We start from the raw sequence: 72089 nt of genomic DNA, 5'->3' as shown, positions 1-72089 counted from the left end.
CAGAGATTTATTAGAGATTGAAGCATTATCGAATGACCACATTTCACAAATCTACTTGCTGTGACTCATGTATTGGGAACATTTATTCCATATGCATGCTTTTTGAATGTGCTGTCTCCAGACTTCCTCCCCTGATCTTTAACCCTTCCTGGGTACGGTATAAATGTGGGACCTTTGTTTTAGACAGTTTTTTTAAAGATAGTTTTGCTGTCTGCCTATTTGATCTAAGGTAGCACATAGAACAGAGGCCAACCAGTGAGTGCTGGCAATGACTGAACTCAAGTGGGAAGGAACAGCAGCCTCTGCCACAGTGAGCGCTGGCAACGACTGAGCCCAGGTATGGAGGAATGGCAGACTCCTATGGAAAGCAGAGGTTATATATTGTACTGCCAACAGAGCATCAGGGGCACAACCGGGCGAGATCGTGAGACAAATTGTTCTCCACAAACTGCGCTAAACGGGTGTCCAGAATTAAATAATCACAGAAACCGGAAAACCCATGCCAGTCACAATTAACTTGACAAGATTAAACACAGAGCACAATAGCTTAACGACTCTCGTTAAGACAACAATTAGTAAATACAGCAGCTTGAGAAACCTCGAAGCCCAATGCTCTGCGACAAGATGCAGAGGCTCGCAGGGAATGAATTGACTTTATTTCTTACATCCTTCACATACATGAGGAATAAAAATCTTTATGTTATGTCTCCATCCGAATGTGCAATGTGCAATTTATAGTAATTTTTAATAAATAGTATGTACCACAGGACAGTCAGTACAGCATAGAAATACAATTGTATCAGTGTGATTTAATCAGTCTGATGGCCTGGTGAAAGAAGCTGTCCCGGAGCCTGTTGGTCCTGGCTTTAACGCTGTGGTACCATTTCCCGGATGGTCGCAACTGGAACAGTTTGTGGTTGGGGTGACTCGGGTCCCCAATGATCCTTCGGGCCCTTTTTACACACCTGTCTCTGTAGGTGTCCTGAATAGTGGGTAGTTCACTTCTACAGATGCGCTGGGCTGTCCGCACCACTCTCTGCAGAGTCCTGCGACTGAGGGAGGTACAGTTCCCATACCAGGCAGTGATGCAGCCAGTCAGGATGCTCTCAATTGTGCCCCTGTAGAAAGTCCTTAGGATTTGGGGACTCATGCCAAACTCTTTCAACCATCTGAGGTGAAAGAGGCACTGTTGTGCCTTTTTCATCACACAACTGGTATGTACAGACCACATGAGATCCTTGATGATGTGGATGCCGAGGAATTTAAAGCTGTTCACCCTCTTAACCCCAGATCCATTGATGTCAATAGGGGTTAGCCCGTCTCCATTCCTCCTGTAGTCCACAACCAGCTCCTTTGTTTTTGCGACATTGAGGGAGAGGTTGTTTTCTTGACACCACTGTGTCAGGGTGATGACTTCTTCTCTGTAGGCTGCCTCGTTATTATTTGAGATTAGGCCAATCAGTGTCATATCATCAGCAACTTAATTAGCAGATTGGAGATGTGGGTGGCGACACAGTCATGGGTATACAGAGAGTAAAGGAGGGGGCTTAGGACACAGCCCTGAGGGGCACCTGTGTTGAAGGTCAGAGGGGCAGAGGTGAGGGAGCCCACTCTTACCGCCTGCCAGGTCATGACACACTGTACTAACTGCATAAATCAATGGGAGTATTTAAAGTGGAAGTTGATAGGTTCTTAATTAGTATAGGAGTCAAACGTTATGGGGAGAAGGCAGGAGAATGGCACTGAGGGGGGTAATAAATCAGCCATGATTGAATGGCAGAGCAAACTTGATAGGTCAACTGGCCTAATTCTGCTCCTATGTCTTATGGTCATATGCTCTAAGGATAGCCCTGTTGTGGGAACTTTAGTTTTTCTTTTTTTTCCATTACTACCACTTCAATGTGCTTTATGTTTATATTTAAATACTCTCAATGTGGAACGTCAAAGCCTCTTAAACAATGGATGTGCAATCCTGGTGAGCGTGTGGTCCTGAGGCTGGATAAAGATTATTTTCTTCGCTCTTCCTCCATCCTCTGTGACCAGGGTGGAAGTTTTCCTTCACTCCACACCTACAAGTCTCCTATTTGGCAAGGACCACAATCAGGGTTATTATCACTGACATATATCGTGAAATTTGTTGTCTTGTGGCAGCAATACATTAAAAATTACGAATAGTTACAACAAGAAATATATAAAAGCATAAATAGACAATAGGTGCAGAAGTAGACCATTCGGCCCTTCGAGCCTGCACCACCATTCTGAGATCATGGCTGATCATCTACTATCAATACCCGGTTCCTGCCTTGTCCCCATATCCCTTGATTCCCCTATCCATAAGATACCTATCTAGCTCCTTCTTGAAAGCATCCAGAGAATTGGCCTCCACTACCTTCCGAGGCAGTGCATTCCAGACCCCCACAACTCTCTGGGAGAAGAAGTTTTTCCTTAACTCTGTCCTAAATGACCTACCCCTTATTCTCAAACCATGTCCTCTGGTACTGGACTCTCCCAGCATCTGGAACATGTTTCCTGCCTCTATCTTGTCCAATCCCTTAATAATCTTATAAATTGCAATCAGATCCCCTCTCAATCTCCTTAATTCCAGCGTGTACAAGCCCAGTCTCTCTAACCTCTCTGCGTAAGACAGTCCGGACATCCCAGGAATTAACCTTGTGAATCTATGCTGCACTTCCTCTACAGCCAGGATGTCCTACCTTAACCCTGGAGACCAAAACTGTACACAATACTCCAGGTGTGGTCTCACCAGGGCCCTGTACAAATGCAAAAGGATTTTCTTGCTCTTGTACTCAAGAAAGAAATTGTATGTAAAGAACACAGTAAAAGATGGCTCATGGTCCTTTCAGAAATCTGATGGCAGAGGAGAAGCTGTTCCTGTGTGTCTCCTGCACCTACTCCCAGAGACCAGGCCCCAGAGCGCATCAAGGTGACTGAACTCGACGATTGACGATAATTTAGGTGCCAGGTCAGATTAAAAAGGTCAGGACGTCGGGGCCCAAGGTAAGGGGCGGGGGCACGAGTTCAGCTCGCTGCTCCGCTCTGCGCTGAACTAACGGTTTGGTGACGGACTCTCTTTGTGCACTTCAGTTCAGAATGCTATTTGCTCGCGTTTATAGCTCGCATGATTTGTTCTTAGTTTTTCTGCGCAACGCCTGTTTGACTGTCTTCTTTCTCTTACGGGTTCTTTAGAGTTCCTTTGCTTTGTGGACGTCTGTAGGAAGACAAATCTCAAGGTAGAAAATGTACACATACTTTGGTAATAATTGTACTTAGAGTTTGAACTTCCGAACCAATGAGAAGACGGCGTGTCCTGGGAAGTGAGGGTACTAAATAAAGAAGGCTGCCTTCTTGAGGCATCGCCTTTCCAAGATGGCCTTGATGGTGAGGATGTGAGTGTCTCCATACCGGTTAGGCTGCAGCCTGCATTTTCTTGTTTTCTGATGGAAATTACTTTGGTAAGGTGACACTGTGCCCGCACCAATTTTGAGCACCAGGCAGGCCGTTTTAAGCGACAAGTGAGATTTCCACCTTATGATGGCAGGAAGGTCATTAATGGGACAGTTTTTAGTAGCTGGGACAAGGTCACTAGCTTCACCAACGGCTACAGGGATAGCCTGAGGCTTCAGAATCAGAAGCAGATTTAATATTAGCAGCATTTGTTTCAAATTTGTTAACTTTGCAGCAGCAATACATGATAATAGAGAAAAAACATAAATTACAGTAAGTATATAGAAACATAGAAAACATACAGCACAATACAGGCCCTTCGGCCCACAAAGCTGTGCTGAACATGTCCCTACCTTAGAACTACCTAGGCTTTACCCATAGCCCTTTATTTTTCTAAGCTCCATGTACCCATCTAGGAGACTCTTAAAAGACCCTATTGTATCTGTCTCCACCACCAATGCCGGCAGCCCATTCCCCGCACTCACCACTCTCTGCGTATAAAACTTACCCTTGACATCTCCTCCGTACCTACTCCCCAGCACCTTAAAACTGTGCCCTCTCGTGCTGGCCATTTCAGCCCTGGGGAAATTCCTCTGACTATCCACATGATCAATGCCTCTCATCATCTTATACGCCTCTATCAGGTCACCTCTCATCCTTCACCGCTCCAACGAGAAAAGGCTGAGTTCACTCAACCTATCCTCATAAGGAATGCTCCCCCAATCCAGGCAACCTCCTTGTAAATCTCCTCTGCACCCTTCCTATGGTTTCCACATATATATCAAATAGTTAAATAAGTAGTGCAAAATAGATATAATATATAAAATTAGTGAAGTGGTATTCATGAGTTCAATGTCCATTCTGAAATTGGAGGGCAGAGGGGGAGAAGCTATTCCTGAATCGTTGACTGTGTGCCTTCAGGCTTCTGTACCTCCTCCCTGATGGTAGGAATGAGGCATGTCCTGGGTGATGGGGATCTTTAATGATGGATGCTGCCTTTTTGAGGCATCGCTCCTGGAAAATGATCTGGGTTCTACAGATTTTACAACTCTCCGAAGCTTACTTCAATCCTGTGCAGTAGCAACCCCACCCCCCCAATGCCATACGGTGAGGCAGCCAGTTAGAATACTCTCCATTGTACAGCTGCAGGAATGTATGAGTGTTTTAGGTGACAAGCCAAATCTTCTCAAACTCCTAATGAAATATAGCCACTGTCATGCCTTCTTTGTTAAACTCCCCCATCACTTTGGGGAACTTTAACCAGGCCAGCTTGAAAAAGCCACTAACAAATCACTTATAGTCTCAAAGGAAACAGCATATGGGACCACAGTTAGACCACCATCAAGAGGGCTTGCAGTGCTATTCCACACCCTCACTTCGGGAATTCTGATCACCTAGCTGTACTTCTGCTCCCTGAGTGTAGGCAGAGACTGAAGACTGCAGAACCAGTAATGTGGATCAAGAAGGTATGGACAAGGGAAGCACAGGTCTGCTTACTGGATTGCCTGGAATTGGAGGACTGGACTGTATTCAGGGATTCATCTTCAAAAGTGGATGAGTATGTTGATGTTGTCACTGACCTCATTAATACCAGTGTGGATGAGTGTGTGTCTACGAAAACTTACCCTACATTCCCAAAACCAAAATCTGTGGATGTACCAACTGGTTCACCATCTGCTGAGGGTTAGATCTGTGGTATTTAAGTCTGGTGACACAGGTGTGTACAAGAAAACTAGGTATGACCGGTGGAGGACTATTTCAAGAGGGAAGAAACAATTCCGAGCAAGGTTGGAGATGACATCAGGTGCATGTCAACTCTGACCGGGTTTGCAAGACATTACTTCCTACTAAGAAAACCCAATAGTAGCGATGCTTCATTACCAGATGAACTCAATGCCTTCTATGCCCACTTTAAAAGGGAGAATATAACTACAGCTGTGAAGATCCCTACTGTACTCAGTGACCCTGTGATCCCTGTCTCGGACGCCGATGTCAGGCTGTCTTTCAGGAGGGTGAATCCTCACAAGTCAGAAGGTCCCAATGGAGTACCTGGTAAGGCTCTGAAAACTTGTGCCAACCAACTGGCAGGAGTATTCAAGGACATTTTCAGCCTCTCACTGCTATGGTCAGAAGTTCCCACCTGCTTCAAAAGGGCAACAATTATACTGGTGTCCAAGAAGAAGATTGTGAGTTGCCTTAATGACTATAACCAAGTAGCATTCACATCTACAGTGATGAAATGCTTTGAGAAGTTGGTCATGGCTAGGATCAACTCTTGCCTATTACCTCAATAGGTCTAAAGCAGATGCAATCTCAATGTCTCTTCACATGGCCTTAGATCACCTGGACAATACAAACACCTCTGGCAGGATGCTGTTCGTTGAGTATAGCTCAGCGTTTAACACCATCATTCCCACGGTCCTGATCGATAAGCTACAGAAACTGGGCCTCCATACCTCACTCTGCAATTGGATCCTCAACTTCTCAACTGGAAGACCACCATCTGTGTGGATTGGTAGTAATATCTCTTCCTCGCTGACGATCAACACTGTTGCGCCTCAGAGGTGTGTACTTAGCCCACTGCTCTACTCTCTCTACACCCAAGACTATGTGGCTAGCATTGCCCAAATGCCATCTATAAATTTGCTGATGATACAGTCATTGTTGGTAGAATCTCAGATGGAGATGAGAGGATGTACAGGAGTGAGATATACCAGCTGGTGGAGTGATGTCGCAGCAACAACCTGGCACGCAACGTCAGTAAGACCAAAGAGCTGATTGTGGATTTCAGGAAGGGTAAGATGAGAGAACATGAACCAATTCTCAGAGAGAGATCAGAAGTGGAGAGAGTGAGCAGCTTCATTTCCTGTGTGGCAAGTTCTTTGAGGATCTAACCTGCTCCCAATGTATCAATGCAGGCAATAGAAGGCAAGACAGCGGCTATATTTCATTAGGAATTTGAGGAGACTTGGTTTTTCAACTCAAACACTTGAAAACTTTTACAGATGTGCTGTGGAGAACATTCTGACAGGTAGCACCACTGCCTGGTATGGGACGGTGTTTGCGACTGCACAAGATTGAAAAAAGTTACAGAAAGTTGTAAAATAAGTTAGCTCCAACTTGGGTACTTGCCTCTGTGGTATTGAAGACATCTTCAAGGAGCGCTGCCTCAGAAAGACAATATCTATTATTAAAGACTCCCATCACCCAAACATGTTCTCTTCTGGTTGCTACCATCAGGGAGGAGGTACAGAAGCCTGAAGGCACACACACAACGATTCAGGAACAGTTTCTTCCCCTCTGCCATCTGATTTCTGAATGGACATTGAACCCATGAACACTCTCTCACTTTTTTAATATGATTTCTGTTTTTGCATTATTTTAAATTTAACTATTTAACGTACATATATACTTACTGTGATTGATTTACTTTGTTTTCTATACTATCATGTATTGCATTGTACTGCTGCCACAAAGTTAACAAATCTCATGACATATGCCAGTGATATTAAACCTAGTTTTGATTCTGATTGTAGCTGCATCGATATTTTGGGTCCAGGTTAGATCCTCAGAGATACTGACACCCAGGAACCTGAAATTGCTCACTCCTTTTTGCGCAGAATACATTTTGTGGAGATTTAGAGGAGGATCGTTAGTTGAGACAAGTTCATCCCTGGGTCTGAGGTAACTGAGACTTCTGGTCTAAAATTCTATGGACAGTATAATCACCCTGCTTTTAGCGTATATGGAATGAAGGGGTGTTCTTTAAAATATTCTGGGTGGCATGGTAGCATAGCAGTTAGGGTAATGTTATTACAGTGGCAGTGATCTGGATCCAGTTCCTTCTGTTGTCTGTAAGGTGGTTGTACATTCTCACTGTGACTGCGTGGGTTTCCTCTAGCTACTCTGGTTTCCTCCCACAGTCCAAAGATGTACAGTTTAATAGGTTAGTTGGTGGAACACTCTGGTTCTGTCGGCTGCATAAGTCTAGGGAAGACAAGCTCTGGCTCCGCCAGACGTGTGAGGTTGATGCGTGAGCCCATCCCAAAACACCCTGTCTGTGAGGATCCTGCGTGATGTGTTACCCTGTTACAAACAGGTACCACAAAATAACAGACAGTACACCGCATACAATTAAACTACTCCAAAGGTTTCAATGGTACAATTTAATGTCACAGGAATGTATACAATGTACATCCTGAAATGCTTTTTCTTTGCAGCCATCCACAAGAACAGAGGAGTTGCCCCAAAGAATGAATGACAGTCTAATGTTAGAACCCCAAAATACCCCCCCCCAGCACCCCCCCATCCGCTCATAAGCGGCAGCAAACAACAATCCCCCCCCCACCGGCAAAAAAAAGCTTCGGTACCCGCCACCGAGCACTCAAGTGTGCGCAAAGCAACAGTAAAGACACAGACTTGCCGTTACCCCAAAGACTACATCGTTCACCCGGCATTCGACATACCACAGGCTCTCTCTCTCTCTCCCTAATAAGGTAGAAGGAGGTGTCTCCGTTTCCACAATGAGTGGGGAGTCATAACAACCAATTTGCTGGTTTACGATGTTAAAAGTCCGCCACGTCACTTTTTTCGAGCTCTGTCCCCAAAGATCATGAGTCTCTGGACACACAGCCGCAGATATTCCGACTCCCCCGACGACATACAGTTCTCCTGTTGTGACACTAACCCTGAATCCGCCCATCTCCAGAGGTCCAAAGTCCTAGGCTTACAAAACTGAGCCAAATACTTAGGCCGAGCCCTCGGCGTGCCGAATAGCGGCCAGTCCTGAAACCCAGAGAGCAGGTCCCATTCCCGCAAAGGACCATAGTCAGCGTGTAACGCCAGGACAGGATCTTCAAAAGAACCCTGAAAGGGGAAAATAAAGATATTAAAGATGGAAAGAGAGCTGCTTCCAAAGATGCAAGCAAAGGAGTCGTTGTTTAGGGCCATCATCAGCCTGCTCTGCCTTCTTCTTGTTCTTATTTAGCTTTATAATTCTTAGTTTGACTAAACTTGTGTGCAGATTTGGTCACCTACCTAAAGGGAAGATGTAAATAAGATTGAAAGACTACAGAGAAAATTTATAAGGATGTTGCCAGGTCTGGAGGACCTGAGTTATAAGGAAAGATTGAATAGTTTAGGACTTTATTCCTTGGAACATGGAAGATTGAGAGGAGATTTAATAGAGGTATACAAAGTTATGAGGGGTATAGATAAGGTAAATTCAAGCAGGCTTTTTCCACTGAGGTTGGGTGCGACTACAAGTGGAGATCATGGGTTAAGGGAGAAAGGTGAAAAGTTTAAGGGGAACATGAGGGGAAACTTCACGCAGAAGGCCGTGGGAGTGTGAAGCGAGCTGCCAGTGCAAGTGGTACATGCGAGCTCGATTTCACCGTTCAAGAGAAGTTTGGATAGGTCCATGGATGGTCAGGATATGAAGGGCTGTGGCCCTGGTGCAGGTCGATGTGAGTGGGCAGGTTAAATGGCTCAGCCTGGACTAAATGGCCAAAAAGCATCTTTCTGTGCCAGCTCTAATTCCATGGACTCTCTGATCAACTTGTTCTGAGCGTTGTACAGGATGGTGGAGTTTTCTTTAACATATTAACCAATCCTTTCATCTGCGTTGGCAGAATACTTTGATAACAATCATGTCCTCCAGGAAAGAAAGATCCTTCAGTGTTTAGCCACCAATACTTATTCAGTAATTAGATTTCATTGAGAGCAATATACATTTATTAAGTGTCTTGGGGGCACACTGAAACAGTGTGATACTTGCTAAATGAACAGTAAATATCTGAGGACAAATACTTTGTTGTTTTGTTGTTCGTTTCTCTATTTCCATTATTATCACAAAGAGGTGGAGAGATTAATGGTATTGTTAAAACAAAATGGGATCTAAAGAATCTTTTCAAACTATCCCCTGACAGTTGCCTTCTGTTCCTGCTGATAATGAAAACTTGGTTTCCTAATTCAGTTTTATGTTGATATGAAACTCAGCAATATTTAATTAAAACTCACACATATGTTACCATAAAATACCTACTGGTACAGGATTAGAACGATTTGCATTTATGAAGATCTGCTCGGTATACAACTATAATTATTTCTTCTAACTACAAAGAAACTAGAATGAGATTTTTTTTAATTAAGAACATTCGAATTTGACCCATGAATGATCTTACTGGATATGAGATTGGAATTTTAATAAACTTTGTGGGAAGTATACTGATATGCAAGATCAGAGAGGTAACAATAATAATTAAATCCGACATGTAACAAGTACCAGAAAAACCAGTGACAGGAAATCACACATTTCATAGACGTAAGTCTATTCTTTAATGTGAAGGGTATAATTATTTCTTTGTGTTATTGGAATTGGTATTGGTTTATTATTGTCACATGCTTATCAGTCTTTGCGCGTTGTTTTTTTTCATTACTTCTATTGTATTTCTTTGTTCTACTGCAAACGTCTGCAAGAAAATGAATTGCTGGATTGCTGCTGCTTATGTGTTGGAGGGGATGGGGGCATTCGGGTTCTAACATTCATTCTTTGGGGATTTTTCTGTTTCGTGGCTGTCTGTGAAGAGTAAGACTTTCATGTTGTGTACTGAGTACATTCTCTGATGCTAAATGGAACCATTGAACCATACACCCCGTGGCCACCTCATTAGGTACACCTGTACATCTGCTCGTTAAAGCAAATTTCTAATCAGCCAATCATGTGGCAGCAACTGCGGCCTGCAGTCAATGAACGACACAGCGCCAAATTGATCTGGACCGAACTGAATATTCCTAGGCTGTCTCGAGGTCTCTGCAGTTTGATGTTTAATATTCTGTGTGTTATTCACCTGCTTTTTGCTGTTTGCGTGATTTGCCCTTTATTTTGCGCGATGGGTGTTTGATGTTTTCTTTGAACAGATTCCATGGCTTTTCTTTGCTTCGTGGCTGTCTACGGGAAGGATCTCAGGGTTGTAATCCGGATGCATAATTTGATAATAAATGTACTTTGACTGAGAAAAGCATGCAGACTTGGCCAAGAGGTTCAGTTTTGTAAGCAAGAATGCCTTGTCAATGAGAGAGGTCAGAGAATGGCGAGACTGGTTCAATCTGACAGGAAGGTGACAGTAACTCAAATAACCATGTCTTACAAAAGTGGTGTGCAGAATAGCATCTCTGAATGCCCCTCACGTCAAACCTTGAAGTGGGTGGGCTGCAGGAGCAGAAGACCACAAACATACACTCAGTGACCAATTTATTAGGTACAGGAGGTACCTAATAAAAATTATTTTGAAGTTTGAACTTTGAAAAGCATACAGCAGTTTTGTAAAGGTTGGTGGGGTGGAGATATGTCTCTACCAAAGGAGGTGTAAGGCGCTCCTTCCTTCTGATAGCCTGCAAGTCACCCTTGGACAAAGGGTACTTAGTCTCCCCCTCACCCGATCAGGGTCACATAAAGGCATGGGAGGAGGTGGTGGATAGTCATATGAGCAGCTGGTGCATATCCCAAATCCTGGTTATGTGACCGCTGACACCAGGCAGACAATCACTTCCCAGAAGAAGGCAATGGCAAACCACTTCTGTAGAAAAATTTGCCAAGAACAGTCAGGGTCATGGAAAGACCATGATTGCCCATGTCATACATCTTGGCGCATAATGATGATGTCATATGACTAGGCACATAATGACGATGATGATGTCATGTTTAAAGTAAGGGATCACTGTCTCAAAATAAAAGGACGCCACCCCTGGGATGGGAAGAAACTCATTCCTAGAAAAGGTGGCGAGACTCTACTTCCTTAGAAGTCTGCAGAGATTTGGCAAGACACCTAAAACTCTGGCAAACTTCTATGGATGTGTAGTGGAGAATATCTTGACTGGCTGCATCATGGCCTGGTATGAAAACACCAATGCCCTTGAACAGAAAATCCAACAAAAGACAGTGGATTCAGCCCAGTACATCATGCGTAAAGCCCTCCCAGCCACTGAGCACATCAACATGAAATGCTGTCATTGGAAAGCAGCAGCCATCTTCAGAGATCCCCACCACCCAGGCCATGCTCTTTTCTCACTGCTGCCATTAGGTAGAAGGTACAGGAACCTCAGGACCCGCACCACCAGGTTCAGGAACAGTTACCACCCCACAACCATCAGGCTCTTGAACAAAAGGGGATAACTACACTGAACTATTGAAATGTACCCGCAATCAATGATCTCACTTTAAAGACTCTTTACCTTGTTATTTCATGTTCTCATTATTTATTGCTATTTATTTATATTTGCATTTGCACAGCTTGAGCACTCTGGTTGATCTTTCACTGATCCTGTTACAGTTACTATTCTATAGATTTGCTGAGTATGCCCGCAGGAAAATGAATCTCAGGGTTGTACGTGGTGATGTATATGCACTTTGATAATAAAATTTACCTTGAACTTTGAATTCACTATCCTATAGAAGTTCAGTCACTGAATATATTAAAGAAAGGGGCCAATAGATTTTTAGACAAAATATTCTGCATTCGTCACATGATATTCAGCATTCTATGATTGTACGTTCTTTACGCATTTCTTAAGTACCTCCTGTAAGGTGGCCACTGTGCACATCTTTATGGTCTTCTGCCCATCCACTTCAAAGTTTGATGTGTTGTGTATTCAGAAATGCTTTTCTACAAACGACTGTTTTAACACATGGTTATTTGAATTAATGTCACCTTTCCATCAGCTTGAAACAGTACGGTCATTTTAGAACGTAGAACGTAGAAATCTACAACACATTACAGGTCCTTTGGCCCACAATGTTGTGCCGACCATGTAATCCACTCTCGAGACGGCCTAGAATTCCCCTAGCGCATAGCCCTCTAGTTTTCCAATCTCCATGTACCTATTTAAGAGTTTTTGATGACGTATCAAATCTCTGCAGACTAGGTACACATGATAATAATAACCCAATTATCAAAAACCCGGAACAGAACTGAAGTTGCAGGAAAATGGCACTGAGGTGAAAAAAAGCAACACACACAAAATGGTGGAGGAACTTAGCAGACCAGGCAGCAGCTAAGGAAAAGAGTGCAGTCTATACGAGAACGTAGACAGAGACTCTATTGTATCCGCTTCCACCGCCACCACCAGTAGGGCATTCCACGCACTCACCACTCTGTGTGAAAAACTTACCCCTCACATCCCCTCGGTACCTATTTCCAAACACCTTAAAACTATGCCCCCTCATGTTAGCCATTTAAGCCCCGGGAAAAAGCCTCTGGCTATCCACACAATAAATACCCCTCATCATCTTATACACCTCTATCAGGTTACCTCTCATCCTCCAAGGAGAAACTGCCAAGAACACTCAACCAATTCTCATAAGGTACGCTCTCCAATCCAGGCAACAGCCTTTTCCTCTGACCTCTCTCATTAACAAGGCATTTTCACCTACAGAACTGCCAGTCACTGGATTTTTTTTTTTTGCTTTTTGCGTCATTCTCTATAAACTCTATCAGGGGTCAACCTTTTTTATGCCATGGACAAATATCATTAAACAAGGGGTCCACAGACCCCAGGTTGGAAACCCCTGTTCTCGAGACTGTTGTGCATGAAAATCCCAGGGGATCAGCAGTTTCTGAGATACTCAAACCACCCCATCTGGCGCCAACAATCATCCCATGGCCAACGTCTTCCCCCATTCCGATGAGCCCGAACAACAGTTCATCCACTTGAGCATGTCTGCATGCTTTTATGCATTGAGCTGCCATCACGTGCTTGGCCATTTAGACACTTTCAAAAATGAGCAGGAGTACAGGTATTTCTAATAAAGTGGCCACTGAATGAATATTCTGCATTCTCAGATATTATTTCCTTTTCTACTACTTCTATGTACTTACATCTGGATGGCGTGCTAACAAAGTTTTTCACTGTAGTTCAAGGTAAAATTTATTATTAGACTACATATATGTCACCACATACAAGCCTGAGATTCTTTTCTCTATGGGCATGCTTAGCAAAACCATAGAACGGTAACTGTAAACAAGATCAATGGACAAATGCAGAAATAAGTAAATTGCAATAAGTCACCAGCATCAAATAACAAGATAAAAGAGTCCTCAAGCAAGTGAGGTTATTGCCTTTTGTTCAAGAGCCTGATAGATGAGGGATTGTAACTGTTCTTGAACCTGATGGTGCAAGTCCTGAGGCTCTTGTACCTCCTACCTGATGGCAGCAATGAGAAAAGAGGAGGGCCTGGGTGGTGAGGTTATTTGATGATGGATGTTGCCTTTCTACGCAATGGTTCATGTAGATGTGCTCAAAGGTCGGGAGGGCTTTACCCGTGATGTACTGGGCCGAATTCACTACCTTTTGTAGGATTTTCCACTCAAAGGCATTGGTGTCCCCATACCAGGTCATACTGTGGCTAGTCAGCACACTTTCCACCACACATCCATCGAAGTCTGCCAAGGTTTTTGATGACGTATCAAATCTCTGCAGACTAGGTACACATGATAATAATAACCCAATTATCAAAAACCCAGAACAGAACTGAAGTTGCAGGAAAATGGCACTGAGGTAAAAAAAAAGCAACACACACAAAATGCTGGAGGAACTCAGCAGACCAGGCAGCAGCTATGGAAAAGAGTACAGTCTACGTTTCAGGCCGAGACTCTTCACCAGAGCTGGAGAAAAAAGGTGCAAAGTCAGAGAAGAAAATGGGGGGTGGGGGTGGAGAAAGAAATATAAGGTAGTAGTTGATAGGTGAAACTGGGAGGGGGTGGGGTGAAGTAAAGAGCTGGGAAGTTGATTGGTGAAAGAGATAAAGAGCTGGAAAAGGGGGAATCTGAAAGGGGAGGACGGAAGACCTTAGAGGAAAGGAAAAGGGGAGGAGCACCTGAGGGAGGTGATGGGCAGGTAAGAGAGGGAAATGGGAATGGGGAATGGTGAAGGAGAGGGGAGGGGCCATTACTGGAAGTTCGAGATATCGATGTTCATGCCATCAAGTTGGAGGCTACCCAGACGGAATATAAGGTGTTGCTCCTCCAGCCTGAGCCTTATCGTGGCTGTAGAGGAGGCCATGGACTGACATGTCGGAATGGGAATGGGAAGTGGTATTAAAATGGGTGGCCACTGGGAGATCCCATTTTATCTGGCGGACTAGGTGCTCAACGAAGCGGTCTCCCAATCTATGTCGGATTTCACCGATATACAGGAGGGCACACCAGGAGCACCGGACACAGTAGATGGCCCCAACATGGCACAGGTGACACAAAAAAAAGAGTCAGTCTTAGGGAATGACAGGGAAGACATGATGGGCAGAATGTAATCCTTTTGATTCTATCTCTTTTGATTTCCAGCAATGCTGACTCAACCCTGGAGCATTTTCAGCTTTATAATTTTCAGTGTTTAGTGAACAGTTTGAAACAAAAACAGGACCCTTTTCAGATGATGGAGAGTTTATGAATATTCCAGTATTTTATATTATTTTTAGAGGCGAGGTTACTTGAATAACAGTGGCTGATTTGTTACATGTGAAGTCAGAATAAATATTTTCTTACCAACAACATCACTGCCGTTTGCATAATACATTACAAGAGTGCTTTACTTTGAAATATTAATAGAACATCACATCAACCAACAAGGAGTCTGATTTAACCAATGCAGAAATATCTGATGACAGATTAATGATTAACCTGGCAGCAAAAAAAGACTTGAGCTGAGTTTATTTTCGATCATTTCAACCAAAATGTAGCTTCAAGGAACTTTGAGGTGAAATTTATCTTTGGTCGATCCAGGTAAATGTGCTGTTGCATCTGAAATATATTCCCTTGTCTTCGATGGACCGAATTTTGGAGCGTGGTACTATACGAGGAAGATCAAAGGTTCATCTATTGTCGAGGTATGTGCAACTCTCTTACTGGGCTCGTATGCAAACTTGGCTCACTAGCTAGCTCCACTAACCGCCACGTTACTGAGTAGGGAGAAGGCCACCTTTCATAACCAATATATGTCTAGGTTTGGTATGATTCAGGGTTCAACCAAACAGGGAAGTTGGGATGTTCCAGGGAAAAGCATTGATTGTAGCGAATGCTGCGTAAACACTGCCCTGTGCGACGTTATCCTTCACCTTTCACCTGCAGAAAGCAGACTCTGACAACGGGACTCTCCTTTGAACAGCACTCTGTGGCAACTTCCCTTGTGCCCCGCTCCTCAGCTCCCACCAAAATGACCCCAAACCAACCTCAGTCCTCCAGAAATTTCCTCCTGCCAGGCTTTTTCTGGGCAGACCAACACTAGTGTATCAATAGTCTCAGTTACTCTAACGTCTTCTTCCAAAAGCTCCAGTTTCAACGACAAGCAACCATTATACGGTAACAGAATATAGAATAGTACAGCACATCCAGGCCCTTCGGCCCACAATGATGTGCCGACACTTAAACCCTGCCTCCCATATAACCCCCCACCTTAAATTCCTCCATATACCTGTCTAGTAGTCTCTTAAATTTCACTAGTGTATCTGCCTCCACCACTGACTCAGGCAGTGCATTCCACGCACCAACCACTCTCTGAGTGAAAAAATCATTCCTCTAATATCCCCCTTGAACTTCCCTCCCCTTACCTTAAAGCCATGTCCTCTTGTATTGAGCAGTGGTGTCCTGAGGAAGAGACACTGGTTGTTCACTCTATCTATTCTTCTTAATATCTTGTATACCTCTATCATGTTTCCTCTCATCCTCCTTCTCTCCAAAGAGTAAAGCCCTAGCTCCCTAGTATCATCATACTAAGCTCCCAAATTTCTAGGGCACTGAGTAGTGTCAATGATAAATGGATCAAATACCTGTTGAAAGAGGATCTGTAGAGTAAAGTAACTTGAGAACATGTGTCAAGTATACCTTCAATTCCTATAGATATATCCAAGCTTGGTACCACTAAACCTTCAGAAATAGGGTTTCGTACTTTAATATTTTCCTTGATAGATCGATTGGAACATGTTCTCTCCAAGACGCCAGGTCGTTCCCTTACTGGGTCCCTGTGATGTTTTGCTTCTTCTCTTCTCGGCTTGATTAACTGACGACTTACTTTTCAGAAGCTTTCCTGTCCCTCACAGTCTCTCTTGAAGCGTCCTTCTTCTCCACAGTTGTAACAGAAAAAATTGGTTGCCCCTCTAGTCAAAAGGCCCTTTACAGACTTCTCCGTGGATTGTCACCTTGTCGTGGTGGAGAAGCTCGTGTGGTCCTGAGATCCCGAGAGCGATGCCGTCTGGAGCTATGCTCCTGGTAGGGTCACCCATGGCGGTAAGGTCGAGGGTGAGGTCCCTGACAAACAACAATCCAACCAAGACCTCAACGGTGGAACAGGCGGATGAAGTTACTTCGAACTCAACAGCTGTGAAGGTGGATGAAGGCTGCAACAAATCCATCAGCTCCAATCGTCGTGGTTTCCATGCCATTGGAATCAGTTGGTTGATTTGTGACGTATTGTGTGCTTTTTTGGAGTGGAGCATCCAGTACACGTTAAACAAATACAAGCACAGATGTCTTCACTCTGTGACAGATCAATGGAACGAAGAGCATCATCCTCGACCTCCAGGGATAGCCACAACGACGATGACCTTTTCAGCAGCATTCCTCTACTGAGTACATTATGTATGTGGATTGGGATTCCCAACAGATGCGTCACATTAAGTTGCAACATTAGCAGACATCCATCGAGTCAGCACAGCTCGAAGGCTTTTCACCTTATTCCTGAAAAGCTCCATCTCTGCCACATAAGGGGTCACTTTAGCAACAGAGGCTACCACCAAAGACATTACCTGGCTTTCGAAAAAGTTCTGCTTCTCAATCACGTTCTCCCCCCTCTCCAACTTCTCTGAGTAATTTGGTAAAAGATGGAGGAAAGCGCTGCTTGCGGGTCATTTGAATGCGTTGAGCAATCACATCACGTGACGGTACACCCTTCATGACTTGCTCCACCCTCAAGCAATTTCTCTCATGCAATTGAATGCCCCCTTTGTGGCAGAAACAGTGCAGCAATTTCTCCAACCTGAAAAGGTAGGCAGAGAGCTCCTCGCCTTCCTCTTGGAAACTTCATCTTAAGATCGGCTGAACTTTCAACAGTGCCAAAAGCATTTTCCAGAACTTGCAGGTAATTAGCTGACATGGCTAATGAGTTTTCTGCCTTTAGGAACCTCATGATATCAGCTTCCAGACCCTTTAAACTCTCTACCATTCTCTGTTTTTTTTCATATTATCTGAGCACTGCCCTTCATCCAATAACTGAGATGTCTGCTCAGCTCAAGCCTCATTTTCTTCTTCTCCATCAGATGTGGGCTTAATTCCAGAGAACGTTCTCAGCCTACAACAACTTTGGCCCTCCGCAGGTAGGCTTTGGCATTTATCAACCAGTCGTGTAATAGCCGAAACCAGCTCAGAACTTAAATCACCACCTGAAGGACTTATAAGACTTCTCACATCAGACAACTCCCTTCCCTCACCTCGCAGAAGTCCCACCTTCCCAGGTGCCCCTATTCTATTGGACAGCTCAACTTCAGTCACGTCACTGGTAGCCTGGACTAACACGACATCCTTACCAGCTGATTGGTCAAAACGCCGTCAATCAGCACAACTTTCCCCAATACCTTTACGAAACACAGCAATCTAAGTAGCAGTTCATCGGGAATTCAAATATCCACCATATTCAGAACATAAGCATTGCTTGTGGATAACCTCTTTGTATCGCACCAAACCTTAAGTCCCTGCAGTATCCATAACAAAGTACCTTAATTACAACACACCTCACTTTCCACAAGCACTAGTTTAAACACAGCTTAAACTCACAAATAAACCACTTAATAAGTCCTTATCCTTACACTGAGTTTGCACACCATCTGACATCTGGGGCAAGCACGTCACAAATGCAACCCTCTCACCGGGCTTGTGTACAAACTTGGCTTGCTAGCTAACTCTGCTAACAGTCACGTGACTCAGCAGCGAGAGGGCCTCCTTTCATAAGCGATATGCGTCTAGGGTCAGTAGGATTTGGGGTTCAACCAGATAGGAAAGTTAGGATATTCTCCTTAAGGAACAATGATTGTAGTGAACTCTGTGTAAATACTGCTCAATGCAACATTATCATTCTCCAGAAAATATACAGATCTTACACCAGCATAAAACTACAAAAGAAATATGTTTATTAAATTCTCAACTTTAACAAACAGTTACAGGAAAAAAAAAGAAAAGAAAATTAGAAGGGCCCATTACAGTTAAACCAGTCTAAGTGTGCACATAAACATTGGAGCTCATTTCTGGAGTAGTTGGGTTTAACGCTTTACTCACATGTTGCGCTCATGGTCTGCGTGAAGGTCCCTGCTACAGTCTGAATTTCTCTCAAAGACCATCTTGAATGAATTGGCTTTCTCGGGAGTAATGGGCCTTCCTCCTCAGAGCCATTCATCTGCACAGAGCACTCGTACAACGGGGTCTCTCCTTCGAGTGAGATTCTGTGAGTGAGCATCTTCCCTTGTGCCCCGCTCCGCAGCTCCTGCCAAAAAGACACCGAACAGACCATTCTTCAGAAGTCTCCTCCTGCCCAGCACTCTCCGAAGTTCCACTGGGCAGAGAATTATGACACGTGCCAAGACAACCCGAATTGTCTGACACTACGTTCATATATTGGAAAGCATAGCTCCTTATCTTTAGCCGAAGCCAAAATCTTCTTACTAGCAGGACACACTGCTTTTACAGAAAACTGCTAAAATAAAAATACCTCACAGTATAGCAGTAGAAATATTACCCAGGGCATTACATATGTATGCAGTATACAACTCTGAGATTCAACTTCTCCGGATAGCCATGAGACAAAGAAAATCAATGAGTTGTTCAAGAAAAACATCAAACCCACCCCTGCACAAAAATAATGGCAACACGATCATTGACCCCAAAATCCCAGTGTACAAAATAATCTAACAGCAATAAAAAGATTAAACCCCAAACCACCACTCCCCCACACAAAAGAACTAACTAACTCACCAAATGCCAACAAAACAGAACGAGCATAAAGACAGAATATGAAAATGAAACGTTACCCAGTCCATAGTCTGATCAATAAATTGCAGAACTTCAGGAGCACTCTCCAACAGCATTGAGAGAGACAGAGAGAGATACCACTCGAATGCACAGGCCTTCCCTCCAGTAACAGTGAGCAATCGACCAACACACAAGCTCCTTTCCCAACAGCAGTGAAAGAACCGTCACAGCAGAGATCAACAGGCATGTAGCGGGCACTGAACTCCCCCTCTCACCTTCCACACTCACCTTGATGTTTCAACCTCTCAAGATGACGCCAGAATAATGAAGTGTGGTTTATACAGAGAGTGCAGATAGCTTTAAAACAATGCATACTAATGAATGATGAATGGAGGAGGCAGATGGTGCCAAAGGGTGACTTCTCCTAGTCCATCAGCGGAACAGTTTAAATTCTTCTTCTAATGTCTCTATTTCCCTTTTCAAGGTGGCTGGGGTTCTGTCAGAGTCCATGATCTACAACTGCATTCAAACTGCAGTTCTGCATGGCAGCATGTTCATGTTCTTGGAGCTCACCAATCAGCCTGGAAGATGGGTGCCTTCGGGGTGCAGCCCTGTGCACCCGATTTCTTGCCAGTGTTGTGAACTGAAGTGCCGCGGGGAACTGGAACGTCAAGACGGCGAGTGCGGCTGTCGGAGGGCTCTGCACGCAGGTGATCGCTCTCTCTCGACGGTGAGTGAGAGTTTTCTGCCCATTCTCAAGTCGGGGAACACCAAATAACAGCAGCACTATAGATTAAAACTTTGAAATGACAAGTGTTGGTCTCAACTCTCGCTGTGGAAGGAGCAATACTGCTCTCTTTTTAGGGAGAGAGAGAGAGAGAGAGAGAGGGAGAGAGAGAGAGAGAGAGAGAGAGAGAGAGAGAGAGAGAGAGAGAGAGAGAGAGAGAGAGAGAGAGAGAGAGAGAGAGAGAGAGAGAGAGAGAGAGAGAGAGAGAGAGAGAGAGCCTGAGGGATGTCGAACTGTGGGATGAACAGAAGTTTTTGCTGAACTGTAGACCCTGGTCTCTCTTTGGGTCTTTGCTGTCACGTGCATAGTGGGTGTTGGGTGTGATGCTTTGTACTTGAGTAAGTGGGGGGAAGTTTGACGTTGCTTGCTGCAGCGATGGTGGAAAGCGGCTTTGCGGGTTCTTACATTTTTCCTGTCATTCATTCTTTGGGGTTTTCTTCTGTTTCATGGATGTCTGTGGAGAGTAAGAATTTCAGGTTTTATATTGTATACATTCTCTTATATTGAATAGAACCCTTGAACTTTATTGTATAACTGGTATCAGTCATGATTGTTACTTGAATATGTCTACTTACAATAATAGCTGTTCATATATATAAATAGTTAAATTTCATAACTAGTACAAAAAACAGGAATAGAAAAGTAGTGAGGTGGTGTTCATGGGTTCATTGTCCATTCAGAAATCGGATTGCAGAGGGGAAAAAGCTTTCATGAATCATTGGATGTGAGGCTTCAGGCTCCTGTAGCTTCTTCCTGATGGTTGCAATGAGAAGAGGACATACAGAAAAGTGTTAAAAAAGGGCCAGCAGTATTGTAAAGGGCCCCACCCACCCTGTTCATGGAGTCGTTGTCCCACTCCCATTGGGCTACGTAGCCTCCATGCCAGCAGCACCAGACTCAAAAACAGTCACTTTTTCCAAGCCGTAAGGCTGATCAATGCTGCTCCCCTCCAACCAGCACTTATGTCCAAACACCCTTGTGCTTAGAGTCACTTTATGGACATACAGTCAATCTATGTGCATAAGCTATCTTATGCATGTATATTTATTGTGATTTTTACACTCTTTATCTTTCTGTGTTGTTTTTATACTGCATTGCATCTGGATTAGCAATTACAGAGTAGACATGGAAGAGCTCGAGGCCTTGTGTCAGACAAATAGCCTCTAATGGTGTAGATGCCTTCACTCATATTGTTAATGTACATACAATCAATCTATGTATGTAAGCTATCTTATGTATTTGTGTTTATTGTGGTATGGGCGGGGGAAGGCTACTGCATAGTACCAAAAGAAGCTGCAGAGGGTTATAAATTTAGTCGGCTCCATCTTGGTTACTAGCCTACAAAGTACCAAGGAGCAGTGTCTCAGAAAGGCAGCGTCCATTATTAAGGACCTCCAGCACCCAGGGCATGGCCTTTTCTCACTGTTACCATCGGGAAGGAGGTACAGAAGCCTAAAAGCACACACTCAGCGATTCAGGAACAGCTTCTTCCCCTCGACCATCTGATTCCTAAATGGACATTGAACCCTTGGGCACTGCCTCACTTTTTTAATATATATTGTGCTTTTTTGCACAATTTTTAATCTATTTAATATATGTATACTGTAATTGATTTACTTATTTATTATTTTATTTTGTTCTTTTTCTTCTACAATGTATTACATTGAACTACTGCTGCTAAGCAGGTGTTGGCGCGTGGTCTAGTGGATAAGGCATCGGTCTAGTGATCTGAAGGTCACTGGTTTGAGCCTTAGCTGAGGCAGCTTGTTGTGTCCTTGAGCAAAGCGCTTAACAACATTCTGCGACGACACCGGTGCCAAGCTGCTTGGGTCCTAGTGCCCTTCCCTTGGACAACATCGGTGGCGTGGAGAGGGGAAGGCTTGCAGCTTGGGCAACTGCCAGTCTCCCATACAACCCCGCTCAGGCCTGGAAAACCTTTCAAGGCGCAAATCCATGGTCTCACAAGACTGATGGATACTATTACTGCTGCTAAGTTAACAAATCTCACAATAATAACAAATAATAAACCTGGTTCTGATGATCTTATTGTGTTTTCTTTGTGCTGCGTTGGATCTGGAGTAACTACTACTTCATTCTCCTTTACACTTGTGTGCTGGAAATTATCTTTAAACAATCTTGAACCTCGAAACCTGATACCGGCACAGTAGTAAAAAGCATTACTCAGAAAAAGGATCTAGTGCTTTCCCGGTGTGTATGATGAAGAAACTCTTCTCAGGCCTCCAGGATCAAGTCATTTCGATGACCAACTCTAACAACAACCCCTGATGAAGATGGCAGAGTTGGTCATCAAAACGTTGGTTATAATCGACACCTGAATCCAGCTAGAAGATCAAGAAGAGTTTATTATTCAGCATTACCCAGAATTAACTCTTGGTCATTCATTCCATCTCCTTAGTATGGGGCATCAACCCTTTTAATTGGCTTTTGGTAAATATATAGTCATAGAATGCAGTACAGAAACAGGCCTATTTCCTTTATTAATTGTATAATTTATGTATTTAGAGAAACAGCACAGTAGCAGGCCCTTCCGGCCTAACGAGCCTGGTACCCAACAACACCCATGTGAGTAATTAACCCACTAACCTGTATGTACATGGAAATAATTTGGAAAATGTGTAGCTCGGCTGGTTGAGATGTTCTCCAGTCTTCGGCCATTCACTTACAAATGTTTCATCACCATATGAGGAGGCATCAATGTTTGCAAATGAATTGCCAAAGATTGGAGAACAACTCAACCCGACCTGTATGTACATCTCTGGAATGTGGGAGGAAACTGGAGCACCCGGAGGAAACAATTAGCGATAATGATCTCTTCCAGAATCTCATCATAATTGACCTATGACCTCATTCTTATTGTTACATATGTGTGAAAGAAGAATGACAACAGAGTAGTAGAATTAGTTGTGTTTACGGAATCACATTAGTAATGGTACACACTGGGCAACTTACAGTGCAGGAGCCATGAAATGGGCACACCGAGGCAGGGAAACTACGCACTTAAAACCCCGCGCAAAAGGAGAGAGTGCCTCCCGCGCATAGGAGTCCCAATTGATTCACGGTGTGATCGATCGGCCGCATGGGCACTTGAAGGAATCTCGCAATGAATCCGATATGGTTCACTGAGCCTGTCTTCTGTTCGAATGTGATTGTGCTGAAGTCTCCATATGAGTTTTCTTTCCTGCAGAAATTAATATTTTTTTGAAATGGATTTCTTCTCACACACTTCCAGGTGAAAATTTGGTCCTGCACACTTAACAGCCCTAATTTGCTCCCCCTTTCATAAAGAGCGGGAGATGGTTAAGGTATTGGAATTTGACAGTACTGGTACCACAGAGCCAAACATGATTCTGGGTTGGGTAGAGAAGACAGAGGGAAGTAGCAAAGTGTTTTTTTTTTCTGAAAAGGTAGAAGATTTAAACGTTTATATGGTTACATGCAGTCAACGAATGACACAGTGCTAGATTGAACTGAATGGAGCAGAAATGAATCTGCCTGTACTCTTTCAATGATTTGTGGTTTGGTGTTTCATATTTTTGTGGTGCTTGTGTGATTTGCTCTTTTTTTGTGCACATTGGGGGCTTGATAGAAGTCTACAAGATTATGAGAGGCATAGATAGGGTGATATGGTCAGTCCCTGTTTCCCAGGGCACCAATAGCAAAACACCAGAGGGCATAAGTACAAAATTAAGGGAGGGAAGTTTAGGGGAGACATCAGGGGTAAGTTTTTTTACACAGAGGGTTGTGAGTACCAGGAATGACTTGTCAGCGATGGTGGTGGAGGCTAAAACATCAGGGTATTTAAGAGCCTCTTGGACAGGCACATGGATGAAAGAAAAATGGAGGGTTATGGGGTAGTGTGGGTTTAGTACTTTTTTTTAAGGATTATATGGGTCGGCACAACACGGAGGGCTGAAGGGCCTGTACTGTGCTGTAGTGTTCTATGGTTCTATGGTGTTTTTCGTTGAATGGGTTCCATGGTTTTTCTTTCGTTGTTTCGTGGCTGTCAGTTGGAGGATGGATCTCAGGGCTGTAGACTGCATACGTACTTTGATAATAAATGTACTTTGAATCTTTGAATCTTGAGTGTACGTCAAAATGTACAGTGAAACGTGTCTTTGCATCAGTGACTAACACAGTCGTGCGGGGGGTAGCTCACAGGGATCGCCACGCCTCTGGCGCCAACGTACTACACGCTAACCCTTATTAACCCGTACGTGTTGGAATGTGGGAGGAAAGCGAGGATACCCATGCAGTCACAGGAAGAAGGTACAAACCCCTTGTAAGCAGCAATTGAACATTGATTGTGTTACGTTTTTGTAACTCCAAAACACAAAAATAATCAAAAGAGAAACAAAGGAGTCTGTTACTTTCACTTTTAGCGAGGTGTGCATATGACATGGTGGCATAGTAGCGTATATTATTCACATAGTTTTACATACAACTCGTAAAATGCTTAATCAATGTTACTCAGATATGACTGATATATTAAATACACAACAGATTGTTGGTCTTATAAGGTTAAGCTAATCGCTATGCTAGTGTGCTGCACAGTGTTTTATCTTCTATATGAGTCCAACCCATGTCGGCACTTACAAGGAGCCACCTGTAAGAGAGAGTTCTGGGGCTCACCAGTATCCCAGAAGCTCTGTTTGATAGCATGTGTTTTCCAGAGTGAAATAATGGACACCAATAGGGCAAATTCAAGACAGGGCCAGAAATCTTGGGTGGCACAGCAGCATGGTGGTTAGCGCAACACTTTACAGTACAGGTGACCCGGGTTCAATTCCCGCTGCTGCCCATAAGGAGCATGTACATTCACCCCGTGACCGCATGTGTTTCTTCTGGGTGCTTTGGTCTCCTCCCACAGTCCTAAGACGTACCAGTTGGCCATTATAAATTGTCTCGAATAAATTGATGTTTTGCTGGGTGGCATAGCTCAAAGGGCTGGAAGGGCCTATTCCGTGCTGTATCTCAATAAAAAGAAACAGCTTCCTGTTCTGTGATATTATTTGCCAGCGGAGTTACTGGGGTGAGCAATGAAATTTAAAGATGTTATATAAATGTATTTTGTTATAACCAAGGACATTATAAACTAATAATATGAAGCCTGACTGATTCTTGAAAAGTATTAAAATCCTGAAATGAAGCAGCCTGCTTTACCCGCTGCAATTTTTGAGATGATATATAAATCATGATTTTATCAGCAAACCTCTGGCATGTTGGCCTTCTCGCTGAATGAACTCGCACTTATTTAAACACCGTTCATGACTTCGGTCTCCAAGCCCTTTGCAAGCAGTCAGTTACTTTATTTTTTTCCTTCAGAGCGAATTTGGAGCTGGAAAGCAGGAAACAGGGCAGACAAAAACTGTGCCGTAAGCTTCCAGAAATAGCAGGGAGATTTGTGTTTCCATGGTAACCTTCATGCCATTCCTAGAGCTCCTTGCAGCCAACAAAGAGTAACGTCTCCTGCAGTGCAGGAAACACAAGTGCCAACTTATGCACAGTAAGCTCCCACAAAAAGCAAGGAACAGAATCCAGCTGGCTGTAGCCACTAGCTCCAAAGCGAGCCATTAGTGTTCAACTGAAGCAGTGTGTATTGAGGAGAGGGCATAGACAGGCCGAAACTGCAGTCAACAGGATGAGTTGCAGCGTAAAAGGTGGACAAAATCCCAACGACGGAATACGGGACCAAAGGTGTTATATTTGAATGCACGCAGTACGTGGAGTAAGGTTGATGAACTCCAAGCGCAGTTGCAGATTGGCATGTATGATATTGTAGGCATCACTGAATCACGGCTGAAAGAAGATTAAAGCTGGGAGCTTAAAGTTCAAGGATACGCATTGTATCGAAAGAACAGGCAGGAAGGCAGAGGGGGTGGCATTGCTCTGCCGGGAAAAAAAGAACTTGAATCATTAGAAAGAGGTGACATAGGCTCAGGAGGTGTTGAATCATTGTGGATAGGGCTAAGGAACAGCAAGGGTGCGGTGAACTATATATACCTGTCTGGACACGCCCCCCCCCCCCCCCCCCCGCTGACTGCTCCTGTGACTCCTCCCACTGACCCCGGTATAAAGGCGATTGGGGCCTGAGCCCTGCCTCTCAGTCTCCAGGATGTAGCATGGTGGTCAATTGCTGCTTGTTCTTTCTTCCAGTCAATAAAAGCCTATATCTCGTCTCCCGTCTCGGAGAGTTATTGATGGTGCATCAAAGGGTAAAAATTCCCAGTTGGAAGTTGTATACAGACCCAAACAGTAGTAAGGATGTGGTCTACAGATTACAATGGGAGAAAGAAAATGGATTCCAAAAGGGCAATGTTGCAATAGTCATGGGTGATTTCAATATGCAGGTAGACTGGGAAAATCAGGTTGGCACTGGATTCCAAGAGAGGGGACCTCTAGATTGCCTGTGAGCTGGCCTTTTAGAGCAGCTCATAGTTGAGCCCTTTAGGGGATCAGCTATTCTGGATTGGGTGTTGTGCAATGAACCAGAATTGATTACAGATCCTAAGGTAAAAAGAAACCTTCGGGGCAAATGATGATAATATGATTGAATTCACCCTGAAATTTCAGAAGGAAAAGCTGAAGACAGATGTATCAGTATTACAATGGAGTAAGTGGAATTACATAGACATGAGAGAGGAGTTGGCCAGAATTGATTGGATAAAAACACTGGCAGGGATTACGAGAGAGCACCAACAGCTGGAATTTCTGGAAGCGATTCATAAGGCACGGAATATAAACATCTCAAAGAAGAAGAAGTATTCTAAAGGAAAGATAACACAACCGTGACTGACAAGAGAAGTCAAAGCCCACATAAAAGCCAAAGGGAGGGCAGATAATGAAGCAAAAGTAAGTGGGAAGTTAGAAGATTGGGAAGCTTTTAAAAAACCAACAAACGGCAACTAAAAAGCCATTAAGAAGGTAAAGATGGAATATGAAGGTAAGTTAACCAGTAATATTAAATGGAATACCAGAAGTTTCTTCAGATATATAAAGTGTAAAGGAGAGGTGAGAGTGGATATCGGACTGCTAGAAAATGATGCTGGAGAGGTAGTAAAGGGGACAAAAAATATTGGACAAACTGAATAAGTATTTTGTGTCAGTCTTCACTGTGGAAGACATTAGCAATGTGGTGGAAGTTCCAAGGTTCAGGGATTATGAGGTATGTGAAGTTGCCACTACTAGAGAGATGGTTCTTGGGAAACTGAAAGGTCTGAAGGTAGATAAGTCACCTGGACCAGATAGTATACACCCCAGAGTTCTGAAAGAGGTGGCTGAAGAGATTGCGGAGGCATTAGTAATAATTTTTCAAGAATTACTAGCTTCTGGAATGGCTCCGGAAGACTGGAAAATTGTAAATGTCACTCCACTCTTCTAGAAGGGAGAGAGGTAGAAGAAAGGAAACTATAGGCCAGTTAGTCTGACCTCATTGGTTGAGAAGATGTTGGAGTCAATTTTTAAGGGTGAGGTCTCAGAGTACTTGGAGCCACTTAATAAAATACGCCATAGTCAGTACAGTTTCCTCAAAGGAAAATCTTGTCTGATAAATCTGTTGGCATTCTTTGAAGAAACAACAAGCAATATAGACAAAGAAACTGATTGAAACATATAAGATTATTAAGGGATTGGACACACTGGAGGCAGGAAGCATGTTCCCGCTGATGGGTGAGTCCAGAACTAGAGGCCACAGTTTAAGAATAAGGGGTAGGCCATTTAGAACAGAGATGCGGAAAAACTTTTTCACCCAGAGAGTGGTGGATATGTGGAATGCTCTGCCCCAGAAGGCAGTGGAGGCCAAGTCTCTGGATGCATTCAAGAGAGAGTTAGATAGAGCTCTTATAGATAGCGGGGTCAAGGGATATGGGGAGAAGGCAGGAACGGGGTACTGATTGTGTATGATCAGAGTGAATGGTGGTGCTGGCTAGAAGGGCTGAATGGCCTACTCCTGCACCTACTGTCTATTGTCTATAAGAAAAATCAGCTGATGTTATGTTTTTGAGTTTTCAGAGAGCCTTTGACAAGTTGACACACATGAGGCTGCTTAACAAGCGACAAGCCCGTGGTATTACAGGAAAGATTCTAGCATGGATAAATCTAGTGGTGGATTGGCAGGAGGCAAAGTGTGGGAATAAAGAGAGCATTTTCTGGCTGGTTGCCAGTAACTAGTGGTGTTCCGCAGGAGTCTGCATTGGGACTGTATCTTTTTATGTTATGTGTCAATGATTTGGATGAGGGAATTGATAGCTTTGTTGCAAAGTTTGCAGATAGTACTGAAGATAGGAGGAAGGGCAGGTAGTTTTGAAGGAGTAGAGAGTGTTCAGAAGGACAAGCATATTAGGAGAATGGGCAAAGAAATTGCAGATGTAATACAGTGTATTGTCATGCACTTTGGTAGAAAGGGTTGACTATTTTCTAAATTTTCTAGAGAAAATACAAAAAACTGAGGTGCGAAGGGACTTGGTAGTCTTTGTGCAGGATTCCCTAAAGGTTAATTTGCAGGTTGAGTCTGTGGTGAGGAAGGCAAATGCCATGTTAGCATTCATTTCAAGAGGACTAGAATATAAAAGCAAGGATGTATAAAGTTTTGGTGAGGCCTCACTTGGAGTATTGTGAGCAGCTTTGGGCCCCTTATCTTAGAAAGGACGTGCTGAAACAGGAATGGGTTCAAAGGAGGTTCACAAAAAGGATTCCAGGATTGAATGGCTTGTCGTATGAGCAGCATTTTAAGGCTCTGGGCCTGTGTTCAGTTGGATTCAGAATAATGAGGGAAGACTTAATTGAAACCTATTGAATGGTGAAACGCCTTGATAAAGTGGATGTTAAAAAGATGATTCCTGTGGTGGGAGAGTCTAAGACCAGAGGACCCAGCCTCAGAACAATGGGGCATCCTTTTAGAATGAAGATGAGGAGGAATTTCTTTAGCCATTTGACTAAACTCTTTGACACAAGCAGTAAGTAGGCCAAGATTTATGTATATGTAAGGCAGGGATTATAGATTCTTGATTGGTCAGGACATGAGGGGAACGGGAAGAAGGCAGGAAATTGGGGCAGGGAGGAAAATTTGGATCAGCCATGCTGAAATGGTGGAGTGGACTCGTTGGGCCAAATGGCCTAATTCTTCTGCAATATCTTATGATCTTACAATACATACAAAATGCTGGACGAGCTCAGCAGGCAAGGCAGTGTCTATGGAAATGTGGGAACAGTTGACATTTAGGGCGAGACCCTTCCTCGGGACTGGAAAGGAAAGTGAGAAGTCAGAGTAAGAAGGTGGGGGAGGAGAGGAAGAAGTACAAGATTGTAGGTGATTGGTGAAACCGGGAGAGGGAGAGGAGCTGAAGTAAAGAGCTGGGAATTTGATTGGTGAAGGAGATAAAGAGCTGGAAGGGAGGGTTTCACCTATCATCTGACACCTTGCATAGATAGGATAAATGCAAACAGGATTTTTCCACTAACATTAGGTGAGACTAGAACTCATAGGTTAAGGGTGAAAGGTGAAGTATTGAAGGGGAACCTGAGGGAGAAATTCTTCACTCAGAGGGTGGTGTGAGTGTGGAACGAGCTGCCAGTGGAAGTTGTAGATGTGGTTTCGATTTCAACACTTAAGAGATTTTGGATTAGAGGCATATGGGGTCTATGATTCAGGTGCAGGGTGATGAACCTAAGTAGAATAACAGTTTAGCATTCACTAGATGGACCGAAGGGCCTGTTTTGGTGGTCTTCTGCTTTACAGCTCAATGTCATTCAGTGAAAGAAATCTGATATCCTCATCCAGACTGAAACAATCTCAGTCAAGGCCCAACACTGAGGATCCCTCCTTAATTCAGGGACAATTCAGTTTGGGCAATCCACACCCACATCTACATCCGGTGGACAGATCAAGGCCTGAAGATCAAGCATGTGCTCAGAGAGTCGAAAGGGGCTGGCCTATTTTTCCGCAAACCTGAGAATCAGGGACCAAGGACCTGAGGCCCAGAGGTGGCCCTGTCTTAGGGTTGGCGGCCTGTCTGTGTGTGTGTGAGCGGGTGGGTATTGGGAGGGTGAGAAAAGGATTTGCTCCCCTCTTTTCTCCTGTTCTGCTGTTGTTGTTTGTGTTGCTCTGTGACACATTCCGGGCGGGGGGCTGGGATGTGTGGCCACGCTTGCCGGCTGCCCCCTGTACATCCTTGGGTGCACTGGATGTTAACACAAATGATGCATTTCACTGCTTGTTTGGAAGTTCTTTTGTTAAGTGCCGTGTTGTACGACCTGGCCACTCCTTCTCTCCACCAGCCTGCTGGTCCCCCCTTTAATAAGATAATTGCTTAATCCCCGATGAGGGTCACATAAGCCCATGGGGGCAGGTGGTGGACAGTCGTATGGGCAGCTGGTGCGTATCACAGGTCCTGGATATGCGATCACCGACACCGCACAGACAATCTCCGAAGAATATTGTTAACGGCTGGGGTCACCCATCTTGTACAGACACTGCCCAGAAGAAGCCACTTCTGTAGGAACATTTGCCAAGAACAATCACGGTCAAGGGTAAGAACAGCAGCGTGAAGGGTGCCTTCCCCAAAAGCACCTAAAGACAGCTGGAAGACCAGGATTGACCATGTCCTACGCCACGGCACATAATAACGATGATGAGCACGATCTAAGTGCATCTCTCTTTAAATATGAGACTTTTGAACACTAGCAAAGCTTCACAGAATCATCAGTATTGAGGATCAGACCCAGAGTTACCCAAAGTTCTAGTAGGAGTGCCTAGCTACTCTGGGAACAGGGTCCCTGGATCCACCATTACCCCACCATGCCTCACCTGACTTGAATTGGAAAGCTCGGGACGACAGCACTGTGCAACCAGTTTGTTTTGTCTTCATTTCCATAAATATATATTATTCAAACAATTTGCAATTATACAATAGTGGATATTTATTTATCTTCATTCACAGTACCCAGTGTATCATTACTTTTGTTTGAAATATTTACATTACACCAACGTGGCATCAATATTTCATTGCAGACATCGCATCGGCAATAAATCTCACATATTGTTTCACAGGTCCCAATCCTCCAGTGCTGAGTTATGGGAGTACTTTATACCGTGTTCTTACCACACAGCCCCCCGAGAGGACCGCAACCTTATCGTAGGGCTTGGAGGCTTGTCTGCCTCAGTGACCCAGAGAGTCAGAGCCTTATGCTTTGGCTCTTGGTAAGGTCACCCAAGCCAAACAGGTCAAAGGGTCGAGGCCAGACTAAGAGTGGTCAATCGGTCCTCCAAGATTGGGGACTTAGTGGCGTCTGGCAGTAAGTAAGTAAGTTTCGGGCCGAAATCTTTCATCGGGACGGAGAAGCAAGTAGTGATAAAAAGGAACACACACAAAATGCTAGAAGAATTCAGCATCTATGAAAATGAAAAATAGTTGATGTTTAAGACCCTTCATCAGGTTTATACTCTTTTTTTTTCCTTTAGCCCTACCTTGTACTTGTGGTTGGAATGATTTGTATCGATGACAGGCTCAGGAAACAATGTACTTCGGTATTTGTGCTAATGATAGACCACGTAACAATTACCGATGTAAATCGAAATGAAAATCTCTCCTAATTTACCCAGAATATTATGGTAATGTTCTATCAGAAGCAAAGAATTAGTAGTTTTTTTTTTGGTTTCTTGTAAGCCTGGCTCAGTATTGATGAAACCTTTGTAAACGTTGCGCAGAGAGCATATGAAAGCAATCCTTTCGTCAATAGTACCATTGGAGAGAAAATGTGAAAAAAGACAATTGCCACTGATTTGTTTCTTTTTGTAAAGCGATGCTTCTTTCTATAGATGGTGATTGATAGTCTTAAAAGAATTACTGTCTTTGTGAGGATCCGCTCTGAGCGTTCTATTGCGCGGTTTAAGTGACACAGTTGTGATGTGGTCAAAGATAGGAGGCTTACGCCAAACACGGCAAAACCTTCTAATGAGTTTTCTTCCGATCTTGTCAGGGCTCAGCAGTAATCTACCCCTTGCGTTTGAGTTTCTGCTCCGTGTTCATCAAAAGAATCGATCCCAGCTGTAATATTTCACCGTCATCAATTAAACTCATTCAAGTCTTAGTCAGATACAAACAACTAGGGTTTTCGTATAGACTGGTGGAAGTTAGGAGCAACAAGTCAAGTCAAGTCAAGTTTATTGTCATTTAACTATATACATGTATACTGTTAAACAAGACATTTCTCTGGACCAGGGGTGTAAAGCACTGTAGTACATGTAACACGCATGTAACACCCAATAACTTGTGGAAGTAAGGATGAAAATCCATATTTATGTATAATCCATATATATATATATATATATATGTGTGTGTGTGTGTGTGTATTATGCATAAATAAACAGTATTAAGTGCATAAATTAAATATTGTAAGGAACAGAACAGATTAAGCAGTGACACTTTGAATGTGATATGGCAGGGAGTTCAGAATCCTGACGGCCTGAGGGAAGAAGCTGTTTCCCATCCTGACCGTTCTTGTCTTTATGCATCGGAGTCTCCTGCCTGATGGTAGAAAGTCAAAGAGGATGCTGGATGGATGGGTGGGATCGTTGATCATACTAAGAACCCTGCAATCTCAAAGTGTCACCAGATAATTTGCACTGTGTGCCCTTCAATATTTAATTTATGCACTTTACTTTGTTTATCTATGCAAAATTCATTTGTAGATTTACAATCTGCTGCAGGAATTCTCCAAATCATTGGAATTCAGAATCAGGATTATCATCACTGACATACTACATGTCATGGAGATGGTCGTTTTTGTGGCAGCTGTAGAGTGCAAGACATAAAAAAAAATACTCTGTTACAATAAATAAATAAATATTGTGAAAGAGGAATAGTGAGGTAGAGTTCATGGCTTCATGGACCATTCAGAAATCTGATGGCGGATAGGAAGAAGCTGTTCCTAGAACACTGAGTGTGGTCCTCCAGGTTCCTGTATCTCCTCCCTGAAGGTAGTAATGAGAAGATGGCACGTCCCAGATGGTGAGGGTCCTTGATGGTGGATTCCACTTTCTTGAGGCACCGTCCTAGAGTAATCTTCTCCGTGGATTGTCACCTTGTCGTGGTGGAGAAGCTCGTGTGGTCCTGAGATCCCGAGAGCGATGCCGTCTGGAGCTATGCTCCTGGTAGGGTCAACCATGGTGGTAAGGTCAAGGGTGAGGTCCCTGACAAAGTACAATCTGACCTAGACCTCAATGGTGGAACAGGCGGACGAAGTTACGGCTGTGAAGGCGGTTGAAAGCTACAACAAATCCGTCAGCTCCAGTCGTCGTGGTTTCCATGCTATTGGAATCAGTTGGTTGATTTGTGAAGTATCATGTGCTTCTTGGAGTGCAACATCAAGTACACGTTAAACAAATACACGCACAGGCGTCTTCACTCTGTGATAGATCAATGGAATGAAGACCATCATCCTCGACCTCGAGGGATAGCCACGACCTAGAGTAATGTAATGGGTGAAAAAGTGCATAATTCACAAACACTAACATTGAGTTGGAGTTCACTTTAAGAACCTGGTCTGACACGATGACATAATTACATCAATTTTTTTTATCATGCTTTATGTCCTGTGATTGGAGGACAATAAATCAGTTGTTACAGTTTTCCTTAAACTTTAGACACCTCTGACATTTTACTTCTGAAAACCTACACCATGATCTTGATGGTGAGGAAGGATTGTTCCCTTTAATGGAGCTGGTTGACTCTACAACCCTCTGCAATCCCTTGTGATCCTGCACATTGGAGACTCTGTACCTGGATGTGTTGCAACCATTCGGAATGCTCTCCATGGTGGTACATCTGAGGAATTTTGCTGGAGTCTTTGGTGACATAACAAATTCAGATCAAAAACCCTTCAACGGGACTGATGTAGCTATTAACCTGCAACATCGACAATTCCTTTCCCCCACGGATGCTGCTCAGCCTGCTGAGTTCAACCAGCTACTTGTTGTTTCAGATTCCGGTACCTGCCGTCTCTTGTGCCTCCCTGTTGGAGTTTTACCTGAAAACCATTAAACTAAGTAACACAGAGGACATAAACAAGAGTTCTCTTAATCTCCGCCCATAGTATTATTCTACTTTGTGTTTTTTTTCAATGCCAACACATATTTGCTAACACTGTAATTTTTGGAGGAACTAGATTGGATTCAATGGATGTGTTACATCCTAGACATAGAAAACTCCAGCATAGAATCAGGCTCCTTGTTTCATCTAGTGCATGCCGAACCATTTAAACCTCCCAGCGCCATCAACCTGCACCAAGAACGAAGCCCTCCATACCCCTCCCATCCATGTACCTATCCAAATTTCTCTTAAACATTGAAATCCAGTACTTCCACTGGCAGCTCGTTCCACACTGTCACCACCCTCTGAGTGGAGAAGTTCCCCCTCATGTTCCCCTTAAACTTTTCACCTTTCACCCTTAACCCAGGACCACTGGTTGTAGTCCCACCCAACCTCAGTGGAAAAAGCCTACTTGCATCTCTATCTATAAGCCTATCTATATCCCTCATAATTTTGTATACCTGCATCGAATCTCCCCTCAATCTCCCCTCAGTCTCAGTATTTGAGATACTTTCTGTTTTAATGCTTGGAGATCCTGTGTTTACCATCAATATTGGTTTTACCTAAATAGAATCTTACCTCAATATCCTTCACAGAATTGGGAACAGAAATATAAAGTCCTGCTGCAAGATTTCAAACAGAAACATCGACAATTTATTTCCTCCCACAGTTGTTGCTTGAACCACTGAGTTCCTCTAGCAGACTGTTGCGAGAGGAAATAAAGACTGGAGTTTAATAAATTAATTTAGTTAGTGCTGGCTGCATCACCGTCTGCCGTGGGGGTGGGGTGTACGCTGCACAGAATCAAAATAAGCTGCAGAGAGTTGTAAAGTTAGTCGACTCCATCACGTGCACTCGTCTCCATGGTTTCCATGACAACTTTGAGGAGTGAAGCCTCAAAAAGGCGGCATCCATCATTAAAGATGCCAACCACCCAGGGCATGCCCTCTTCTTATTGTTACCACCAGGGAGGAGGTACAGGAGACCGATGGCACACACTCAACGATTCAGGAACAGCTTCTTCCCCTCTGTCATCTGATTTCTGAACGGACATTGAACCCACAAACACTACCTCACTACTTTCTTTTCTCTTTTTTCACCACTTATTTTTAACACACATATATATACTTCTTACTATAACTTGCAGTTTTTACTTTTATGTATTGCTGCCGCATAACAACAAATTTCACAACATATGCCAATGATATTAAACCTGAGTCCGATTCTGATTTTGGCTAGAATGTCCTTTGTCTTTTCAGTCTTCAGAATCAGAATTGGAATCAGGATTAATATCACTGGCATATGTCAAGAAATTTGTTGTTTTGCAGCAGCAGTACAATGTAATGTGTAATATATATTATAAATTACTAAAGGAACATAAATAAAAATTCAATTAGAGCAAATGTTGAGGGAGTATTCACAGGTTTCAGGACTGTTCTGAAATATGATGGCAGAGGGGAAGAAGCTGTTCCTAAAACACTGAGTGTGTATCTTTAAGCTCCCGTACCTCCTTCCTGATAAGGGGAGGCCTGATGAAGGGTCTCAGCCCAAACGTTGACTGTTTATTCATTTCCATAGACGCTGCTAAGTTCCTCCAGCATTTTGGATGTGTTAATGAGAAGCGGGCATGTCCTGGGTGGTGGGAGTCCTTAAAGATGAATGCTGCCTTCTTGAGGTATTGCCTTTTGATTGTCCTCAATGATTGGGGGGCTAGTACCTAGTACTCAGAGTAGTGTCTGGTGACATATATCTAGTCTGATAATAAATTTAATTTGAACTTTGAACTTTGAACTACTGCTGATGAGTCATTTTTTTGCCACTGAGTAGGTGGTGCTGGTAAGGGAATTGGGAGATAGTTCTTTTCCATTCAGAGAAAATATCATGCTCCACAGTGAGAGGTAAACTATCAAAGGAAACCTTTGCATTCATTATCCTGAATTAGTCAGTCATAAACCTGCAACGCGTGGACAAATCATAAACACAAGAGATTCTGAAGGAATATTTTATATTAAACTTAGAGACGGCTTTGAGCTGCACCACCCAGCCACACACTGATTAATCCGAGCCAACTCACAGAATAATTGACAATGACCAATTAACCTACAAAAGCTGGTACGACTTTGGACTGTGGGAGGAAACCTACACCCACGTGGGAAGGAATGTATAAAGCTGGGGTGGCAAGGTGGCCTAGTGGTTAGCATAACGCTTTACAGAAGCAGTGACCCCGGTTCAATTCCTGCTGCTGCCTGGAAGGGGTTTGTACGTTCTCCCCGTGCCCACCTGGGTTTTCCTCCGGGTGCTCTGGTCTCCTCCCACAGTCCAAAGGTGCAGTGGATGGTAGGTTAGTTGATCATTGTAAATTCTCACATGACTAGGAATTGCTGGGCAGCACTTCTCAAAAGGTGGGAAGGGACAATTCCGCACTGTATCTCAATACGTAAAAATTTTTTAAAAAAAGTTCAAACTCCTTACACTGGGTCGCTGGTACCGTAAAGCATTGTGCTAACCACCACACTACCCTGCCCTGTGTGTAACTCTGTTTTCCCAGCATCTTGTGTTTATAATTTCAATAAAACATACACTCCGCCAGTTAAATGGAAGGATTTGACCTGGTGTGTGAAAGACGAATGGATTCTTCGCCAGACATCTTGCGCCACTCTGTAGAACACCAAATGACATCAGTAATCTATTGGACATTATTGAAATCTATTGGTCTCCTGGCCCACAGTCCAAACACATACCAGTTGGAAAGTTAATTGTTCATTGTAAATTTTCCCGTGATTAGGCTAGGGATAAATCAGTGGATTGCTGGGTAGTGCAGCTTGATGGGCAGGAAGAGCCTTTTCCATGCGATATCTTAATAAATAATAAATAGATAAATAAATTGCTTACAGAGGACTCCAAGATTCATCTCCAAACTCCAGAGCCCCGAGCTGTAATAGGGTTGCACTAATCTCTTTGTTACCATGATGCCGGTGGGAAAAAGCTGGAAGTCCTGAGCAACCCACAAAATAATGGGGAAAAAAAAATCAGCAAGTCAGGCAGCATCCGCGGAGGGGTATAATCCGTCGATGCATTGTGCTGAGAACTTTCACCAGAACTCACTGCACAGTCTGGAGTTCCACTCACCTCAGTACTGCTTTGATGAGAAGGAGACAATTTTCTGCCAATTTGGACTGCGCTTACTCCGAAGAAAGTCAGACGTGGCATCCCAAGGGGGCCCAGGCTTCCAAACATCAACTCCATAGATGGTGCCTGGCCTGCTGAGTTCCTCCAGCACTTTGTGTGTGTGTTGCTGTGCAGAACAAATACAGTCATTTGGCAGTGTTTTCTAGACGAGCTTCACACTGGCATGTCTAATTCCCTTTGCAGATATAGTTGTCAGTCCTCATTACCGTCTGAATTTCAGCACTGAGTATCCAGACACATATCTTCATGTCATGATTAAACAAGATAGATTTTTGTAAGGGGAAGGTATTAAAGTTCTTTGAACCAGGATGCATAATTGGAATTAAGACACAAATCAGAAATGATCTAAAAGACAGAGGAATAGGCTCAGCATCCTCCTGTTACTTTAACTGGAACATTTTTACCACTGGGGCCACCTTTCCTCCTGATGTTGTAATTTGTGCAGAAACTCAAAATCTTATATGTCTTCCACCAAAACCACAGATGCCTATTCATTGTCCAGGGAGGAGTTAAAATTTACTGCTTGTATCAATTGTAGGCTTTGCACTATGTTAAACTACGTGGAGGACCAGAAGCCAAACCCTCAGAGGGGCATCCTTTTAAAGTGGAGATGATGAGGAATTTCTTCATCCAGAGAGTGGTGAATCTGTGGAATTCGTTGCCACAGGCGGCTGAGGAGGCCAAATCACTGAATATACTTAAGGCAGAGGTTGATAGATTCTTGATTAGTCAGGGCATGAAGGGATACGGGGAGAAGATAGGAGATTAGGCCTGAGGGGGAAAATGGATCAGCCATAATGAGATGGCAGAGCAGACTTGATTGGCCAAGTCTGCTCCTATATCTTATGGTCTTATGGAGGCTGCTTAGGATCACAAGATGCCACAAAGGTTGGTAGACTCAGCCAGCTCCATCACCTGCACAACCCACCCCATCATCAAGGACATCTTCAAGAGGTGGCAACCATCACTAAGGATGCTCACCATCAAGTCACGCCGTCTTCTCATTACTACCATTGTGGAGGAAGTACAGAAACCTGAAGACCCAACACAAGGATCCAGAAACAGCTTAGAGTCATAGAAAAGTACAGGCCCTTCGTTCCATCTAGTCTGTGCTGAACCATTTAAACTGCCTTGTCCCATTGGCCTGCACATGGATCATAGCCCTCCATATCCTTCCCATCCACGTACCTTATCCAGACTTCTCTTAAACATTGAAATCAAAATCACATCCTCCACTTGTACTGGCAGCTCATTCCACCCCCTCATCACCCGACTCTGAGTGAAGAAGTTTCCCCTCATGTGACCCTTAACCTTTTTACCTTTTCCCCTTAACCTATGAACTCTGATTGTAGCCATACCCAGACTCGGTGGAAAAAGCTGTCTTGCATTTACCCAATCCATACCCCTCATAATTTTGTATACCTCAATCAAATCTCTTTTCAGTCTTCACCATTCCAGAGAATAAAGTCCTAACCTATTCAATCTATTCCTTATAAAACTTGTCCTCCGGTCCTGCTGACATCTCTGTAAACTTTCTGAATGGTCCAAGCATAATACCTCAGTATTCTTTCCTTGTGGATTATTTATTTAGTTATATAGTTTACAATCATTTTAAATGTTTGCACGGTACTGCTGCTATACAATAACAAATTCCACGTTATTGAAGTTAGTGATTATAAATCTGAATCTGATTCAAACAGACTTAATAAGGCAAAGCATTCACTGTTAATGTCATAAATTGATAGTCAACGAGCTACATTCAAGTTCAACTCCAAAGGCTGAACTACAGGACTGTGGAAAAGTCTTAGGTACATAAATATAGGAATGGTGCCTAAGACTTTTGCACAGTACTGTAGTAATTTTATGTATTGCGTTGTACTGCTGTAGCAACAAAATACAAATTTCATGAAAGCTTATGATCTTGCGGTTTTTACGTGTGTGATGATAAACCTGATTCTGATAAGATCTCTGTTGTGAACTGAGAGTAGGGTGGGGGCGGGGGGGGGGTCATGATTGGGACAATTTATCCATTTATTGAGATACAGCACTGAGTAGGCCGTTCCAGACCTTCCAGCCACGCCGTGTTGCTCAGCAACCTCTGGTTCATCCCAGTGTAATCAAGGGGACAATTTACAATGACCAGTTAACCAACCCACCAGTGTGTCTTTGGACTGCGGGAGGAAACCAGAGCACCTGGAGGAGACCCACGCGGTCACGGGGAGAACGTGCAGACTCCTAACAGACCGCAGCGGGAATTGAACCTGGTTCGTCTGTGTCGTAAGGCGCCGTGCTGGCCACTATGGTACTGTGCCATCCCAAAGGAGTGGAAGGGACAGGGAGAGTGCGGGAAGCACCAGAAAGACATTCGGTAATGATCAATATACCAATGACCTGGCCTTCACAGCCACTTGTGGCTACAAATTCCACAGATTCACCACTCTCTGGTTGAGGAAATCCCTCCTTGCCTCCATTCTAAATGGACGTCTCTCTATTCTGAGGTGGTGCCCTCTGGTCCTAGATTCCACCACTATAGGAAACATCTTCTCTATATGGACTATATCAAAGCCTTTCAACATTTGACAGATTTCAATGAGATCCCCCCTTATTCTTCTGCTTTCCAGTGAGTACAGACCCAGAGCCATCAAATGCTCCTCATACCTTAAGCCTTTCATTCCTAGAATCATTCTTGTGAATCTCCTCTGAACCCTCTCAGTCGAGCAAATGATTCCAGGAATCTATTTTGATTGTTCTGTGCTCCAACTTGCTAGAGTTGAGAAGAACAATTAAGGATCTTATTGAAACCTACTGAACAATGAAAGGCCTAGATAGAGTGGACACGGAGAGGATGTTCCTTCTAGTGGGAGAGTCTAGGACCAGTGGGCATAGTCTCACAATGGAAGTACGTCCCATTAGAACAGAGATGAGGAGGAATCACTTCAGCCAGAAGGTGGTGAAACTGCTGGATTAATTGCGGAGGCCAAGTCATTGTATATTTAAAACAGAGATTGATAGGTTTTCTACTAGTAAGAGAGTCAAAGTTTATGGGGAGAAAGCAGGAGAATTGGGGTTGAGAGGGAACATAACTCAGTCATGAACATATGGAGGAGCAGATATGATGGGCTGAATGGCCTAATTCTGCTCTTACGTCTTACAGTCTAGGTTATTATTTACTGATGGAGGTGGAGGGAAATTCCAAGCAGCCCCCTGGCAGCTTTGAGGCAAATCTGAAGCAATTCAAAATCTCTTACATATTGAAATACTTGCTTGTGAGAATTACAATCAGTAGATGTAAAGTTAATGTGTTGAGTCTCGAGAGTTTGCTAAATAGTGTTTATAGCTCAGCATGCCATTAAAAACTTGCTCACAACACTTGCAATGGTATTAGATTTCCAGGATACTTCACATCTAGGCTATTTCATAAATCACATCAATTCTACTAATTTCCTTTGATTATAGATGAGGTTTCTGCAAATATTTCCCCCGTGAAGAAGCATTGGATTATTGACAGCAGCCCTGAGATTTCCATGTTTGACAACATATGGATGGAAATCACAAATTTGGTGTCAGTTTTGTGAAGTAATAGCAGTAAACATCTGTAGTTTTACCTTCATCAATACTGCAAGATAGGGACCATTATTCAGCCATGTCTCGAATGCCTCAAAACTCCCTGCAGCAACCAGCCAGCTCTTGGTGAAGACATTGATTCTCTATTTTAATTATTAAGATCGCAGGTGTACTGATAACTGAGATAAACTTGTACTCAGTCCAGATCAATTTTCTCATTCTTATTTTTCTTCCATTTGCTGAATCAAAGACAACTTGGGAAGGCTGAAATAAATTGCATTTTTTGTTAATGAATTTACTTTCTAACTCTTGAGAATTACTGACAAAGCAAGAATAAATGCACATCAAGTGGGGGAGGGTTTATGGGACTTTGAGACGTTCCTGAAGGATGTAAATGGAAGAATAGTTGTGAACACAAAGTTCACAGTAAATTTATTATCAAAGTACATTTATGTCATCATATACAACCCTGAGATTAATTTTCCGGTGGGCATACTCAATATTCTCCATCTTCCTGTACGCATGTGAGACATGAACCCTCACAGCAGAGCTGCAGAGGAAGATACAGGCATTGGAAATGAGATGTTGTCCCAACATCTTGGGCATCTCATACTTGGACCAGATCACAACCCAGCAGGTCTGCAAGACCATCCACCACCACGTTGGCCCCCATGAAGACCTTCTCACAACGGTGAAGAAAAGAAAGCTGAGATGGTACGACCACATAACAAGATCCAGTGGCCTTGTAAAGACCGTCCTACAAGGAACTGTGGAGGGGAAAAGAAGGAGAGGCAGACAGAGGAAAAGATGGACGGACAACATTAAAGAATGGACAGGGAAAACATTTGTGGTGACCCAGGCCCTGGCACATAACCGTGACAGATGGAACAGACTGGTACAAAGCTTGTCATGACAGCGCCCCAATGACTCCACCAGTAGTTAGGGGTGAAAGAAGAAGAAGAATACTCAATAAGTCTATAGAATAATAACCATAACAATAATCTTTTTTTCTCCAGTCCCGATGAAGTATCTCCACCAAAATGTCAACTGTCTTCTTTTCCAGAGATAGATAGATAGATAGATAGATACTTTATTCATCCCCATGGGGAAATTCAACTTTTTTTCCAATGTCCCATACACTTGTTGTAGCAAAACTAATTACATACAATACTTAACTCAGTAAAAAAATATGATATGCATCTAAATCACCATCTCAATAAGCATTAATAATAGCTTTTAAAAAGTTCTTAAGTCCTGGCGGTAGAATTGTAAAGCCTAATGGCATTGGGGAGTATTGACCTCTTCATCCTGTCTGAGGAGCATTGCATCGATAGTAACCTGTCACTGAAACTGCTTCTCTGTCTCTGGATGGTGCTATGTAGAGGATGTTCAGAGTTATCCATAATTGACCGTAGCCTACTCAGCGCCCTTCGCTCAGCTACCAATGTTAAACTCTCCAGTACTTTGCCCACGACAGAGCCCGCCTTCCTTACCAGCTTATTAAGACGCTTCCTAGATGCTTCCTGGCCTAGTGAGTTCCTCCAGCATTTTGTGTGTGTTGCTTGGATTTCCAGCATCTGCAGATTTCTTCTTGTCAGTGGAAGACTGCCCAACTTGGGCATGCAGAAGACAACAAACTGTGCAAATACAAATAGAAAGAAATAATAATAATAAATAAATGAATATCAAGAACATGAGATGAAGAGCCCTTAAAAGTGGAATACATTGGTTGTGGGGATATTTCAATGATGGGGCAAATGATGCTGTCCCATTTGGTTCAAGAGCCTGACAGTTGAGGGGTATTAACTGCCCCTGAATCTGGTGGTGTGAGTCCTGAGGTTCTTGTACCTTCTTCCTGATAGCAGCAACAAGAAGAGAGCATGGCCTAGAAGGTGGGGGTCCCTGAAGATGGATGCTGCTTTCCTGCAACAACGTTTATGTGAGGTGCCTAGACATTTTGGAGTAAGTGAAGTTATCCCCTTTGGTTCAAGACCCTGATGGTTGTGGGATAGTAACTGCAACCTTTTAACAGTCAGGGAATCTATAATGCACCACTTACTTAAAATGTGCAAAAATAGAATTCCTTGGACTGTCTCCAATTGTAAATTATTAAGTAAGCAAAGTCTTACAAGGTGAAAAGATCTTAAATATGTTTCGTGTTTGGATTTTGTATTGAGAATGTTCTTAGTTGTTCCTGCTGGTTCTTTTTCCCAGGGAATGAGGAATAAAGAACCAGAAGGCAGCAATTTAAGGTGAGAGGAGAAAGGTTTAATAGGAAGCTGAAGAGCAGTTTGTCCACACACAGAGTGGTCCATAAATGGATCGAGCTGCTGGAGGAAGAGCAGACACAATAAGAACATTTAAAATAATTTGGCCAAGCACGTGGAAAGGAGAGTTTAAGAGGATTGTGGGCTACTTTCAGCCAGATAGGTTGAAATTAGTTGTGCATTCAGAATGAGATGGGCTGACACACTGTTTCTAAGCTGAATTTCTCCCTGACTCTGACTCAAGGAGAGAAGCCAATTAACTTCTCTTTATCCTGTTCCTACAGTGGATCTGAATTCTTAGTCCCCTGACGTAGACTAACATATGCGAGGGATCAGACATGGGAAAGGTGGACAGCTTCAAGTTCCAGGGTGTCAATATCTCTGAGCATCCATCCAGGGCCCTACTCATATTGATGCAATTCCGAAGCATGACAGCGGCTTATTCCACATGAAGTTGTCAACAAGGTGGACAACGCACCAATCAAGAAGCAACCAAATGGGTTGTACTTCCATACATTCAAAACATCTCGGAAATGTCGGACTGACTGCTCCAAGAACTTACAATTTCAGTCGTGCACAAGCCAACGGCAAAGTTGAGGAGAGTACTTTGCTGACCTAAAGAACAAAGCAAGCGATTAGACAAGACCAGTGTGGATTCCGAAATCCGATGTGGGGACTGCAGCAAATAATTTATTGGGCAAACCGGGAGAAAACCATCAATAAGGATCCATGAACATCAACTGACTGTGAATCAGCGTGATCACCCATGGAGATAGCGAGGGCCACAAATGCGAATGTGCAACAGTGAAACACATGCCATGCAAGAGAATTCTAAGAAGCATGCTTTTCTGCAAACAATTCTGTAGACAATCACAAAGACCTTGATCCTACTAATGAGCCGATGCGGGCAAATTTCTAGACCACGATGCACGAAGTTCACCACACAGCCAATCAGCAATGGGGTTTCCTCCACACATCACAATTGAGTTTCGGAAATGACGTCCAATCAGCTGATTGAAAAGTATATAAAGCCAAGCATTTGGATAACACTCCACAATCAACAGCGCACTGATGATGTCTCCTCGCAAATAAGTTGCCAAGGTCGGAGAGCAAGTCAACCCAACGATTTCATTAGGAGTTTGAGGAGCATTGTCATAAAAAATCACTTGCAAATTTCTACAGATGTACCACTGAGAGCATTCTAACTGGCTGCATCACCGTCTGGTATGGAGGGGTCACTGCACAGGATCGGAAAGAGTGGCAGAAAGTTATAAACTCAGCCAGCTCTATCATGGGGACTAGACTCTTCAACCTCCAGGACTTCTTCGAGAGCTGATACCTCAAAAAGGCGTCATCTATCATGAAGATCCCCTGTCACCCAGGACATGATCTCTTCTCATTGCTAGCATCAAAGAAGAGATACAGAAGCCTGAAACCCACACTGAGCATTTCAACAACCCACACCTTCTTCCCCTCCACCATCAGAATTCTGAATGGACAATGAACCCTCGAACACCATCTCTGTATATTTTTCTCTCTTTGTGCACCTTTATCTACATTAAATTTCTTTTTTTTAATGTATTTCTTATTATCAAATACATTTTTTCAATTAAGTATTGCAGTGTTGGCTTTATCTCAAACAGTAATGAGGTGGCCTACAGGAAAGAAGTCACCTTTCTGACACAGAGTGTCAAGAAAACAACCTCTCCCTCAATGTTGCCAAAACAAAGGAGCCGGTTGTGGATTACAGGAGGAATGGAGATGGGCTAACCCCTATTGACATGAATGGATCTGGGGTTGAGAGGGTAAACAGCTTCATGTTCCTCGGCAGACACATCACCGAGGACCTCACGTGGTCTGTACGCACCAGCTGTGTGGTGTAAAAGGCACAACAGCACCTCTTTCACCTCAGACGGTTGAGGAGGTTTGGTATGGGCCCCCAAATCCTAAGGACTTTCTACAGGGGCACAATTGAGAGCATCATGACTGGCTGCATCACTGTCTGCTATGGGAACTATACCTCCCATGGGACTCTGCAGAGAGTGGTGCGGACAGCCCAGCGCATCTGTAGTTGTGAACTTCCGATGATTCAGGACATTTACAAGGACAAGTGTATAATAGGGGCCCGTAGGATCATTGGGAACCCAAGTCATCCCAACCACAATCTATTCCAGCTGTTTCCATCCTGGAAACGGTACCACAGCATAAAAGCCAGGACCAACAGGCTCCGGGACAGCTTCTTCCACCAGGCCAGCAGACTGATGAACTCACACTGATTTGAGTGTACTCTATATTACACTGACTGTTCTATTTATTACAAATTATTATAAATTAATATGATTGCAAATGGCACATTTAGATGGAGACGTAACATAAAGATTTTTCCTCTTCATGTATGTGAAGGATGTAAGAAATAAAGTCAATTCAATTCAGTGTGCTGTGCCTCAAAGCAGCAAATTTCATGACAAACTTGATTCTGATTCCGATTGGTTCTGAGCTACGGGTGACCCTGCCACACCACCTGATAGTCACCCGCACTCCTCAAGGAGTGCACTAAGTAACTGGAGCTGCAGATTGATGACCTTCGGCTCATACAGGAGAATGAGGAGGCAATAGGTAGAAGCTATAGGTAGAAGGTAGTCACCCCCCTACCTTGCCGGAGACAAGTAACTGGGTGACTGTCAGGAGAAGGAAAGGAAATGTGCAGCCAGTGCAGGGTACTCCTTAGGCCGTTCCCCTCAATAATAAATATACGGCCTTGTATACTTGAGGGGGGGACAACTTACCAGGGGGCATCTGTATTGACTGATTTTCTGGCACTGAGTCTGCTTTTGTGGCTCAGAGGAGAAGAGAGGTGAAGAGGACAGCTGTGGTGGTAGGAGATTCCGTTGTCAGAGGAACAGAGTCAAGATCCCGTTGGCGCAATAGAGACACTCCGAAGTTATCATGTCTCCCTGGTGTCAGGGACAGGGATGTCTCAGTTCGAATACAGTGCATTCTAAAACGGGAGGGGGAGCAGCCAGATGTCTTGTACATGTTGGCAGGAATAACCTAGGTAGAAAAGGTAAGGTGAAGAGAGATCTTTGAGAGCTAGGCAGAAACTGAGAAACAGGACTTTCAAGGTAGTAATTTTTGGATTGCTGCCTGTGCCATGTTCCAATGAGGGTAAGGATAGAATGATTTGGTAGGTGAATGCGTGACTGAGGAACTGGTGCCAGGGGGCAGGGGTTCAGATTTCTAGATCAGTGGGATCTCCTCTGGGGAAGGAACGACCTGTACAAAAGGGATGAGTGACAACTAAACCCGAGGTGGACCAATATCCTTGCAGGCAGTTTGCTAGAATTGTCTAGGAGGGTTTAAACTAATTTGGCAGGGGGATGGGAACTGGAGTGATAGAGCTGAGTATGAGGTAGCTGGTTTACAAATAAAGGCAGTGTGTAGTGCGACTCCAAGCAAGGAGAAGCTGACGGGACGAAATTACAGTCAACAACATGAGTTGCAATGTAAAACCATATAACCATATAACAATTACAGCACGGAAACAAGCCATCTCGGCCCTTCTACTCCATGCTGAATGCTTACTCTCACCTAGTCCCACCTACCTGCACTCAGTTTATAACCCTCCATTCCTTTCCTGTCCATATACCTATCCAATTTTTTTTAAAATGACAATATCGAACCTGCCTCTACCACTTCTACTGGAAGCTCGTTCCACACAGTTACCACTTGCTGAGTAAAGAAGTTCCCCCTCGTGTTACCGCTAAACTTTTGCCCCTTAACTCTCAACTCATGTTCTCTTGTTTGAATCTCCCCTACTCTCAATGGAAAAAGCCTATCCACGTCAACTCTATCTATCCCCCTCATAATTTTAAATGCCTCTATCAAGACCCCCCTCAACCTTCTACACTCCAAAGAATAAAGACCTAACTTGTTCAACCTTTCCCTGTAACTTAGGTGCTGAAACCCAGGTAACATTCTAGTAAATCTCCTCTGTACTCTCTCTATTTTGTTGATATCTTTCCTATAATTCGGTGACCAGAACTCCAAAAACTCCAAATTTGGCCTCATCAATGCCTTGTACAATTTTAACATCACATCCCACTCCTATACTCCTGTAAAAGGCGGACAAAATCGAAAAGGGTGTATACCGGACCAAAGATGTTATATTTGAATGCGTGCAGTGTATGGAATAAGATAAGATAGATGAACTTGTAGCACAGTTTCAGATTGTCATGTATGACACTTTATGCATCACTGAATCACAGCTGGAGGAAGATTATAGCTGGAAGCTTAACATCTAAGTATACAAGTTGTATTGAAAGGACAGGCAGGCAGAGGGGGGTGGCATGACTCTGTCGGTAAAAAATGTAATTGAATCATTAGAAAGAGGTGACATCAGAATGGAAGGAGTTGAATCATTGTGGGGAGAGCTAAGGAACTACAAGGGTAAAAAGACCCTGATGTGAGTTTTAGATAGATAGATAGATAGATAGATAGATACTTTATTCATCCCCATGGGGAAATTCAACATTTTTTTTCCAATGTCCCATACACTTGTTGTAGCAAAAACTCATTACATACAATACTTAACTCAGTAATAATATGATATGCATCTAAATCACTAACTCAAAAAGCATTAATAATAGCTTTAAAAAAAAAGTTCTTAAGTCCTGGCAGTTGAATTGTAAAGCCTAATGGCATTGGGGAGTATTGACCTCTTCATCCTGTCTGAGGAGCATTGCATCGACAGTAACCTGTCGCTGAAACTGCTTCTCTGTCTCTGGATGGTGCTATGTAGAGGATGTTCAGGGTTTTCCATAATTGACCGTAGCCTACTCAGCGCCCTTCGCTCAGCCACCGATGTTAAACTCTCCAGTCCTTTGCCCACGACAGAGCCCGCCTTCCTTACCAGCTTATTAAGACGTGAGGCGTCCTTCTTCTTAATGCTTCCTCCCCAACACGCCACCACAAAGAAGAGGGCGCTCTCAACAACTGACCTATAGAACATCTTCAGCATCTCACTGCAGACATTGAATGACGCCAACCTTCTAAGGAAGTACAGTCGAACAGACTGTATACAGACATCTGAACAGTAGGAAGGATGTGGTCTACAAATTACAATGGAAGATAGAAAATGCATGTCAAAAAGTAATGTTTAAATAGTCATGTGGGATTTTCAATATGCAGGGAGATTGGGAAATTCAGGATTTTGCTGGATCCCAAGTGGGAGAGTTTTTATAATGCCAGTAAGATGACTTTTTAGAGCAGCTCATAGTTGAGCCCAATAGGGGATCAGCTATTCTGGATTGGGTGTTGTACAATGAACCAGAACTGACTGGAGAGCTAAGATAAAGGAACCCTTAGGGGTAAGTGATCATAATATGATTGGATTCATGCTGCAGTTTGAGAAGGAGAAGCTAAAGTCAGATGTATCAGTATTACAGTGGAGTAAGGGGAATTACAGAAGCATGAGAGAGGAGCTGGCCAAAACTGATTGGAAAGAAAACATTGGCAGGGATGACAGCCGAGCAGCAATGGCTGGAATTTCTGGAAGCAGTTCGGCAGACACAGGATATTTACATCCCAAAGAAGAAAAGTATTCTAAAGGCAAGATGACACCGCCGTGGCTAACAAGAGAAGTCAAAGCCAACATAACAATCCAAGAGAGGGAATATAATGGGGCAAAAATAAGCAGGTAGTTAGAGGATTGGGGAACTTTTAAAAACCAGCATAAAAGAGAGGTGAGAGCAGATGACAGACCACTGGAAAATGATGCTGGTGAGGGAGCACTGGGGGACAAGCAAATAGTGGTGAACTGGATAAGTATTTTGAATTAGACTTCACTGTGGAAGACACTACCAGTATGATTGAAATTCGAGATTGTCAGGGGGCAGAAGTGTGTGAAATTACCATTACTAGGTAGAAGGTTCTTGGGAATCTGAAAGATCTCAAGGTAAGTAAATCATCTGGACCAGGGTTCCCAGGGTTCTGAAGAAGGTAGCTGAAAGGATTGTGGAGGGATTAGTAATGATCTTTCAAGAACCAATTGATTCTGGCATGGTTCTGGAGGAATGGTAAATTGCAAATGTCACTCTACTCTTCAAGAAGGAGGAAAGGCAGAAGAAAGGAAATTATAGGCCAGTTAGTCTGACCTCAGCTGTTGGATTTGATTGTTAAGAATTATTGTTTTAGAGTACTTGGAGGCACATGATAAAATAGGCCGTAGTCAGCCTGGTTTCCTTAAGGGAATGAACAGACAAAGTTTAAGGCCGAGACCCTTCGTCAGGACTGAAGAAAGAGGGGACATAGGGCCCCTGCCCCCTCCCTCTTCAGTCCTGACGAAAGGTCTCGGCCCGAAACGTTGACTGTTCTCTTCCACGGATGCTGCCTGACCTGCTGAGTTCCTCCAGTGTGTTGTACGTGTTGCTTTGACCGCAGCATCTGCAGTATACTTTATTTTTCCTTAAGGGAATATCTTGCCCTACAATTCTGCTGGAATTTTTTGAAGAAATAACATGCGGGATAGGCAAAGGAGAATTGTGAGAGTAGGAAGTCTGGGTTGGTCAGGAGCTTGATATGTGTCAAGTATACCAATTCCTGAACAGAACCCCCAACCAGTAAACATGAAAAAGTCTGGAAACTCAAAGCAACACACACAAAATGCTAGAGGAACTCAGCAGGTCAGACTGCATCTATGGAAACAAATAAACAGCTGATATTTCAGGTTGAGACCCATACTTCAGGACTGAGAAGGAAGGGGAAAGAATATAGAAGGTGGGGGGAGGGAAATAAAGCTAGCTGGAAGGTGATAGGTGAAGCCAGGTGACTGGAAAGGTCAAGGGCTGGAGAAGATGGCATCTGATAGGAGAGGAGAGTGAACCATAGGAGAAAGAGAAGAAGGAGGAAGTAAAAGGTCAGAGTGGGGAGTTGAGGGGGAAGTTTGTTTACGGGAAGGAGAAATTGATATTCATGCCATCAGGGTGGAGGCTAAAAAGACGGAATATAAGGTGTTGCTCCTCTACCCTGAGGTTGGCCTCATCTTGTGCCAAGAGGAGGCCAGGAACCAACATGCCAGAACGGGAATGGAATCACACTTAAACTGTTTGGGTTCCGCTTGTGGTGGATGGAGCAGAGCTGCTCGATGTTGTGGTCTCTCAACCTATTTTTAACCCTAGGGTGTTTACTTTATGAAGAAAATCATGGGGGAAGTTATATTTAAGAAAGGCAGCATACCTTGGAAATAGAACACTTCTGCTCAATATATCGACTATAGTTTTCCTAGGATTACATTTGGTTTTGATTAGCTAAGTGAATAATTGGACCCCACTGCCTCAAAATTTGGCAATTTCTCAACAATTGTAGTCATAGCGGAAGCCACCACGCATTGGCAAGATCACCATGTACTTAGTGGGACTAAAAACTCATATTTTCAGAAGTTCCCATTTCTTTCCGCTCATATGTATCTTCCCATAACCAATTCTGTATTTTTGACAAGTAGGATAACAACACTACCGGACCCACCGATGGTAATAAACACACAAAATGCTGTAGGAATGCTTTGGGGTTTGAGGTTCTAACATTTTCTGTCACCTATTCTTTGTTTTTGTTTTATTTCATGGATGTCTGTGATGAGTAAGAATTTCAAGTTGTATATTGTATACATTCTCTGATATTAAGTTGAACCACTGAACTCAGCAGGTAAGGCGGCATCTATAGAAAGTAATAAACTGTTTCAGCAAGTCAAAGCAAACAACTCTTATTGGTCAGCTGTCAACCAATCCCAGGGCTGACTTTCTTTGATTGGTCATTGTTCTAGACAATGCCTTAAATGTTCTTTGCAACTGTTAGATACCCATGCTCTGATTGCACTGCTGTTCAAAGGTTTCAAAGGTACATTTAGTGCAAGAGAAATGTATACAATATGCATCCTGAAATGCTTTTACTTCGCAACCATCCACGAAAACGGAGGAGTTCTCCCAAAGAATGAATGACAGTTAAATGTTAGAACCCCAAAGTTCCCACAGCTCCCCCCTCCTGTGCATAAGCGGCAGCAAGCTGTTTCTGTGCCTCTACTGGTGTGAGGCCATGTCTGTAGATGGATCACTGTTCCACATTCAGCGGTCTTGAGACAGAGATTATCATCTGGTCAGTCAATAGACAATAGACAATAGACAATAGGTGCAGAAGTAGACTGTTCGGCCCTTTGAGCCTGCACCGCCATTTTGAGATCATGGCTGATCAATTACTATCAATACCCGGTTCCTGCCTTGTCCCCATATCCCTTGATTCCCCTATCCATAAGATACCTATCTAGCTCCTTCTTGAAAGCATCCAGAGAATTGGCCTCCACTACCTTCCGAGGCAGTGCATTCCAGACCCCCACAACTCTCTGGGAGAAGAAGTTTTTCCTTAACTCTGTCCTAAATGACCTACCCCTTATTCTCAAACCATGCCCTCTGGTACTGGACTCTCCCAGCATCTGGAACATATTTCCTGCCTCTATCTTGTCCAATCCCTTAATAATCTTATACGTTTCAATCAGATCCCCTCTCAATCTCCTTAATTCCAGCGTGTACAAGCCCAGTCTCTCTAACCTCTCTGCGTAAGACAGTCCAGACATCCCAGGAATTAACCTCGTGAATCTACGCTGCACTTCCTCTACAGCCAGGATGTCCTTCCTTAACCCTGAAGACCAAAACTGTACACAATACTCCAGGTGTGGTCTCACCAGGGCTCTGTACAAATGCAAGAGGATTTCCTTGCTCTTGTACTCAATTCCCTTTGTAATAAAGGCCAACATTCCATTAGCCTTCTTCACTGCCTGCTGCACTTACTCATTCACCTTCAGTGACTGATGAACAAGGACTCCGAGATCTCTTTGTATTTCTCCCTTACCCAACTCTACACCGTTCAGATAATAATCTGCCTTCCTGTTCTTACCCCCAAAGTGGATAACCTCACACTTATTCACATTAAACGCCATCTGCCAAGTATCTGCCCACTCACCCAGCCTATCCAAGTCACCCTGAATTCTCCTAACATCCTCATCACATGTCACGCTGCCACCCAGCTTAGTATCATCAGCAAATTTGCTGATGTTATTTTTTATGCCTTCATCCAAATCGTTAACGTAAATGGTAAACAGCTGTGGTCCCAATACCGAGCCCTGTGGCACCCCACTAGTCATCACCAGGGTCCTCAGAAGGGTTTCAGCCATCAATATACCATCTCTGTTTTCAGTTCCGTGAGATCTCGATCTCAATGAGATCTACATCATTAATGCTTTCGGCACTGGTGAGAGTAGGTGAACAAGGGCAAAGACGCTGGGAACTGAGGTGAGTGTATGAAGATCTGAGTAGGTCAGGAGCCTGATATGTGCCAAATCCTTAAACAGAACCTCACAACCTCCAATAAACACGAGAACGTTGGCGGTTGATGGAAATCCAGAGCAACATACACACACAAAATTTTGGGTGAACTCAGCAGGTCAGGTAGCATCACTGGAAATGAATAAACAGTCAGTGTTTTTGGCTGAGACCCTTCTTCAGGACTGAGAAGGAAATGGGAAGACACCAGAATGAAAAGATGGGGGCAGGGGAAGGAGGCTAGTTGGGAGGTGATAGGTCAAGCCAGGTGATTGGGAAAGGTCAAAGGTTGGAGAAGAAGAAATCTGATAGGAGAATTTTGTTCTGGCTTTGTTCTATCTCCAGGATGGGTCTCATCAATAGTTATAAGCAAGCAAAAACAACATGAGGATACACCATTTTGCACTGAAACACTTGATCAGGATTGGGAAGGAAGGGGGAAGAAGCCAGAATAAGAAGGTAGGGGGTGGGGAAGGAGTGCAAGCTGGCAGGTGAGAGGTGAAACCAGGAAAAGTGGGTGGGTAGGGTAGGAGGTGGAATGAGAAACTGGGAGCTGATAAGTGGAAGAGGTAAAGGGCTGAAGAAGAAGGAATCTGATAGGAGAGAATAATGTACCATGAGAGTAAAGGAAGGAGGAGGGGCACCTGAGGGAGATGATAGGTATGCAAAGAGAAAAGAAAGGGAAGAGGGAGAATTTACCAAAATATCTCCCAAATAATTTCACCACCATTCTAGATCCAGGGGTCACTGTTGCAATATTAAGGGTTGTTCATTGAGGAATGGCATGCGAAGATTTCTTTTACATCTGGAATAGTGAATATTTGGAATTCTCCACCTAAGAGAGCTGTAAATGCTCTTTTGATGAGTATATTTATTTTTTTGGGCATTAAGGGAATCAAAGAAAATGGGGTTAATTGTGGAAAAGTGGCACTGAGGTAAAAGATTAACTCCGTCTGATCTTAGTGAATGTTGGAGCAAGCATGGGGAACTGAATGGCTCACAGGGGACAGGTGTTCGTTCCATTCTGAATATGATTGCTTCTCCGATTACATAAACCAGGCACCTCAGAGACTGCAGATGCAGTTGCTTTTGGCATATTGGCCTTCACAAATCAAAGTTTTGAGCAGTAGAGATGGGCTGTTACGTTGAAGTTGTATGAAACATTGGTGAAGTCTAATTTGGAATATTGTGTGCAATTTTGGTTAGCTACCTGCAGGAAAGATGTAAACAGGGTTGAAAGAGTACAGAGAAAATTTACAAAGATGTTGCCAGGTCTGGAGGACCTGAGTTATAAGGAAAGATTGAATAGTTTAGGACTTTATTCCTTGGAATGGGGAAAACTGAGAAGAAATTTGATAGAGGGATATAAAATTATGAGGGCTATAGATAGGGTAAATGCAAGCAGGCTTTTTTCCACTGAGGTTGGGTGGGACTATGACAAGAGGCCATGGGTTAAGGGTGAAAGATGTAAGGGAACATGAGGGGAAACTTCTTCACTCAGAGAGTGGTGAGAGTGTGGAATGAGCTGCCAGTGCAAGTGGTGCATGTGAGCTTGATTTCAACGTTTAAGAGAAAATTGGATGGGTATATGAATGGTAAGGGTTCAGAGGGGTATGGTCTGGGTGCAGGTCGATGGGAGGTGGCTTTGGCACAGACTAGATGGGCTGAAGGGCTTGTTTCTACGCTGTACTTTTCTATGACTCTATGCTGGAATCTAGAGCAAAAAAAAACCCCTTTAAGTTCATTTATTGTTGCACTAAAGGGGAAGATATAACAATAACGTACAGGAGATAGCCAATCGCTCCCTGCATCTGTTCCACTGATCAACACAATCCAAGGTAACCTTTTGTCTTGTCTACCTTCCAGCTCTGTCCCCCATATCCGCTGGAATGTCCCAGACTATTAATCCCTGACTTGAAATATCTTCAGTGACTGGGTGGAAATGAAACATTTTTTGAGTCAAATGACATCTCGATTTAGAAACAACCTCAATATTTCTCATTCTGGATAAACTGTGCTCTTGGACAACGTGCGCTGGCTGTATCTGAGCACAGCCCTCGATATTGTTAAATTGCCAGAAAAATGTCTTAATATTCAGGAAGCCGAACCTTAATTTCAGAACGAAAATGTATAAGATACTGTTCTGAAACCAAATTCTGATCCGATTTGTTATTTTGTTTCGCTTCCATTTGGGAAATAAGGGAAGGAAAATGGAACAAATTCAACTATGCCAACAGGAATCCGTTGGAAATCAGGTTTATGGAAAAAAAATTTTGATTTTCCATCTTAACGTTCATTGTTCAGTTACCTATAAATTAATTCCTTCTGGGCCACAGTACAATACATTGACTCTACTGTGTGATATATTTACCATTTCCAAATGAGGATGAGTGTTTTGGGATGTTATGGCTTCCACAAATCATAGACTCACTCACTTTCAATGACTCTACAACTCAATATTATCATTTTTATTATTCTCTATTTAATATTATCATTTTTATTTTGCTATTATTCGCACAATTAGCCTTCTTTTGCACTTTTGTTGCTTGTCAGTCTTTGTTATTTATAGTTCTTCATAAATTTTATTGCATTTCTTTATTTTTAAATATCTATATGGTACATATATAGGGTGTCCTATATGGGGTCCTGTATGGGGTGTCCTGGGAAGGACAACACCTCTGGTGATGGGGCTACCGCCCATTCTGGGGCAGCTCACTCACCTTTGGACCCCAATGGATACTCATCTCTCACCTGCAGCTCCAAGTAGCAGTTTGCATGCACCAGCGGCCATGCCCCAGTATACCGCTTCGACAGGTGGGCTAAACCAGGTGAGGGTTGATGGCGGGCATCATGCTGGTCCTAGCATGCGGGTTCAGCTCTGGCAGACTGGCCGGATGAGACCTACAGTGAGATCCAAAGGCCAGGAAGGCAGATCTGGAGCAGTCCGTGGAGAGCGAAGGGCGTGACAAGGCATAGAAGACGTCATGGCCATCCACTGCAACCAAGCAAGACCCCAGTTTGTGACACTTGATCATACCACTGGACCCGGACTCCTGAGGTCAGGAGAGCGGAACTGTCCCAGAGCAACGGATTTTCCACTTTAAAAACTCTACTGCAGGTTTTCTGTCCTTGTAGGATGCTACATACTTAGATAATAAGTTTACTTTGACTTTTTGAACTTTACTTGTGCATCTCTACCATAATTTTTGGTTGCTAGAGCTTCGCCCTCAATACCATAATTCCAAGCAAAGTCATCTCCAGACTCCTAGACCTGAGACTCAACAACTCTCCTTGCACCAGGATCCAGAGGCCTAGAGCAGGCCCACAGCCTCAGCCTGGGTGCAGCGAAGAGCGGAGTAAATGTCGCGGAACAGCACACAGAACCGGCTCAACCCTCGTCTCCAGTCCACGACATCCAGCCTTTTCAATCCATCCAAACCGGAGTTTAAATTTTCAAGGCACTGGGTTGACTCTCGCACTAGGACCTGGGCCCTGTCGCTTCAATACGCTCTGGGCCCGGACCCCGCCTCCACATTCTGGCCCGTATCTGACCTTTCCAATTGGTACGACATTTCTATCGATCCAACCTCAATTTCAAACCAGTTGTTATAAGATTATTGAACGGAGCTTTTGCTTGATATGATGGGCTCTTGACCTCACGGTCTTCCTCATTACGGCGTTGCACCTCATTGGCTGCCTGTGTTTCTCTTTCTTTGTAACTACAACACTTTTTTCTCCATTCTGTTATTGTTTTTCCTTCAATGTTCTGATGTGATGAAATGATGAGTGTGGATGGCATGCAAAAACATGTAAACGAGTTTTTCACTGTACCCCAGTACATGCTCAAGTTCAAAGTTCAAAGTACATTTTATTATTGATGCACCATCAATAACTCTCGGAGACATGAGGCGAGAGATAGGCTTTTATTAGCTGGAAGAAAGCACTGTCAGCAGCAAGAGACCACCACACAACATCCTGGAGACTGAGGGAGGAGCAGTGCCTCCAACCGCCTTTATACAGGGGTCTGTGGGAGGAGCCACAGGAGCAGTCAGCGGGGGGGCGTGTCCAGACAGGTATATGTAGTTCACCACAATTATCAAAGTACAGGTACATATATGTCAGCGTGTACAACCCTGAGATTCATTTTCTTGTGGGCATTCTCAACAAATCTAGAGAATAGTAACTGCAACAGAGTAAATGAATGACTGACAAACTAGGTCTTTCTACCAGAGAGCAGAAGACAACAAATTATGTAAATGAAAATATAACTAACCAACAATAAGTGTCAAGAACATGAGATGAAGAGTCCTTGAAAGTGGGTCCATGAGTTGTGGGAACGTTTCAGTGACGGGGCAAAATAAGGGCCGAGACCCTTCTTCAGGACTGGAAATAAAGGAGGAAGAAGCCAGAATAAGAAGATCGGGGAGAGGGTGTAGAGAGCAGAGTAAAAATTAACAGGTGATAAGTGAAATCAGACAAAGAGGAAGATGGTGGTACTGGTGCTATGTACGTAGGGTGTGTTAATTGATAAATGCATCAGCTTGCCACCACTTTGACTGCATAGACTGAATGGCACTGACTGTAAAGGAAACCGTTTTCTGTTTCTTGTATGTATGTATTTTTAGGTGACCATAAAACATTGGAGCAGAATTAGGCCATTCAGCCCATCAAATCTGCTCTGTCATTTGATCATGATTATCTAATTTTCTCCCAACCCCATTCTCCTGCCTTCTCCCCGCAACCTTTCACACCCTGACTTATCAAGAATTTATCAGCCTCCGCTTTAAATACACTCATTGACCTGGCCTCCACAGATACTTATGGCAATGGATTCCGCAGATTCACCACCCTCTGGCTAAAGAAATTCCTCCTCATCTCTGTTCTAAATGGATGTCCCTGTAGTCTGAGGCTGTACCCTCTGGTCTTAAACTCCCCCACCAGGGGATTCATCCTGTCCACATCTACTCTATCGAGGCCTTTCAGCATTTGATAGGTTTCAATGAGATCCTTCCCATTCCTCTGAATTCCTGTGAATACAGGTCCAGAGCCATCAAGCACTTTCAATCACGGAATCATTTTTGTGAACCTCCTTTGAACCCTCTCCAATGTCAACACATCCTTTCTTAGATAAGGGGCCCAAGATTGCTCGCAATACTTATGACTAATGGTTATTTTTGAAATAAAATAACATCCAGATTGTTCTCTCATAATTTCAAAATATGCGAGCAATACTTTTCACACTGCCTGTTGATGCAGAATCTTCTTTTCTGTGCTCAACTGTCTGCCACAGATTGAATCCTGGCAGCTAGAGATTCTGTCATTTCGTAATTTCATCAAATGCTGAAGAAAGAGTGACAGAATAAAGTGAAGCTAACCAGAACGGCTTCAGAAATTCTGCAGAGGAAGGTGTGTGATCATCTCTCTTCCCCTCTCACTTGGCGCCTTTGAGGGAAGGCCCCTGCGTTCGAGCGGTCTCTCTCTTCCTTGATGCTGTTGGAGGACGGTGCCAAAGTTCTGGCCTGCAATTTATGGATTGGACTGTATTGGAATCTGTCAGTTTTCTGTTTTATATTTTGTGTTTTCACCTGCTCCTTCTTGTTTCCTTTTGCGCGATTTGTTTGTTTTTTTGCATGAGGTGTGGGGGAGGTGGCTAGGGGTTTTACGTTCTTGTTGCTGTTTGCACAATTTTCGTTTGCACGCGGGGAGGTTGATGTTTATCTTTGAATGGCTTCCATGGTTTTCTTTGTTTCGTGGCTGTCTGGAGAAGACGAATCTCAGAGCTGTCATACGTACTTTGACAATAGATGTACCTTGAACCTGATATTGGAAATTCTCCAGCAGTACACACAAAATACTTGAGGAACTCTACAAATCAGGCAGCATCTGCATCAAGTGCGTCAAGCTACAGCTCCTTAGGGACCAGGTTAGGAAACTGGAGATGCAGCTCGATGACCTTCGTCTGGTCAGGGAAAGTGAGGAGGTGACAGACAGAGCTATAGGCAAGTCGCCTCGGGAGACAGATAAGTGGGTAACAGCCAGGAGAGGGAAAGGCAAGAGTCAGATAACAGAGAGTACTCCAATGGCTGTCCCGCTTAACAATAAGTACTCCTGTTTGAGTACTGTTGCAGGGGAACAACCTACCTGGGGGAAGCAACAGTGGCCGTGCTTCTGGCACAGAGTCTGGCCCTGTGGCTCAGAAGGGTAGGGAAGAGAAGAGGAAGGCAGTAGTGATAGAGGACTCTATAGTTTGGGGGGGGGGGGCAGACAGGCAATTCTGTGGATGCAGGAAAGAAACACGGATTGTAGTTTGCCTCCCAGGTGCTAGGGTCCGGGATGATTCTGATCACGTCCACGACATCCTAAAGTGGGAAGGAGAACAGCCAGAGGTTGTGGTACATATTGGTGCCAACAACATAGGTAGGAAAAGGGAGAAGGTCCTGAAAACAGACTACAGGGAGATAGGGAGGAAGTTGAGAAGCAGGACCTCAAAGGTGGTAATCTCAGGATTGCTGCCTATACCACATGACAGTGAGAATAGGAATAGAGTGAGGTGGAGGATATATGTGTGGCTGAGGGATTGGAGCAGGGGGTAAGGATTCAGATTTCTGGATCATTGGGACCTCTTTTGGCACAGGTGTGAACTGTACAAAAAGGACAGGTTGCACTTGAATCCAAGGGAGACCAATATCCTGGCAGGGAGGTTTGCTAAGGCTATTGGGGAGAGTTTAAACTAGAATTACTGGGGGAGGAGAACCAAACTGAAGAGATGGAGGAAGGGGTGGTTGGCTCACAAATAGAGAAAGCTTGTAGGCAGTGTGAGAGGGAGGATAGGCAGGTGATAGAGAAGGAATGTGCTCAGACTGATGGTTTGAGATGTGTCTATTTTAATGCAAGAAGCATCATGAACAAAGCGGATGAGTTTAGAGTGTGAATCCATACTTGGAGCTATGATGTGGCCATCACAGAGACTTGGATGGTTCAGGGGCAGGAATGGCTACTTACAGTGCCAGGCTTTAAATGTTTCAGAAAGGGCAGGGAGGGAGGCAAAAGAGGTGGGGGCATGGCACTGCTGATCAGAGATAGTGTCACAGCTGCAGAAAAGGTGAACGTCATGGAGGGATTGTCTGCTGAGTCTCTGTGGGTGGAAGTTAGGAACAGGAAGGGGTTAATAACTCTACTGGGTGTTTTTTATAGACCACCCACAGTAACAGGGACATTGAGCAGCAGATAGGGAGACAGATTCTGGAATAGTGCAGTAATAACAGGGTTGTCGTAATGATGGATTTTAATTTCCCCAATATTGATAGGCATCTCCCTAGAGTGAGGGGTTTAGATGGGGTGGAGTTTGTTAGGTGCATTCAGGAAGGTTTCTTGACACAATATGTAGATAAGCCTACAAGAGGAGAGGCTGTACTTGATCTGGTATTGGGAAATGAACCTGGTCAGGTGTCAGGTCTCTCTGTGGGAGAGCATTTTGGAGATAGTGATCACAATTCTATCTCCTTTACCATAGCATTGAAGAAAGATAGGAACAGACGAGTTAGGAAAGCATTTAGTTGGAGTAAGGGGAAATATGAAGCTATCAGGCAAGAACCTGGAAGCATAAATTGGGAACAGATGTTCTTAGGGAAATGTACAGCAAAAATGTGGCACATGTTTAGGGGATATTTGTGTGGTATTCTGCATAGGTACGTTCCAATGAGACTGGGAAAAGATGGTAGGGTACAGGAACCGTGGTGTACAAAGGCAGTTGAAAATCAGTTGCTGTAGGCTAGCAAAGGGAAAGAGTTCCTTACACCTCCTTTGGTGGAGACTTATCTCTGTCCCACCACCCAAGGTGGAGACTGGAGACAATATAAGTAATTGGGAGGTAATAGATGGAAGACTTAAAGAAATAGTTCAAGTGTCTTTAATTATCATCCAAGTAATAAATAGCAGGAATATTGCAAAGAAACTATAGTCCACAGAAAGCAAATGGCAATGCATTGCTTACGAAGAATAGTGGGAGTTCTCCCAGATCTCACAAATTGGGAAGACATTGCACTCAATGGATATACTGCACCTGGAGGAAACCTGTTCAAGAGGGATCCGCACTACAAGAGAATGACTTCCGCTGTGGCGCAGAGAACAAACGGCAGACTGTTAAACCAAAAGACCCAACCACAAACCACATCCACTTCATACTCTTGTCCACAACACATCAGAATATGTGGATCCCAGACCATCCTTGACAGCCACCTGGGGAACCACCAATAGACAACCCCTGAGGACAACATCAGATTCAGTTTATTGTCATTTAGAATGCAATGCAGTTAAAAAATGAGACAACGTTCCTCCAGAATGATATCACAAAAGCATATGACAAAACAGACTACACCAGAAAATCCACATAATGTTTGGCAATCCCAGTCCAGAGTCCGGAGAGGCCACTGTGTATTGATATCACGCTACCATCTTAGCGCGTTCCCCGGAAAGGAGCTCCAAATCCACCAGACAAACAAGACCAAAAACTAAAGCTACAAGACCTGCACAAAACCACATAGTTACAACATACAGTTACAACAGTGCAAACAATAGCATAATTGATAAAAAACAGACCATGAGCACAGTAAAAATAGTCCAAAGATGTTAAAGGACTATAAGTTCAAAATAAATCACCACACAGTTTCCACAAGTCCCCAGGGTCCCGACAGACTCACCATCCCACGCCGGCGGCAGAAGGGAATACCCCCGCTATGGACTTCCATGGCGCCGCCCGACTCAGCCTCACAGACGCAGCACACAACGAAAGCGACCTGACTGCAGTGGACTCCGAGTCTGTCGAACCTCCGAGCCGATGACCATCCCCTCCGGCACAGCTTCTCCGAGCACCATCCTCTGCCGAGCGTATTAAGACGGCCCCGCCAACGGCCATCGGCAACGCGACCCCGATGACTGGGGGCCTGTTCTTCCCAGCAGAGTCCCGGACCTCACAGCAGCAGCAATGAAGAAGGTCTTCCTGGAGATTTCCTGATGTTCCTCCATGCTCCCATGTCCGTTTTCAATCGATTATGATTGCGCACGGCACCCCACTTCACAAATAACAGATAATCAGCTCCGGAGTGTCCGCTGCAAGCTGTGTCACGCCGCCATCATACTTGATCATACATCAAACAACATCATACTTGATCCAAGTGATTGTACGCGAAAGAGAAATGAGAATATTACTTGCTTCTTTACAACTGATCTGAATATTGTCTCTGCCATCTCTGCCACTGTCAAAATCTTGTACGATAAAGCCTTTCCATAGTGACATTCACTGCCCACTCTCCAAACTCTTTGCAGCCAATCAAGTACTCTATGAACAGCAATAAAGGTTATTAAGTGGAAATGAGACAGCTAAATAAGACTGTTTGCCCATAACAATCATGGTCATGGAAAGACCAGGATCACCCACGTCATATGACACCGCACGTAAGAAAGAAACAAAGTAAGGCATAGCAAGTTCCCACAAATATCAAAACAATAATGATCAAATAATCAGCTTGAATGATGTTAAGATTATAAGATTAGTTAGTTCCATCATGGGCATTAGCCTCCATTGTATCCAAGGCATCTTCAAGGAGTGGTGCCTGAGAAACGTGACATCCATCATTAAGGACCTCCATCACTCTGTCTATGCCTTGTTCTCATTGCTACCATCAGGAAGGAGATGCAGAGTTTCAAGGCACACACTCAATGATTCCAAAACAGCATCTTCCCCTCTGCCATCAGATTTCTGAATGGACATTGAACCCATGAACACTGCCTCACTACTTTCTTATCTGTGTTTTTGCACCACTTATTTTAATTGAACTTTTTAATAAACATATACTTACTATAGTTCAGTTTTTCCTCTGTATTAATTTTTCATGTGATTCATTGTACTGCTGCCATAAAGTTAACAAACGTCATTACATGCACTGGTGATATTGAACTTGATTCTGATTCTGATTGAGTGAGGGACAAACAATGACCATGCACCGAGATTGTGAAAATCACTTTGGAAAGGCTTCATCTTCCAACATTTAGCAGAAACGGCACGGGACAGTGTTCAGATCAGTTGAAAAGAATCAGCTAGTATTCACATTTTGTTTTTTTGCATTGCCCATTCTGGCTGCCCTTTTACTTTTCCTTAATTGCCCAACATCTCCCTCTGGTGCCCCTCCTCCTTCCTCTTTTTCCACGGTCCACTCGCTTTTTCTTTGTTTTAAATATAGTCACGGAAAGAGCTTTTGGGTGGAAAATTCCGAATATTCACTATGCCAGAAGTAAAAGAAATCTTCTCATGCCAATCCTCAATAACTAATCTTCAACATTGCAACAGTGACCCCTGGATCTAGGAGCAGAGAATTTATTGGGGAGAAATTTTGGTAATTTTCCCCCCTTCCCTGTCTCTTTTCCTTGCCTGCCCATCATCTCCCTCTAGTGCCCCTTCTTCGTCCCTTTCTCCCATGGCCCACTCTCCTCTCCTATCAGATTCTTTCTTCATTAGCCCTTTATCTCTTCCACTTTATCCCCTCTCCCCCACCAGCATGCCTTCTCCCTCAGCTAGTCTCGACATCATCTGCCAGCTTGAACTTCTTTCCCTCACTCCTCCTTCTTATTCTGAATTCATCCCCATTTCTTTCTAGTCCTAATGAAGGGCCTCGATCCGAAACGTAACTGCTTATTCCCCTCCATAGATGCTACCTCACCTGCTAAGTTCAGCATTTTGTGCTTGCTGAGTAAATATTTGCTACAAATTCATTAGGGAGGAATTGGATATAAGGCACAAGAGATTCTGCAGGTGGTGCAACCTGAAAATGCTAGAGGAACTCAGCTGGTGAGGCAGCATCTATGAAGGAATAAACAGTCCATTTCAGGCCAAGAACCTTCATCAGGACAGAATAATTAGATATACGGTGCTGTGCAAAAGTCTTAGGCAAATATATATATATATATATAGCTAGGGTGACCAAGACGTATGCACAGTACTGTAGAGATTTTATGTATTGCACTTACTGCTGCCACAAAATAAAACAAATCCTATGTAAGTAATGATAAACCTGATTCTGATATGGGTCTCCTATTGTGTACTGAGAGCGGGAAGTGGGCAGGGAGAGGGGACTCATGGTTGGGAAGAGGGAGGGAGTGGTAAGCCAGAGAGAGATTCCATAATGGTCAATAAACCAATTGTTTAGAATCAAAAGACCTTGCCTTGTGTCTCAGGGCTGGGTGTGTTTGCTCCTACGTCACCTACTGCCTCTGACACTCCTACTCTACTCTCACCTACTCCTACTCTGACACTCCACCTGTCCCACACCCCGCCCACGGCGATCCACCCTCACCATTCCCAACATACTTTGCTCCCGCAAGATTTACAAATTCGCTCTCTGCTCCACTTTGACAAACACAGTACTGCACAGAAGTTTTAGGCACCCAAGCTGTATATATGTGCCTATGAAACTGTACGATATATATATGTACCTACGACTTTTTCAAAGTACTGTAGGGAATTCCATTTCCATTCATTTAATTGGCAGATGGATGATATTTTAACCAAAGTGTAGGGCCCATAATTCTGGGAACTTTCTCTGCATTATTAATTGCATTTCCTACATTACAACAGTAATTCTCTTTAAATGTACTCATTGGCTGCAAACAGTTTTGGACAGACTGAAACTGCGACAAAGACCAACAAAAAATTAGAATATTTATTTCCTTCCACTTCCTGTGGAGATAGTAATATATTCTGTTATATTGGAAACAATTTCTCCAAGCAACCAGGTCAGGCGTGGAACTATCTCTGTAGCCCCTGAAGTCTCTATGAATTGATAACTTTTTAAAAACCGCAATGTGACAAAGTGGAATCTGTGTGATCCCAGAGTGCTTTGCCGGTTTGGATGGAGGCTTACAAGAAATCTGTGTGTGCTTCACAGCAGAGGGTGTATTAATGATGAGGAATATTATGATAACAGAGAAAATTAAGACGCAGTTGCCATGGAGGGAGAAGCCTCAAAAGATAAACGGACTGGTAAAAGAACAAATCACACACGCAGAAAGGAGATAAATCTGATTACGGGATGCAACAACCTCAAAGACGTTAAGTTGATGAACTACTGGACTTTGTAAATGTATAAAAGTGATTTGTTCTGAGCTACCTTCCAATGATTTAGCACATGGGAGTAGACCTGCCCTTGCAAGTAATAAATGTACCCATAATTTGATCCACGCTGAGGTTGTTACTGTAATTTAGAAGAGCTAGCTGAATGGTACATGACACTGGACAGGTTCAGAAATTCCTCCAAAAGACTGTAAAAGAACTGAAAATTATTCAACAAATAAAAGGGATGATTGGAACATGATAACTATTATTCCTATCACTGTCAGAATAGAATTTATTCAAAAAATATATTTGATTCTGACAGTGGAGGTGACAAAAATAATTTCTGTTCTGACAGTGACAGAAATATTAGTTATCATGTTCCGATCACACCTTTAATTTATTTGTTCTCAGACTATTGTCAGCTACTTGTCACGGTATCATGGTAACCAAGTAGCACCAGTGCCTTTACTGCTTTGAGGAGATTTCATATGTCACCAAATACTCTTGCACTCCACAAATAAATAAAAATGAGAAAGAGAAAAAAATAGATGATGACAAAGGGTCTAACCAAGGTTATCTCCGACCTGAAAAGATAACTTTGTTTCCCTTCTGCTGCCTGGTTTTTTGAGTGTTTTCAGCACCTTCTGTTTTCATTGAGGTGCAAGTAGTTGTTGAACCTATGCTGGAGAACATAAAGTTACTAGGATGTTGCTGGATCTAGAAGACATGAGTTACAGTATAAGGAAAGATTGAATAGGTTAGGACTTTGTTCCTTGGAGTGTAGAAGATTGAGGGGAGATTTGATAGAGGTGTATAAAGTTACGAGTGTATAGGGTCAATACAAGCAGGCTCTTTCCACTGAGGTTGAGTGGAACTACGACTAGATGTCATGGGTTCAAATGGTTCAATTTAATATCAGAGAAGAAGGTATACAGTATATGGCCTGAAATTCGTACTCTTCAGGGACATCCATGAAACAGGAAAAAAACCTCAATGGGTGAGTGATAGAAAATGTTCGAACCCCAAAGGCCCCCCTCCCACGTACAAGCAATGGCAAAAGCATCAACCCTCTCCCTCCCCCACTTGTTTCAGCAAAAGCTATGATCATCCACTGGCCCACCATGCAAAGCCCCAATGAGACCATGATGTAGAGTTAATCAAAAAACTATGGTGGATCCCAATACTTTGACACTGCAGACAGGCTCGTTTGCACTGGCGAGGGAGAGAGAGAGAGAGATAGCACTCCTGCAACAAACGAGGGTGGGAGACGAGCTGCTCGCTGCTTCGACGTGCAGTCTACCACATCACTCGTCCGAGATCCCGACTCAAGCACTGACAGACTCTCAGTCGCCATCAGGAGAGAGAGCGCTCTCAAGTGCAGGGGACTCCAAACAGCGCAAACCAACCCGCCGTCTCGATGTTTCAAATCAATGCTTTGAGGATGAAAGATGAAAAGTTTAAGGGGAACATGAGGGCTAGCTTCTTCACTCAGAGGGCGGTGAGAGTGTGGAACGGGCTGCCAGAGCAAGTGGTGCATGCAAGCCGGATTTCACCACTTAAGAGGAGTTTGGATAGGTACATGGATGATAGGGGTATGGAGAGCTATGGTCCGGGTACTGGTGAAATGGTTTGGCAAAAAAAAACGAGAGGGTCAAAGCCACTTGGGAGTCCTTGTGTAGGATTCCCTAAAGGTTAATTTCCAGGTTGAGTCTGTGGTGAGGAAGACAAATGCAATGTTAGCATTCATTTCAAGAGGACTAGAATATGTAAACAAGTATATAATGCTGAGGCTTTATAAGGCACTGGTGAGACCTCACTTGGAGTATTGTGAGCAGTTTTGGGCCCCATATCTAAGAAAGGATGTGCTAACATTGGACAGGGTTTAAAGGAGGTTCACAAAAAGGATTGCAGGTTTGAAAGGCTTATCGTGTGAGTAGAGTTTGGTGGCTCAGAACCTGTACTTACTGAAATTTAGAAGGATGAGGTGGAGATCTCATTAAAACCTATTGAATGTTGAAAGGCCTCGATAGAGTGGATGTGGAGAGGATGTGGGAGAGTCTAAGACCTGCAGGCGGCTATGGAGGCCAAGTCTTTATGTATGCTTAAGGCAGAGGTGGATAGATTCTTGATTGGTCAGGGCATGAAGGGATACGGGGAGAAGGCAGGAGATTGAGGCTGAGAGAGAAAATGGATCAGCCTTGATAAAGTGGCGGAGCAGACTCGATGGGCCAAATGGCCTACTTCTGCTCCTATATCTTATGGTCTCATGGCACAGACTAGATGGGCCGACAGGTCTGTTACCATGTTGTGCTTTTCTATGACTCTATGCCTCTAAATGATTCCTTCACCACCACTGTTCCAAATCCTGACCAGTCCAACCCTTCACAGGAATTTCATCAAAATGACTGCAGTGTTTTAAGAGGACAGTATACTGTCAATTTTTCAAGGACACTTAACCCCGAGCAATAGATGTTGGCCTTGAGAGCAACATCTAAATCTCGAGGAATGAAATGTAAATGGAATTCCTTTGCAAACAATGTATAATTTTCAAAGAATTTTATCTCAGTAACATCTCTTTGCCTTATTTGGCTTACTATTCTTTGTATTCCCGCAATAGAGAAAAAAATAAATTGCCAGTAATCACGGCATCCAGGTCAGCTGTGTTGCAGTTATGTGGAGCTGGCTTACTTTCAAAGTTCAAAGTAAATTTATTACCGAAGTACATATACGTCACCTTGAGGTTCATTTCAGAATCAGAATCAAAATCAGGTTTAATATTATCAGCATATGTCATGAAATTTGCTGCTATGCTGTAGCAATACATTGTAATAAGTAATATGAAAAACACCAAATTACAGTATATTTGATATATAACTCATGGACACTACCTCACAACTTTTTCCACTATTTATTTAATTTTACTTTTTTATACATGTTAAAATAAATAAATAGTGCAAAAAAATAGTGAAGTGGTGTTCATGGATTCAATGTCTATTCATAAATCTGATGGAAGAAGGGAAGGAGCTGTTCCTGAATTGCTGAATGCGTGCCTTCATGTTTCTGTACCTCCTTCATGATGGAACCAATGACAAGAGCGTTATGTCCTGGGTGATGGAGGTCGTCTCTTTGAGGCACCGCTCCTTGAAGATGCCCTGGATGCTGGGGAGGCTGGTACCCATGTTGGAGCTGACTGAGTTTACAACTCTTTGTAGCTAATTTCAATCCTGCACAGTAACGCCAGCACCCCATCCATGTCAGAGGGTGAGCCAGTTAGAATACTCTCCATGGTACATCTGCAGAAATTTGATGACATACCAAATGTCCTAAAACTCCTAATGAAATATAGCTGCTTCCTCCAGGCATTCCAGATAGTAAAAACGGAATACAATCGAATCACTGAAAAACTACCCACAAAGACTGACTTACAACCAATGTGCAAAGGAAGACTTTCACAATATTCTGATATGTTGACTGCAAAGTCCAATTCCAATGACAGAATCTACTGTAAACACACAACCTCTATAATCTAACAGATTTAAAAGTGAGTCTTTGTCTAGACCAGGGGCTCCCAACCATTTTAATGGCATGGACAGCTAACATTAACTGAAGGGTCCGGGAACCACATTTTGGGGACCCCTAATCTAGGCTCTTTTGTTTTTGCAATATTTATGTATTTTGCAATTTATAGTAATTTTATGTTTTTGCACTGTACCTAGGCTACAAAATAGCAAACTTCATGTCATTATAAAACAACGACAATAAACCCAAGCAACACACGCAAAATGCTGGTGGAACACAGCAGGCCAGGCAGCATCTATTAGGAGAAGCACTGTCAACGTTTCGGGCCAAGACCCTTCATCAGGACTATCTGAAAGGAAAGATACTAAGAGATTTGAAAGTAGTGGGGGGAGGGGGAAATGCGAAATGATAGGAGAAGACTGGAGGGGGTGGGATGAAGCTAAGAGCTGGAAAGCTGATTGGCTAAAGTGATACAGAGCTGGAGAAGGGAAGGGATCTTGGGACGGTAGGCCTAGGGAGAAAGAAAGGAGTGGGTGGGGGGAGCACCAGAGGGAGATGGAGAACAGGTAGAGTGATGGGCAGAGAGAGAGGAAAAAACAAACAACTAAATATATCAGGGATGGGGTAAGAAGGGGAGGAGGGGCATTAACGGAAGTTAGAGAAGTCAATGTTCATTAACATTGTTGTTTGAATTTCCAGCATCTGCAGATTTCCTCGTGTTTGGACAATAAACCCGTTTCTGATTCTGAATCTCAGCATCCCAGTGTCTGTTGTGCCTCTTAGCTGCTCTCCAGCTCCCACATCCCCCGGCTGTTAATTGTGCCTTGCATGAACAGAAACGTTCCAAAACTTTCACCCACTGGGGACCTGACTGAGAGTGCCAGAACACCGTTCATTTCAGACCTGTTGGAGGCTGCCGGCAAATAGAGACTTTTATCCCATCAGCGCAAGTTGTGTAGAAACTGGTCATCCAGAAAGAATTTGAAAGAATGGTTTTGATTTCATCACATAAGAACCGAAGCAGAGAATAGTGGATGATAACATCTCCCGTGACCGAGAGAAAATGTTCAGTCTCTTTTAATGCTTACAGTGGATAGTGTGCCAACCTTGCACCCCGCCACCTGCCAAAGGAAAACAATCCAATCAAATCCGGTTTAATTATCATTCAAACCATACATGGATACAGTCGAATGAGACAGTATTCCTCTGGGGGGCAGGGTGCATTGCATGAATTCAAAATTGCAAGAGAATAAAAAGCGCGCACACACACACACACACACACACACACACACACACGCACACACACACACACACACACACACACACACACACACACACACACACACACACACACACACATTGTTACACAAGAAAATGCGTGTAAATTTCAAGACCCTGAGCGACCTGCAAATTGATGGTACAGCTCCTGGCAATCCAGCCTATTATTCTACTCATTGAACACTGGAGGGCAGCACTGACGGGAGGATCCAGCCACCCCCCCCCACCCCCAACCAAGCTCGGATGCTACGCTACACGGCCTCCAGCATCCCCTCACCTCGACTGCAGCAGCATGCAAGCTCGTGACTTGAAGCCTCGTCCTGACTACAACAGAGGCCACGCTGCTGCCTCGTCACCTGCCCGAACAGCAAACAAGGGAAAGAGGCCCGCGGCATCTTACGTTATCAACGTCCAGCAGCGCACCACGATCACGAGAGGAACGTCCAAGACAGTCACTCATGATAACACTGCACGCTGCTTTCACTGCCTTCGAATAGTAGGCAGCAGCACATTCTGCACCCGGGGCAGCTCCTCTGAACCATTCCTATTCCGTCTTCTGGCTTGTACTTCTCTGACTCGACCACCAGCTCCTCCTTCTCTAGCCGACCAGCAGCTCCTCCTTCTCTGACTCGACCAGCAGCTCCTCCTTCTCTGACTCGACCACCAGCTCCTCCTTCTCTAGCCGACCAGCAGCTTCTTCTTCTACAACCCGTCCACCAGCATCTTCTTCGACCTGTCTACCAGCTTCTCATCAGCAACATGCACAAAATACCAGAGGGACTCAGCAGGTCCAGCAGCACACGGAAGTGAATAGATAGTCGACGTTTTGGACTGAGACCCTTCTTCAGGACTGAGAGGGGAGGGGAAAGATGCCAGAATAAAAAGGTAGGGAGAGGGGACGGAAGATAGCTGGAGGGTGATGGGTGAACCCAGGTGGGTGGAGTGCTGAAGAAGAAGGACCTTGAAAGGAGCTGATAGTGGACCAGGTGAGAAAAGGAAGAAGGGGAGGGGATAAGAAGGTGAGAAGAGATAAAAGGCCAAAGTGGGGAATAGAGGAAGAGGGGTGGCAGAAAATTTGTTTACCAGAAGGAGAAACCGATATTCATGCCATAAGGTTGGAGGGTACCCAGACGGAATGTAAGATGTTACCACTCCACCCTGAGGGTGGCCGCATCTCGGCACAAGAGGAGGCCACGGACTGACACACTTCGGAATTGGAATGGGAGTGGGAATTAAAATGCTTGGCCGCCGGGAAGTCCAGCTTGTGACAGACGGTGCAGCGGTACAACGACGGAGCAGTCCGCCGACTTACAATGGGTCTCGCCAACGTCGAGGAGCACTGGACACGATAGGTGACCTCGGCAGATTCGCAGGTGAAGTGTTGCCCTACCTGGAAGGACTGTTTGGGGCCCTGATTGGGGGTGAGGGGCAGCGGTGGGCTGTCTGCAAGGAAATCTGCAGGGAGGGAGATTGGCGAAGACAATGATCTTTTGTTCACGCTTGGGACAAGAGGGTTGGATTTAATATCATTTCCTATTCTTTACCGTGTCAAAGACATACACTCAGTGGTCACTCCATTAGATACTTCCTGTAGCTAATGAAATGGCCACTGAGTGTATGTTCGTGGTCTTCTGCTGATTTAGCCAATCCATTTCAAGGTTCGACATGTTATGTATTCAGAGGTGCTCTTATACACACTACTGTTGTAATTTCAAAGGTTTCAAAGGTACATTTAATGTCAGAGAAATGTATTCAATATACATCCTGAAATGCTTTTTCATCACAAACATCCACAAAAGCAGAGAGGTGCCCCGAAGGATGAATGACAGTTAAAACTTTAGAACCCCAACCCCTCCAGCTCCCCCCCCACGCACAAGCAACGGCAAGGCAACGACCCCCCCAACAGCGAAAAAGCATCTGCAACCCCCCACCAAGCACTGAGGCGTGCAGTGAAGACACAGACTTGCAGCAGCCCAAAAACTACTCATTCACCCGGTAATTCGATATACCACAGGCTCTCTCTCTCTCCCTACTAAGGGAAAAAGAGATGTCCCCTTGGCTATTTGAGTTATTGTGACTATTTGAGTTACTGTGACCTTCCTGTCTGCATGAAACAGTCTGAACCTTCTCCTCTGCCCCTCTCAATAAAGAGACATTTTTGCCCACAGAACTGCCGCTCACTGAATGTTTTTTTTTTGTTTTCTACACCATTCTCTGTAAACTCTAGAGACTGCTGTGTGTGTGAAAATCCCAGGATGTCAGCATCTTTTCAGATACTCAAACCACCCCATCTGGCACCGACCAGCATTCCATGGTCAAAGTCAGTTAGATCACATTTCTTTCCCATTCTGATGTTTGATCTGAACAACAGCGGAGCCTCTTGACCGTGTCTGCATGCTTTTTTGCATTGGATTGCTGCCACGTGATTGGCTGTTCAGAT

General features: G+C 43.8%; 1 long non-coding RNA gene across 2 annotated transcripts; it reads left to right on the top strand.

Annotated features, from left to right (window-relative positions):
• The first annotated feature begins 15150 nt into the window (after positions 1-15150).
• On the top strand, positions 15151-71569 carry LOC140715881 (uncharacterized). Of its 2 annotated transcripts, none has more exons than XR_012096204.1 (4): positions 15151-15343; positions 17768-17824; positions 19954-20199; positions 69071-71569. It is a non-coding gene; the product is annotated as an uncharacterized lncRNA (long non-coding RNA). The 2 variants fall into 2 exon arrangements; XR_012096205.1 differs by having other exon boundaries at positions 68569-71569.
• Positions 71570-72089: the final 520 nt, after the last annotated feature.

Source organism: Hemitrygon akajei, chromosome 24 (assembly GCF_048418815.1).
Source record: "Hemitrygon akajei chromosome 24, sHemAka1.3, whole genome shotgun sequence".
Lineage (NCBI taxonomy): Eukaryota > Metazoa > Chordata > Chondrichthyes > Myliobatiformes > Dasyatidae > Hemitrygon > Hemitrygon akajei.
Note: the sequence above shows the minus strand (reverse complement) of the source record. Positions and strands in the feature narration are given on the sequence as shown.